Source organism: Meles meles, chromosome 15, assembly GCF_922984935.1.
Source record: "Meles meles chromosome 15, mMelMel3.1 paternal haplotype, whole genome shotgun sequence".
In the NCBI taxonomy this organism is placed as follows: domain Eukaryota; kingdom Metazoa; phylum Chordata; class Mammalia; order Carnivora; family Mustelidae; genus Meles; species Meles meles.
The window spans coordinates 58266604-58338534 of NC_060080.1; the positions used below are offsets into that span (position 1 = coordinate 58266604).

At 45.3% G+C, this 71931-nt stretch overlaps 1 protein-coding gene across 1 annotated transcript; it reads right to left on the bottom strand.

Moving 5' to 3' along the window:
• Positions 1-2627: 2627 nt before the first annotated feature.
• SLC1A4 (solute carrier family 1 member 4) lies at positions 2628-30611 on the bottom strand. The gene is made up of 8 exons (XM_045979972.1): positions 29811-30611; positions 20073-20115; positions 17702-17764; positions 16198-16364; positions 11006-11239; positions 8938-9132; positions 8500-8634; positions 2628-6491 (listed from the first exon to the last, which is right to left on the bottom strand). The coding sequence occupies exons 1-8, from the start codon at positions 30335-30337 to the stop codon at positions 6257-6259; spliced, it is 1599 nt and encodes a 532-aa protein (XP_045835928.1). The 5' UTR covers positions 30338-30611; the 3' UTR covers positions 2628-6256.
• Between the last annotated feature and the right edge of the window lie 41320 nt (positions 30612-71931).

Below are 71931 nucleotides of genomic sequence, written 5' to 3' on the forward strand. Positions count from 1 at the left end.
AAACGAAAACTGCTGAACAAGGATGGTGATACCACAGACAGAGAGCCACTGGCTGGTGGGCAGTAGCACCATGACAAGGTTTGAAGTGTTCATTCACTCGTATGAAAGTCTGCATTTGGGCGCCTGGGTGGCTCAGTGGTTTAAGCCGCTGCCTTCGGCTCAGGTCATGATCTCAGGGTCCTGGAATCGAGTCCCACGTCGGGCTCTCTGCTCTGCAGGGAGCCTGCTTCCCTCTCACTCTCTCTGCCTGCCTCTCTGCCTACTTGTGATCTCTCTCTGTCAAATAAATAATTAAAAAAAAAATCTAAAAAAAAAAAAAAAAAAGAAAGTCTGCATTTGTCCTAACAGGCATTTAGGGAACTTCTGACCTTGTCTGGAACAGGGGCACGTGTCCTGTAAGTGGGGGCTGTGGCAGGCCCATTGGCTCAAGGCCTATTCTAACCTCCCTCGGGTGTAGCTTCCTGATCTGTGAGGGCTAAGAAACTAGAGACCACCTTCTTGGATTTCCTCGAAGCCCTGCCAAGCAGAGGCACCTGTGTGAAACTCAGAGGTGAGGCTGTGAAGGTAGCACTGAGGAATACAAGGTAGAGCTAAACTGGGAGGTTGCAGTTGCTGGGGGGAGGGGCGGGAGGGTTCTACGCTGGTTCCTAATGTCCCAGGTGTGGGGGGGCGGACAGCGGCAGTGGTGTAACTTCTGTTAAAACAGTTTTATAGAACTCAGAACCCTTAGCTGCACTGTTTCTGGCTACTAACAACCCACCTGTTTCCCTCTCCTCAGAAATTCAGTGCACTCCTAATACTGTGTAATCAATGCTATTTTGCTTTTTGCCAGTGCAGTGGATGCTGTTGTCCGCAACTTAGAACACTGACTAGGAGGGGTCTCTGTCCAGATCAAAGCTATTCACCCTGGTCTCAAGGAGATGCATTGGGATATCCTTCTCTTTAAATCCCCTAAAGTTGTGACAAGTCTCTTGTGACCCTTCCTTCTGGTTACTGTTCACAGTTTCAAATGCTCATGTGCTCTGATGTTCATTAAAGGGGTCCCGGCCTCCAGGCCTAACTGCCGATTTTTGTCCTTTGTTCATCCGGTTCCTTGAAGGGGCTCATCTGGACATCCAGCTGGATGCTCTTTCTTGACACGTTTGTGGCACTTCCCGCCCTGTCAACTGCATGTTTTTTAATAGCTACTGCCACGAGAACAGAAACACCATGGGGAAATACACTTTGACTTCCATGACTCAAAATGAAAAAGTAAACACAAGTGATCATCGATCCAGAGCTCACAGTAGGGCATGCCATGAGAGCTCTCACTGGCAGAGGACACAGGATAATTCTCCATGTACTGACTAATGGGTATTATTAAAAAACAGAAAAAAGAAAAAAAGAACATCTATGTTAACTCTTCTTCAGGACTGTAATTCCTTATGTGAAAGGCACTATCAGCTTTGTACAGCACAATACTAAACGTAGTATACTTTTATTGTACAAAAAGGCAGATGGCAGGAAGTTTGAATATAAGTACTAACAGCTGCCTAGAGAGGTTTTGTGTCAACAGCACTAACTAGATAGTGAAAGAAGGCACATGTGCTAAGAAGAGACCTGAAGTGGCTAGCTCTGATTCTAAGACCAAATTCCAGTGTGTCTATTGGGGGGGGGGGTTCCCCACACCACCAAGCACCTCCCCTTTTCACCAGCCTGAAAGCTCTCAGCTCTCTGAATATTGCCCTTCTGGGTTTTAATGCAGGCTTCCTTACAGAGGCATGATGGATTAAATCTCTGTCCATCTTTCAAATGACTTAATATTCTCCCTCTTGCTATGTTCTCACTTACTGGCAGTCCCATGTAAAGGGGACTGCAGGTCAAAGGCCCTGAGACTGGGAGGCGAACCAGAACCGCCCTCAACACCAAAGCCTGCCTGCGCCTCCCGGAAGCATGGGGCTTCCAGCTCAACCCCTTGACCAGGAGAGCAAATTTCTATCTAGATGACAGGGTGTTGCCATCATTCTGAGTGGCAACTTGGAACGATACAGCTAAAGAGAGAAAGCACGAGTAGAGTGTTTCTGATGTGAATAAGAGACATTTGAGTGCATCCTGACAATTGTTTGCAGGGCTGGTTTTTTTAAGCAGTTATCCAAGTATTTCTAGAACACATATTCCAAATGGGCACACTCCTCTACGCTAAAGCCACAGACCAGCTGAAAGAGATCATCCTATCTCCTCAGGAGAGCAAGGGATCAAATGCCAACATGCTACTCAATGGGCCCGCACAGAAAGGAATATGGGCTGTTCGGGACCTTTTTCTGCCATTGCGTGTCTGACTTGAGAGCCAACACTCCAGAGCACGTGGCATGTGCTAGGCACCTTTCTGAGCCACTTTACATGTATTAACTCCTTTACTCTTCACAATAGCCTATGCCCCTGGTAAGATTATTGTCCCCATTTTGAAGATAAGGAGGCTGGGGCACCTGGGTGGCTCAGTCGGTGAAGCATCTGCCTTTGGCTCAGGCCCTGATCCCAGGGTCCTGGGATTGAGTCCTTGCCTGGCTCCTTGCTCAGTGGGGAGTCTGCTTCTCCCTCTGCCTGCTGTTCCCCCTGTTTGTGTGCTCTGTCAAATAAATAAAATCTTACTTAAAAAAAAAAAAAAGAAGAGGAGGTAAGGAGGCTGAGGCTCAGAGGGGTTGTTGCACCTGGGGTCGCAGAGAAAGCAAGCAGCAGAGCTAGGACGGAGCCCAGACAGTGCACACTCCTTGCTGCATCACTCATGTCCTTCACGGATGCTGTGGGAAGTTCCCCTCAGGAGGCTCAGGTGAGCCCACAGAACAGCACACTTTCTGCTCACTTGGGAAGAGGCAGCTTATGGAATTGCTCCTCTTGATTTGCAGCTACATTAAAAAGCTGAAGCACTAAGTACCAATCGCAACCTTCACACACTCTTCAAAACCGAGAAGCAAGACAGCTGTCCTCCAAGGTAAGAATCTGGTCATTTAGTAACAGGACCCATCTGGCCCTTGGTCTGTGTAAACTCTGTCCTCATCCCCTTAAGCCTTGGCCAGAAATTAAAACCGGTGTCTGTACGATATGAAAAGCTGGAAATGTCCAGGTCAGAATGGGATTTGTTTCTTCAGATGCCCCAGAACCTGGAAACTAAGGCTTCCAGTATGAGCTTGTCGGATAATCTTTCATGAGAGGCTTCTAAATTCCCTAATTGTGCTGGAATGTGGTGTCATTGAAAATGAGATTATATAAAAGAAAGGGCTGGGTGTGGTGTGGATGATGGTCGAGGCCTGGGCAAGTGCCCCACGCAGGGACTTTCTCAGTAATTCTATAGACTAGGGCATTCTTCCAGCATGGGTCTCAGTTTATAGACGCTCTGTTAAGGCCTGTTGACCTAGTTGTTCTAAGAAGACTTAATTTTATGGAGGTATATAGCAAAATTACCCACTTTTTCCTGAGCCTTGCTAGTGTTGAATAGGAAGCATCCAGCAACAGCTGGACCTCAGTGACTGCCCTGCAGCAGCTTGGCCCAGCGGAGCGGGCCTACACTGCCTCAGGAGGTCAGGCTGGCTAAAAGCTGCTAGAACAAAATCCATTCAGACCCCCTCAGGTGATCCCCTAGAAAAGCTCTGTAACCTGGAACCACCACTGCAGAACACGAGAGGAAGAAAGGAACATGCAGATCCTAGCAGAAATACTGTATTCATTTTGAGGACTGCTATGTTTTAAGGCAAATGTCACATACACAAAACAGAGATGAACAGTATTTACGACAACATGATAGAATGGGGGAGATAGCTTCAGACAGTGAGAAAGTGGGATTTTCCCCAGCAGGGTTACTCTGGTCTGAAAAACAAGGAGGCACACAGCACCTTCTTCCTCCCAGAGGAAGGGGAGCTGTCCTATGGGATTTCATATAGAAGTGCCCCTCTTGGGCCCAGCACTCTGCCTATTGCCTTGCCAGGTTGCCTTGAGGAGGTGCGCTCACGAGATGGGCAGCTCTAATTTTAACGTTTTGTGAAACAACTTTTCGACACAGGAAAATCAGTTTGCAGAAGCCACAACACTGTGGTTAGGTCACTTCTATCCAAATTCAAAACTTGCTTGGAGAGCTAAAACATGGAGACACACATACATATATGCATTTGTGCGCAAATAGAGCCATAGATATATGGGAGAAGGAAAAATAGCAGAGGCAAAGGCAGAATGTTCATTTGCAATTTGGGATCAACAATGTGATTGTTTCCCCTTTCAAAAGAGAAGGGGATCAGCAAGGAGCCAGAGTGTCAAGCTTTCCAGGCAGCTCTCGGCTCAGTTCCTGGTCCCTCTTGGCCTCACAGGGGATGGGAGTGGCTTGGCTGGTTTAAAGAGATTCGGAGGGAGCTGGGCCTTCCCACTGGCCAGGCCAGCTCTGTGCCCCAGGGCTCTTCCCCACTCCTTCCACTCAGGCACACACCCCCAGAGCAGGGGCTTGACTGCCTCTGTCCCCGCCCTCCCATTCTTAACAGCACCAGAAACATATCTCCACAGCCCGTTCTTCTTCTGCAGGGCCTGGGTGACAGCCATGTCACAGCAACAGGGAAAAGAAGAAAACGCGTGAGGTGGGACATCCGAGAACTGTTAATGGCCTGTTGTGAGGTGGGTGGCCAGTGCCGGGGACCTGTGAGTCACGGGGAAGCCAGGGACCCAGAAATGTGCTGCAGATGGGATGGTTCACTCAGGAGGAGCTGAACAACATCAGGAAGAGGTTGCACTCGATACTGGCAAATACCTACGAAGAGAGCAAGCTGCATGGCAGAGTTGCGACCGCACGCGGAGAACAAAGTTCTGCTCTGAGAAGCTGTCTTTACCAGGAGCACAAGGCCTCCATGAAGAAAGGTCTCACTTGGGTAAAACTTAAGAAGAGTGTAGGTTGTTAGCACTTGCCATCCAAGAAATGAATGGGTTGTTTTTGCAGATTCACTCAGTTTGCCTCACCAGATCCCTCTGAGGTAGGTAAGAGGCAGGTGACATCAGCCCCATTTTACAAATGGGGTAAAGTGAGGCCCAGGACTCTCAGCAGATCACACTACAGAGAACCACCAACAGCCACAGTGAACGAACATTCTTGTGCTTTTCAGTCTCCCTGTCCCTGGCAACACCGGTCTTCCGGATAAAGCCCCCTCGCCTAGATTCAGACCAAGTCGGCAGGTATCTGCAGGAATGGGGACATTTGGTTTCCAGTCTTAATTTTCATCTACTAGCAGGAAAAGAAACCCAGCCCACAGCAAATTAGCCAAAGCCAGGGGACCTGGGGACCCGGGAATGAGGCACCCCACCCCAGTTAGTAAGTGGGTTTGTGTTTTCATTTTTGTTTTGCAAAATGCAGCATTTTAGGGGGCTAGCTGAATTCTATGAATGGATTAATGAGCCAGCAGATCCTGGATGTGAAGATCATGGAGGAAAAGGCCCCTCTTGGGCCTGGATGGGGATAAAGCTACAGTGTTGTCAGAGGCCAGGTCCTGGAAGCAGGAAACTTCCCTGGGGATGGAATGAGACTGAGGATGACTGTGTGTATCTGTGTGTGTGTGTCCGTCTGTCCTGACAGGGTGCTTCCCTTACCCTTGCTGGCTGCATCCCCCCTCCTTTCTCTGACCTCAGCATTTAAACTGTTTACTTAATGCTACTGACCAGAGACCCCCACAGTGCTAATGGGGTCTGTAGTATTTCCAACTGAACAATGTGCCCTGCCTCCAAGCCCACCAGTGACCAGTGAAATCAGAATCAGCCACACCTCCTGTTCACCAAGTCAGAAATCTCTCAACACCTCCAGCTCAGTGAATTCCAGCCACAGGTAAGAATTTGGGAATTTTTCCAATCACTCTGGCTCACGAGGCTGCATGACAGAGGACTGTAAAGCCCCCTAGTTTGCCCAGAAAGACCGCCAGGGCAGAGCTGCCTGCGCGCAGTGAAGGGCACCTGTGCGTTGTTCCAGGCCGTAACTGCCCGGTCCCGGGGAGCCCGATCTGCCCCCAGCCTGCAGCTCCAGGACGGGTTTCCAAAGCACACACAGTTGCACCTGTACACGGATCAAGCCACATGGCAGAGCGCCCTGGTCTCCGGTAACCAGTTCCCGCTGGGAAGCGCAATGCCTGCACGGAGACGTAATCCTCGAACCCTTGACGGGGCCAAAGCATTGCACGGGGCTAAAAGTCGGTGAGCAGGGAGCCCGCGCCCCGCGGCGGGGCGCCACCACCGGCGGGCACGCCCAGGGCCAGCCCCCTCACAGGACCGACTCCTTGGATTCCAGCTCGGGGGCGCTGGCTGCGGGGCCGGCGGGGTTCTGGTGCGTCACCAGAGGCGACGTCTCCTCCTCCGATTTGCAGTTGGGGACGGCCTCCACTTTCACTTCGCTCAGCTCCTGTTCGCCTTGCTTCCCCGCCTTCTGGTTGAGGTGGTGGAGAATGCCGGCGCCCAGCGCGTCCCCTTCCACGTTCACCACCGTGGTGGTGCGGTCCCTGCGGGGGAAGAAAAGGCAGGCCTTGCCGCCGCTGCCGCACAGCAGCCTGGGCCTCACTTTAAACTGTTTCGGTCAACATTTCCTACTCTCAGGAAAGTAACAGACCCTGATTGTGGAAAACCTGGAAAGAAGAGAAGTATCAAGAAAACAAAAGTCACCCACCCACACTTCACAACTCCCAGTGAGTCTAGTAACACCTTTCTATGGATGTATTCTACCCGGAGTAGACACCATCGGGTGAGGGTCACGCACAGCTGGGACAGACAGTGCAGACTGGGTTTCAGACCCAACTTCTCTCCCGCTTAGCAGTACACTGTGGGAACACCCCTTCTTCTTCTCTCAACACTGTGTCTCTGCTGAATGTTCAGCTTTGCCTGTATTTTACAGCAGTCGGCAAACACCCTCTCATAGCACTGTCCTTTCCAGAAGCTTGTCTTCCCACAGGTTAGTCCAATAACCACCCTCTCTCCTGAGGCTCAGAGCAAGTACAGTGCCCATTTTGCAGAGAGGGAGAAAAGTGGCAACTTGCTTGCCAGCATCAGAGAAGCTGAGGGCTGTGTAAGCAGAGGCTGCGGGGTGGTGGATGGTTCACGTGACTTCAGGTCTCTACTAGGCCATCTGCCTGGTGCCCTGTGTCCCTGTTTTTGACTAACAGTCTCTTAGAGGCCTGCCTTCCTCAGACAGAAGCAGCTGGCTCTAACACTCTGCTCCCGTCCTGTCCAACACACCAGCTCAGGGACCGAGTTCCCTCTAATGAGCTGTGTAGACAATGCGGGTCTCCATTTCACCCTCCTTGTTCTGAAGGATTCTGAGAAGTCCCTGAAAATTTCTGCGGCTTACACAAGAAGTTGGAAACGACCATTCCCAACTACAATGGGCGGAGCCTCGAGCCCAGGGCCAGACTCTAGTTTTTAGGTGATGCCATGCCTGGCTCGGGCTAGCCTGGCAGGCAGTGTCTTTTTTCACTAATGTTTACTGAATGCTCTGTCACAAGCCTGGGACTCTTCCATGCACTGTGGACATGCTAACTTATTTCATCTCCAGCCCAGCTCTGGTGTAGGTTCTATTATTATTCCCATTTGACAGGTGAACGGATCAAAGTCCAGAACAGTTCCTATCACACAACTAGTAAATGGTAAAGCTGGGATTTGAACCCAGCTACCTGGGCTCCAGGGCTCACTTTCTTACCCATATGCTCACTGTCCAACATTAGCACCTCAGGTGACCTTCCCTATGAAACAAGAATTATTTTATTCCTAAAGAAGGTATCAAATGACTCAAGGAGTCCACACCCAGAATCAACACTCACTGTTTTCTGCCTCTACAGGAGCCCTGGTGATGGTGGCCTGAATCATATCTCCTTCCTAACTCCTCCTCCCCTGAGCTTAATCCACTCATATCAGCTGGGTTCATCTCTACTTCCCTTGATGAAATCACTCCTCACAGGTTTCAGGCCAAGGACAATCATTCCCAAAGACTCACTGCTCGGATGGCTTTGACTCCTATGCAGCCAACAATCTCCATTAGATCCTGGTCCCCAACTTGGGCCTGCACTGGGGGCCCAGCCTGGGTCTTGGACTCCCATTTTCCTGGATGCTGTAACCAAGTTCTCAGTAATGACATTTTGTGGTCATTTATGGGCCTTATACTGTTTAATTTTTCCTAAATTTTGTCTTGCCTGGGACACCTGGGTGGCTCAGTTGGTTAAGGGTCTGCCTTTGGCTCAGGTCATGATCCCAGTCCTGGGACCAAGGCCTGCATTGGGCTCCCTGCTCAGTGGGGAGGCTGCTTCTCCCTCTGCCTACTGCTCCCTCTGCTTGTATGTGTGCTCTCTCTTTTCTCTCTCTGACAAATAAATAAAATTATAAAATTTTGTCTTGCCAGCTCAACTCCTTCACAAGGCATGTCTGAAGTGTCTCTTCTCCCAGACATAGCGGGATGCCAAGCTCCTAGGGAAGGCACCACATACTTTCTTTTATTCACTGCCCTTAGGACTTGCTACTTACACAATCCAGTCCACAGCCAGGATCAGAGAAAGGTCATGAGTGGGCAGGCCGATGGCCTCCAGGATAATGGCGATGGTGAGGACCCCTCCAGCTGGTACGCCTGCTGCCCCGACACTGGATGCTGTGGCTGTCACTCTAGGGGATGGCACAGACAACTAGCCATTAACACAGAGCATGGTGTGGGCACAGAGAAATGCAAAATACGGCGGCTATGGCTTCGAAACCAAAAACCACACAACCCTAGATGCTGCCAACTGAGCCCTCCAGAGATGATTCACTCTCTTCAAGTAATGAATTCATGCTGTCATTTTCCAAATGGGACCTCCCCAAGTCATAGTGAGATTGGTATTCATGACGTGTTTCAAAGGAAATCACACACACAACAAAAAACCCCTCAAGTTTTGACCCAGACCTAAGGATGAAGAATAATGAACTTACAGAATCGTGAAAATCTGTCCTGCCTTCAGCTCGATGTTGTTGAGCTGGGCAATAAACACCGCGGCCACACACTGGAAGATGGCTGCCCCATCCATGTTCACAGTGGCCCCGATGGGGAGGATGAACCTGCTGATCCTCTTGTCCACACCGTTGTTTTCCTCAATGCACTTCATCATGGAGGGGAGGGTTGCTGAGCTGGAAAGGGAGAAACGGCCAACCGTGACAACAGTCCTTTCCAGCCCGGCTAAGAGACTACTCAGCGCAGACCCAGGAATAGAGCAGTTAGCATCATCCTAATGTCTATTTTTTTTTCCCTTGAAGAAAGAGAAAAATTGGAATTGTTTCAAAGCTTCTGTCATGGGCACCTGGGTGGCTCAGATGGTTAAGCATCTCCCTTCGGCTCAGGTCATGATCCCAGGGTCCCGGGATTGAGTCCCGCGTTGGGCTCCCTACTCAGCAAGGACCCTGCTTCTCCTTCTGCCTCCTTTTCTCTCTCTCATGAATTAATAAATCTTTAAAAAAAAATTTTTTTTTAAGATTTTATTCATTTACTTGAGAGAGAATGAGTGAGAGAGAGCATGAGAGAGGAGAAGGTCAGAGGGAGAAACAGACTCCCCAAGGAGCTGGGAGCCCGATGCGGGACTTGATCCTGGAAGTCCGGGATCATGACCTGAGCCGAAGGCAGTTGCTCAACCAACTGAGCCACCCAGGCGCCCATTAATAAATAAAATCTTAAAAAAAAAAGTTTCAGTCACAATGTGCAGTAATGTCAATTCCTGAAGGATTCAAAATCGGACCCTCTAGATTTACCTGTTACGTTATTTACCTGGATACACCTGTTCCAAATATTTCAAGAAACACCACACTGCCTCATGGTGCAAAATGTTCTTAAGACAACAAAGAACCGTTTATTCCATATGTGCATCTCCTCTCTTGAATTGTTCCTCTCCCCGCCTCCCTCCCCCCGGAAGTAAAAGGCAAACTATGACTTTTTTTCCTTTTTGGCCAAGAAGTGGCAATGGCTGTGAGAGCCTGGAGAGGGACTGTGTTCCTGGATAACTGGAAGAATAAGTCCTACGCCCTCCAGCCAGCCCCGTGGGAGGCTGCCACAGCTGAGAAGCAGATTTATTTCTAAGCTACAGAAACTTACCTCCCTAATTCTTTTTACCACCCCAGCACGTTATCACAGAAATAGCCACTGAGGATGGGAGGAAACATGCAGTAGAGAGGCAAAAACCAAATCTGTGAATGCAATGTGCTGCCATCCTTTGATCGTTTTCCTTCTTTCATCCTTCCTTCCTCCCTTCCTTCCTGCCTTTCTTCCCTCCTTCCTTTCTTTCTTTCAGATTTTATTTATTTGTTTGAGACACAGAGAGAGAGAGGACAAGTAGGGGGAGCAGCAGGCAGAGGGAGAAGCAGGCTCCCTGCTGAGCAAGGAGCCTGATGCAGGACTCCATCCCAGGACCCTGGCATCACGACCCGAGCTGAAGGCAGATGCTTAACCAGCTGAGCCACCCAGGCGTCCCTTTAAAAGTTTTCTTTAACACACCTGGAAAGCCCAATTTTTTGGAAGGATTTCCAGTAATGACAAAGTGCATCTTTTGTACTAAATTAGATAATCCCACAACACTGTGGACTCCCAGAGAGCTAAGCACCTGTTCCTCACCATGATACCTTGGTCTTATTTTATGATTCATGCATTTAGAGGGAGAACTGGGCAGGCATCATTCTAGAAACTTCCCTGTAATGAGTTCTGAGGTAAGTGATTGCCTTCTTTCACTCAGGCAAAGGTCTTAGTAATTAGGGTGAGGACCCACAATTGGGTTAAGCAATGATCTGACCTCTAAGGAGCAAGAAGGAAAAGGGAATGAGATGATCCCTCATTCTGGCAATCCCAGAAACCCACTTCCATAAAAGTATGCGGCTGGTAATTCAAAAAAACCAGACAAGACCAATTCAGACTTTCCAAGAAATTAAAACGTGTCAAGATGCTGGTTGTGCATCTACAACTGGACTCACCTGGTTCCACATCACTATGGCTCAGAGCAGCCGAGAGCACCCGACTCACCTGGAGCAGGTGGCAAACGCTGTTGCAAATGGTGTGAGGAGGCCCAGGAGGAACCTGAATGGGTTTTTTCGTGTGAAAACAAAATAAATAAGCGGCAGAACAATTCCTCCATGAATAAAATGGCCCAATATAGATGTGAAGATATATTTCCCAAGGCTGGTCACCAGCACGATGATGTCCTTCATTTCCAAAATCTTGCTTCCAACCAGGAACATGATGCCCACAGGTACATACCTAGGGCATGAGCACAGGTACCTGTCAGTAAGAGTGATGTGATGATGGGCCCAGAAGATCCAGGCCCTTCCTGATACCCAGCACGGGACCTTTCAACTAAGTGGTCTTCGTTTCTCCCTAGGACGATTCTAAGGGTGCCTGGCTGGTTCAGTCAGGAGCACACACAACTCCTGTTCTCACGGTGGGGAATTTGAGACCTAAATGGGGCATGGAGCCTACTTAAAAAAAAAAAAAAAAAAAAAAAAAAAGAAGGACGATCTCTCTAGAATGATCCTGAGGAACTGAAAAGGATGGACCCATTTCATAGGCTGTGAAACTGAGTAAAATTAACATGATAAATCACCATGGGTCATAGAGTCAGGATCAGAACTCAGATTTCTTTCCCCTTGGATATGTTATGCTCTTTTTAAAAAAAAATTTTTTTTAAAGATTTTATTTACTTATTTGAGAAAGAGAGAGAGGGAGAGACCACAAGCAGGGGAAGAGGCAGGGGGAGAAGCAGACTCCCTGCTGAGCCTGATGTGGGGCTCGATCCCAGGACCCCAAGATCATGACCTGAGCCAAATGCAGATGCTTAACCAACTGAACCACCCAGCCGAAGGCAGATGCTTAAACAACTGGAAATATTATGTTCTTAAGAGAGGGATGCTACCAACCACATAGGCTGCCAAGTGGAAAGCCGAGGAACTCAAGATCAAAGCCTCTGGGACTGAGAATTTGACTTTCAGCCTTGGTCAGTCTTGTTCTGAGAACGTAGAAACACAAAAGACTAACACCTATTTTGCAGAATTGCTGTGATACAGAATTGAGCCAAAGCTGGGACTTTTGTTAAGTTTTCAGTTCTTTGTGGTTTGGAAAACATGATTCCGTGGGAAAAAGTCATTAACAATGACCCTCAGGGAACACTCCTCGAACGTGAAGATTTTTTTAATGGTGAGACAGGAAGAGGAAAGGGAAGGAATGAACTATGAGAGCTACAAAACCCCGTAAGTCAGCTGTTTTGAATTTAATGTAAATTTAGGAAGAATTTTATAACCAGTGACTTTATTTGTAAGTTTCAATCACACAGATAATAATATCACAAATTTGAAAGAGTTCAAAAGGACAAGTGTCCCTTCCACATTTGCCTCCCAAGTACTCAGTTTCCTTCCCTGGAGATAGCCACTGTCACTGGTTTCCTGAATTTTCTTTACAGAGATATTCTAAGCCGTGTTATAATGTTAAATTTCATAGCAGCTCATGAATGCATTCTCCTTTCAAAAAAATTAAAACACAGGTTAGGCCCAAATCCTCTTTCGGCATTCATGTCAGATCCCTCCTTAGATAACTACTCCCACTTGCTATGCATTTAGATACATCCGTATGTATATAAATATCTAATATATCTATAGATATCTATATATCTATATATATATAATATCTAAATATCTATGTATTTATTTTGAACCTCACATTAAATCTCTGAGATCTTTTCATGTCAATAAATGGAAATCTACCTCATTTTGTCTTTTTAAATTGTGGCAAAACATGCATAGCATAAATTTACCATTTTAACCTTTTTTAAGTGTGCACTTTAGTACATTCAAGTTTCAAGTACATTCATATAGCTGTGCAGCCATTACCACTATCCATCTATCCATGTCCTGTATGCTTCCATGTCCTATACTGAAACTATGTATTCACTAAACAATAACCTCTTGTGTCCCCAAGTGGTTCCTGGGATAACCCCCAGTGGTTCCACAATAACCCCACTTGCGTCCCTGTGGTTCCTGGGAACCACTGTTCTGTTTTCTGTGTCCATGAATTTGACTATTCCAGGTACCTCTTGTAAATGGAATCATAACAATATTTGCCCTTTTGTGACTAGCTTATCTCACATAGCATCATGTCTTCAAGATTCATTCATGTCAGAATTTCATTCTTTCTTAAGGCTGAATCATATTTCACTGTATGTATATATCACGTTTTGCTGATATCAATGGACATCTGGGTAGTTTCCACCTTTACCTTTTTTAAAATATTAGCCTCAGGGCGCCTGGGTGGCTCAGTGGGTTAAGCCGCTGCCTTCGGCTCAGGTCATGATCTCAGGGTCCTGGGATCGAGTCCCACATCCGGCTCTCTGCTCAGCAGGGAGCCTGCTTCCCTCTCTCTATCTCTGCCTGCCTCTCTGCCTACTTGTGATCGGCTCAGGTCATGATCTCAGGGTCCTGGGATCGAGTCCCACATCCGGCTCTCTGCTCAGCAGGGAGCCTGCTTCCCTCTCTGTATCTCTGCCTGCCTCTCTGCCTACTTGTGATCTCTCTCTGTCAAATAAATAAATAAATAAATCTTCAAAAAAAAAAATTAGCCGCAAAAATGAAATACTATAGATCATTGTTCTGCTGATGGACCTCCAGACTGTTCCCAGGTTTGCGTCATTACAAACAATGTTGCAAGCAGTCTCTTTGTGCCTACCTTGCTGTGTTCTCTAGGTAGAGACACCAAGAAGTGAACTGGTGAGTTATGGTCTGTGTATATTTTAAATTTTAGTAGATTTCAACAAATTGTTCTCTAAAGTAGCTCTTCAAATTCATAGTCCCACCAGCTGTCCAGGAGAATAATCTTTTCCCTGCACCACTGCTTCTGATCCAGGGATGACTTTGCCCATGGGACATTCGGCAATATCTGGAGATATTTTTCGTTGTCACAGCTTTGGGGAAGGGGTCACTGGCATCTAGTAGATGGAAGCCAGGGATGCTTCTAGACATCCCACCCTTTGCTCAAAACTATCCTCACTCTTATTAATGCCTGATAAGACCAAACTTCTCGTTTTCCTAATCCTAGTAAATTGGGCATCTCTTAAAATGTTTATTGGTCATTCAGGTTTCCTCTTCTATGAACTGCCTGCTCACATACTTTGTCTACTTTCTAATAGTATATTTAGTCTTTTTTCTTTTTCAACAACCAGAACTCCTTGCATTAGTGCTTCTCAGATGATCTTTGGTGTATTTTTATCCAGCTGATCATGGACCAATATTCTTATAAAAGACAAACAGAAATAAAATATTAAAAAAGTGATCAGGTGCTTGGATGTTGCAGCAATATGAAATTGCTACAAAAGTTTCTAAACACTTACTATTAATTTCCCTATAAATCTCATTGCAGACAGATAGTTTGTGAACTGGTACCAGTCTTCCAGAAACTGATGCTTTCAGATCTGTGTCTGTGTGTACATATATACATTATATGTAAATATATATAATTTTTTTCAGTAATTGTCTTCTTTTGTTCAATGTATCTTTTGTAGACAAACATTTCGTATTCTGATGTAGTCAGATTTAGCAGCTTTTTATGGCTTTTACTTTTTGCATTCATTTAGGAAGAGTTTCCATACCCCTATGTTTTCTTCTAATAATTTAGGAGACTCCCCTCCTCCCTTCTTCTTTCCTCCTTGGATAGTTTAATGTGTGAGTTGGCACCCTGAGTTTTATTGGAACAACCATGTTCATTCATTTATAAATAGTCTATGGTTGCTTTCATCCTATAATGGCAGGGTTGGTAGTTGTGTCAGAGACCACATGGTCTGCCAAGTTTGCTGAGCCTGTATTTAAGCCATTGAGGCATTATTTCTGTGAATAGTGCAGGACAGGCAGGTGCTTTGACATTTTAGTGGGTAATGAGCAAAGGCAAGAAAGCAGAAAGAGCTGCTATACGCGATCCCACTCAAACCTGGTCATTTTACACCCCAATTCTGTGTGACATACACTTGGCTGGGCAACAGATCTCCAGGGGCAGTCAGACACACAGCAGGATCTGCCTGACTGAACACCTGGTTATGTAACTAGTATTCGAATTGAAGTAATGACTATAAATTGGTTTTCAGATTGAAAACAAAAGTCTTAACATAGGAACATCACTTTCTTGCATAATTTCCTTTAATCCAAACTTTGGGAGGATTTTAGACTAAAAAAAAAAAAAAAAAAAGACAGGAAAAGAACCTGACATGTGATGAAAACACTTTTTCCTTTCTGAAAAATATTTTTCTGCCCAGAACAACAACAGTCATATGAATAGTCATGTTTGCAAATGATGGAGACAGACTCTGGAAATTTTGATTGAGGAAGATAAACACCACCAGTGGGGGCTCTGGACTTGGCCTCCTACTCAATTCCAGACTTTACTACCAAATTCCACGCTTCTCTCCTGAGATAGTTAAGGGTTGCCAATAAGGAAAATGCTTCATGTACAAAAGGATTAACGATGTTTCTGGACAATATACAAGTAGAAGTTAAAATGCATAGCAGTTTGGCCCAAGTAAAAAAGCAAGGTAAAGCTTATAAGGGTAAGGGATGGACACTGGAATTGGTAGGCTTTTTGAGAAGTCTCTTTGAGACCTCTGGTCAAATTTTTACTTGTTAGCCAGAAGTCAATCCATTGGTTTTTATTAAACAACCGTGCTTTTACTGATGTTCCATAAAGAAATATTTATGTAAAAGGAGACCATTCCAAGTTTATGTATGCATGGAGTGAAAATGAATTTGTCTTCCATGCCATGAAATATTATAAGAAAGGGCCCCTTTGAAGCTTGAAGTCGACTGTTTTAAGATAAATAAACCTTATTTTATGCAGCAGGTAGCATACTTACTGAGTTCATTGCCCCACAAGATGATATGGGCATCCTATATGATATGGATAATAGTGGAACCTCATAACTAAATTGAATACCAGGGACAGAACCATAACGGGTCACTGTGGGTGCTGAAGAAGTGACTGGTAATGATGGCACATTCCTGATTCTCTGAGGGCCTGGACAAGAGGAAGAACTGTCTCCACCTCCACCACCCCGTCTCAAGTCTGGCCCATGGTGCATCAACCACAGGCCGGGTGGCCCCACAGGCGTGACCTAAGACAGCAGACTTGGGTTCTTTTCTGGATGGCAAGAGAGAGGAGAGGGAGAGTAGCAGGCAGGCCCAACTTACCACATAATCCATGACACCAGCACCATCGTCGCCTCGTTGAAGGCATTAAAGAAACGGATGAGCTCTTCTCCTTCAGAGCCAAGTTTCTTTAGGGCCACTCCTAACACCAGTGCAAAGAGGACCAATCCTAAAATGTTCATCCCTTCGATCTCGGTGCCAATGGGGATCTATAGGATCGCAGGGAACAGAGGGTCTAAGTTTACAGCGCATTGAGTGAGAATTCAAGTAGAGGTTAGACAATAACTTCAAAGGGTTACTTTTACTTTATCAGGTAGCATTTTAAAGGCAGGACTTGAATTCATTACCCTGAGATCAAGACTTGAGCTGAGGTCAAGAGTCAGATGCTTCACCGACTGAGCCACCCAGACGCCCCCCAAGGGTTGCTTTTAAAAGAAAAGCTGGTTAATATAACATTGTATGTCAACTACACTGCAGTAATAACTATAAAAATATAAATTAAAAAAAAAATTAAAGAAGAGCTGGTTGGTGAAAAGTTCTTTCACATCGAGATTGTAACTGTGTCTCCCAAATGTCAACAAATCTTTTGTGGCTAGACTGTTAACGGTGGCCTCCTACCTGACAAATTTCACAAAAGGTTTTCAGGATATTCTTTCCTGAGTCACTGACTTAAAATAAAATATATAGATATACTATATTCCTTATTTTTTTTCCATAATGCTCAATCTCACTACTATAAGCATGTGTTGGACAGACATTTAATTCCATCAAAGCACATGAAATTCTGAATGGGAAACATACATCAGCATGGTAAAAAGAGAAAGAGCATTCTTTACGATAGATCTGAGTTCTAGTCCCAGCTCTGGGACTAGATAACTTCTCTGACCTTCAGGTTCTTCATCTGCAAGATGAAGTGAATTGGACTAATTAGTAGCTTTCGACTTTTTTTTTTTAAGTACAACTTCTCCTCAAAGAAAGGCTGGTAAAGCACAGAGCCCCTCAGCCTTGAGAAGCTGTCTGTGTGGGGTGGGGAAGGGGCAAAGTACCTTCTTCTTCCCATGACGGCTCTGTAGCAGGACCAAATAATCCTTGAGGTCCCTTGTCCCTTCCAGCTCTATCGTGAAGGCGGGGACCTCACCCAGTGTCCAGCCATTAATAGCTACTCAAAAAATATGTGTGAGCGAATGATGGCTATAGTGAGTTAAGCCTCTGAGACAAATTCTATGTATAGAGATGGGTTAAATCACCTATTCATTACGTTTCAGGACAGCAGAAGGGGTGTTATAAAATAATTTTGAAGAAAGGGACATCGTTCCAATTTGATGAAATGGATCTGCTGAAGATTCCAATGCTGCTGATGTTGGCCTTTGGCCATGTTGCTAAGTAACCTAAGGAGCAAACCCAATCTATGTTTTTCAGATAGTTCCTTCAAACCCCAGTTTTCAGCCCCGCTGAGAAGATGATGCATTATGTATGTTCCTTCAATTAAAAAGCATTATTTGCTTTGTAAGTTAATTGCCACAAGTGATCTTATAAAGAGCTTTACCTTCTCACGGGTTATATTTCCAGAGCTGGTATTGTGGGTCACCTCTCTATAATCAGTTGCATACTGGGAACAAGAGGAAGAAGAAGACATTGTCAGTTCATAGGTAAACACCGACCAGAGAAACTGAGAAAGGACTGTTGGACCTCTTGCTATTCTTATTCACGCCGAGTGTTCTAGGAATTCCTCACTTGGTTGGCCTGACAAGGGCCTCCAAGAACTGCACAAAAGTTACTTAAAACCAAGGCAGCATACACCCCAAGAGGCATCTGAGGTATCTAGGGACTCACATCATTAGGGACAATGGTTTGGAGGAAAAGGTCTGCACAATTTCATGCTGATTGTTTGATATTTCTAACAGCTGACATGTTATACTATTTGAATTTTGGTATAATTTCATAATGTTCCACTCTGTTCCAGAACTTATTTGAGCCTGAATGCTTTTTAGCACCTACTTTTTTTTTTTTTTTAAGATATATCTATTTGAGGGATAGAAAGCAAGAGTATGAGCTGGGGTAGGGGTAAGGGCCAAGGGAGAGGGAGAAGCAGACTCCCCTCTGAACAGGGAGCCTAATGCAGGGCGATCCCAGGACCCCATTATCATGACCTAAGCCAAACGCAGACACTTAACCTTTTGAGCACCCAGGTTCCCCTCAGCATCTTTCTAATCTTTCTAATCTGCTTGGTTCCCACTCTCCAAAGCAAAGGATAAGAGACAAGACGGTGTTTTCTGGTTAAGTCTTGTGGGAGACTCACTTATCAGAAGTCAAATGACTCTCCAAACTTGGGTCCTACAATCGACCTCACATACTTCTGCACAAGGGGTCTACCTATGTCAGAATGCACGACTGAATGGAGTGTCTTAGAAAATGCCTTTCCTGACCTGTTCTAAGGACTCGTTCCAGACTGTCAAGAGTCAAGAGGAGCCCATTACTGGGTACTGCTTTGTGCCTGCCTTTGATGCGGTCTGGTCTCTCTCACCTTTGATTTATCAGGCTTTCAGACAAGCAGAGGTGTTCAGCTGTCCTGTGATTACCAGTGACGGGAAACAAAACCCACCCCATGCCTTCTGTGACAGGCACTGAAAACCCCATAAACCTTTTATTTTTTTTCCCAACCTTACATCATATATATAAGCCACAGCTGTGCTTATATGCAGATTTTTAAAAAATTTTTTATTTATTTGAGAGAGAGTGAGCACAAGGGTGGGGGGGTGGAGCAGAGGGAGAGAGAGAAGCAGACTCCCTGATGCTGGGCTCTATCCCAGTCTCCAGGATCATGACATGAGCTGAAGGCAGCCACTCAACCAACTGAGCCTCCCACACACCCAGCAGAAATTTTTTTTTTACAGAGAGAGGTTGAGGGAGAGGAAGTAAATAGAAACAGAAGAGTCTGCTTGGAAAAGGCAATGAGATTAGTTCATCTAATCTAGACCTTTATACTCCTTCTCCTTATAAAGCATGGCTACAGGACGTTACTCGCAGTCTTGCCAAAATTAGGTAAAACTAGAAACAACTTGAATGTCTATCAATAAGGGACAGACAGAATAAAATTATGATATGCTCACACAGTGGAATAGGGCCATTAACATTATGCAGAAGGGTATTTACCAACATGAAAAAATGTTTATAATATGCTGCCTTAAAAAAGAGGTTAAAAACAGTTGGTTTTTATTTCTAACACGTGTGTGTGCACATGTAGAGAAAAAATGTATCTGAAGGATGTGTACCAAAATGTTAATGGGTATCTCTAGGCTGTGATTATGAGTGATTTTTAATTTCTTCCATGTTTTTGCACTTTATTTTTTATTTTATTTATTTTTAAAAAGATTATTTATTTATTTATTTGACAGACAGAGATCATGAGTAGGCAGAGAGGCAGGCAGAGAGAGAGGAGGAAGCAGGCTCCCTGCTGAGCAGAGTCCCACGCGGGAATCGATCCCAGGACTCTGGGATCATGACCCGAGCCAAAGGCAGAGGCTTTAACCCACTGAGTCACCCAAGAACCCCTATTTTTTATTTTTTACATAAGCATATGTTACCTCTATAATCAGAAAAAAGATAAAAAGTATATTTTTCAAACATTATAAAATATTTAAGAGACCCCAAAATGTGATTTAAGAGTATTTCTCAGGTGATACGAAAAATGGTGGAACCAGTGGGATATTTTAGAAAACCTTCTTGTTTGTTTTTGTTGTTGTTGTTATTTCACTTTGTTTTTCACTCCAGGGTCCACGCTATAAAAATTTAGGCCCGGGTTACCAAGTTTTGTTAACAATACTACCCCTCTCTGACCCACCTTAAATAACCCCATAGCATCATTTATACACCACCCCTGTAAGTTTCCTATTTTTTTGCAAAGCATCAAGCCTTACCGTACGGAAAGCGGCAACCACAAGGTTTGAGGGAAACAGGTTTCTGTTAGGAAAAAAAGCACTTTGTCAGTGTTCTTAAAATTCAGTGTTCAAAGTGTCCACTTTCGGATGCCCATTCCTGACAGCCCAACACACAGTGTTTCCCTCTCCCTCCAGCAGTTACTGTGGTCTTCGCTTGATCCAAGAACCCAGCTATGCCTCGGCTGCTGGGTCGCAATACTCAGAGCGCACCAATTTTTACCCTTATCTCCACTGTGGTTCTCTAGGAAAACTCCATCACTTTCCTCTCCCCTAGAAGTTAAGCCCTACTGCAGTGGTTTTCAACGGGAGTGGTACTGCCCACTGGTGGAATCCAAGGGAGCGCTTTCATTGTTGAAATAACTGGGGGGCATTCCTGCCATTGGGGGAGAGTTATAGGGGGTGGGGCCAGGTCCCAGCCACTCATTCTACTGAGTGTGGCCCTCACACATCCTAAATGTCCCATATGACATACTCGTAGATGAAAACCTTATTTATAAAGACTTAAGCCTAAACTCATTCCAAAACGAGGTTTTGTTTCTTTTTTTGGTACAATGTGAACACACACTGAATTTTCTAGGAATGTAATTACTGTGTAAAACACAGAATGAGTTTTTACTTTGTTTTGTTCAGAATGTTTCTAAAAATTGCTCATTCTCCTGGAAAATCACATCACCAATGGCAAACTGTAGGATCTGGGTTCCTTAATTACACACACCAGTATCAAGCAACAGCCTGCATTTACAGCTTTCTTATTAATGGTGACTGTAAATTCAGAAGCAAGGGCCTAACCACTTGATTTTAGGATCTCTACATATGGAAACACATTATTTTTATTATAAGTTAACTCTCTTTTTATCCTTCTGTTGAGTCACACCGTGCTTTGAAATTGAAATGCACTGAAATTCTATTTATGGATTTCATTTCAGGATGAAGGATTTTATAAAATATTTGTTGTAAAAGGCGGGCAATAGGACGGGTCAACTTAAGCTAGATTTTGAAGCCAAAATTTTTTCATGTGAACAGTTTTTGCTGAGGACCTCCTTTGCACGCTCTATGCAGGATGCTGGTCTTGATATATAACAAAATCCCAGTGACGACCCATTTGTAAAATACTGAATCATTTACAATTTGTGCCGAACATACCCATTAATACTTATTTCTGTGGCTGAGTTTACCTAGCACTGGAATCTCTAGGCAACCATTTGCAGTGCCTTTGATTTCAGAGGCAGGCAGGTCTGACTGCAACCCAGGTTGGCAAGCAATCTAAAATGACTCCTGGTAGTCACACTTTGTACAACACCCTCCCCTTGAGTGTGGGTGGGGCCTATGACTTTCATCTAGCCAACAGAATACAGCATGCTGATGGGATATCATTTTCATGATTAGGTTACATAAAATTGGGGTTTATTTCTTGCTGTTAGACTTTATTGCAACTCATTTTTTAAAAGATTTTTTATTTGTTTATTTGACAGACAGAAATCACAAGTAGGCAGAGAGGCCAATGTGGGGCTCCATCCCAGGACCCTGGCATCATGACCTGAGCAGAAGGCAGAGGCTTTAACCCACTGAGCCACCCAGGCACCCGCAACTCATTCTTTATTAAAACTCACTGACCTGGGGGCACCTGGGTGGCTCAGTGGGTTAAGCCTCTGCCTTCGGCTCAGGTCATGATCTCAGGGTCCTGGGATCGAGCCCCGCATCAGGCTCTCTGCCCAGCAGGGAGCCTGCTTCCCCCTCTCTCTGCCTGCCTCTCTGTCTACTTGTGATCTCGCTCTCTGTCAAATAAATAAGTAAATAAATAAAATCTTTAAAAGAAAAAAACAACTCATTGACCTGTACATCTAAAATGGGTGCATTTTACTATATTTAAATCGTATCTCGTATCTGCTTAAAAGGCTAAAAAGTGAGATACAGTGCTAACTGCAAAGAGTTTACAACCAAAAAAATATATACTTTCAAAGGGTAACCATACTTTCTATAGCTCAGCTCTTGGATATTAGTCCCTGGGAAGGTACCACCTGGGGGCAGTGAGATGTAGCAACCATAAAATCACCCTCCTTTCCCCCTGGTCCCTCTAGTTGTCACAGAGCAGGTGCAGTCAGTCCCTCCTGCCCATACTAAGGGCAAGGAGCCGAGGCTGTAGAGTAAAGCAAAAACACTTCTCTGCACTCTTCACAAATTACATCCTTGGTATTGTATCTAAAAAGTCATTACCGTACTGAAGGTCATTTAGGTTTTCTATGTTTTAGAGTTTTGCGTTTTACATATAGGTCTGTGACCCTATTTGAGTCAATTTTTGTGAAAGGTGTAAGGTCTGTGTCTAGGGGTCAGATGACTAGCTGTTCCAGCCCAATTTGTTGAAAAGATTATCTTTGTGCCATTGTATCGCCTCTACTTATTTGTTAAAGATCAGTTGACTGTATTTACACAGGCTCTCTGTTCTGTTCCATTGATCTATTTGACTGTTCCTTCCCCAACACCACACTGTCTTGATTACTGTTGTTTTATGGTAAGTCTTATATAGTCGGGTAGTGTCAGCCCTCCGGCTTTGATCTCCTCTCTGCAAGCTTCTTACCCCCTTCCCTTTGGCTTTTAAACACAGACACTGCTATGAAGGAACTCTAGCTTCCTTACTCCTGAGCTCTCCTGCATTCAGAGATCAGCTGCTTGTCATGCAGGTAGGTTTGCGCCTCACAGCTCTGTCTTTAGGCTCACATTCACACAATAACTCTGGTGTGCTTTCAAAATAAGAAACATTTGAGCTGGAGGAGATTTTAGAGGTGGTCAAGATCGACACCCTTATTGAACACATGGGAACACCAAGAACCCGGAGACATTATGCTGGCTTACATCTCCCATTCAGGCTCCATACCTAGACTAACATCATCCAATATGGTAGCCATTGGTTGTTGGACACTTGAAACATGGCTGGTGCTAGGGAAGATCTGAATTATTTTATTTACATGTAAATGAGTTAAATGTAAACACTTGTGGCTGTGTCTCTCCTACTGGACAGTGCAGATCTTGGGAGTAAGAAGGAGCAAATGGTCTTTCCACGCTTCACATTTACACAGTACCCGATTTCACTGGGTGTTAAGAGGGCTTCAAATCGCTGAGCTCTTCAACTTACACAAATTCTCAAATATTTCCTTTTTCTGTTATTGGATCCCTAGAAATTTACCTAAATTACATAATACCAGATCTACACTGGACCAGTTTCTCTAACATTAGTAGGGTGTGAAAGCAATTTACTAGTTAAAGCCAGTATTTTATAAAATATGCAATACATTAGACAGAATTGAAAAAACCTGCATGTATCACATTTAAAATGCTGTTTTGGCACTTGTTTCATGTTGCGTTTGGGGGCGGGGTGGGGAGGGGGTAGATGTGTACTGAAGCCATAATTTAAAGTACAATTCTTAGAGTAGGTCTAACTCAAAAACATCTGCAAAAATATCAAGTCCATACTAAATTCAGAGTCCACGTCAGACCAAATTAGGAAAGAATGAATGGACAAGCCTTTCCAGTGCTATAGGAACCTTTGGGTACATTACTTAAACCGAGAACCTGGTAGGAGAGGAGGCTGAACTTCTGTTAGTGGTGGTGAACATGCACGCAGCTCACACAATGAAAAACTTCAAAAATGTTCCTTCTTTATACATCTGGTACTGTTTGCTCTTCTGATCCTATTTGTCAAGGGTGGTATGCATTTCCCTGTCCTATAGGAGAAGAATGGAAAACAATTTACTGTTGCTTAGGTATATTTTTTTGTTCCAGAAATATTTCCTCTTATTTAAGTTCAAAAATTCTTTACTGAATTTATGAAAATTTCAAAGACTGTTCAGAACAGGATATAGCATGGTATGTACACCTGCTAAACATTTATTATCCTTAGTGTTTATTGTTACAGAGTCGGTTAACAGGGACATGCCCCTTCAGATCTTGGTACCCCCCACAAGGCTGGAAGCAGAGGAAGGGCTGGGGGTAGTGCGCTCACACTGTGGTGAAGGGAGGGGGCAGGAGAGTAATTTATCCTCTTTTTGAGGCCCATCTCCAGTTTTAGATTCCAGATGGAAAGGTTAATGCCAGGCCCCTGGCGTGGGGGACTTTTCCGGAAGTAAGATTGAAAACAGTTTTAATTCTCGTAACAAGAGGCCTGGGGCTATCCCTGAGGGGCAGGGACACTTGACGGTATCAGCAAGACACTCCAATATTAATTCACTTAATCTTCATAACAAATGCAGGTAGTAGATACTATTATTAGTTTCATTTTACAGATAAGAAAATTGAGGCAAAGAGAGGCTTAAAGACTTGTCCACACAGCTAGTAAGTGGTAGAGCTGGATTCAAAATCAGGTAATTGATCCCAGTGTCTGCTTTTAATCACTGCCCCCCCACCCCCCCCACCCCCCCCCACCCCCCCCACCCCCGCCCAACCTCACTGGGTGTATGCTCTTTTCAGTCTCAGAACTATTCAGGTAGTCTCCTGGGTGGCAGAAAGAAAGGTGTCAAGGTAAAACCTTTTATTATTTTTTTAAATAACACGCTGCCACTTTTCCCTTTAGTGACTAATGGAGAAACCTCCATTAATTTGGATCCGTGTGGGGCGCCTGGGTGGCTCAGTGGTTTAAGCCGCTGCCTTCGGCTCGGGTCATGATCTCAGGGTCCTGGGATCGGGTCCCGCATCGGGCTCTCTGCTCGGCAGGGAGCCTGCTTCCCTCTCACTCTCTCTGCCTGCCTCTCTGCCTACTTGTGATCTCTCTCTGTCAAATAAATAAATAAAATTAAAAAAAAAAATTTGGATCCGTGTTAGATTTGCTAAGAAACTTCCTCTTGCCTATAGAAGAGAGACATAGGCTTAGGCCAAACAGCCTCCCATGACCAACAGTTAAAAGAATTATTCACTATTCACTCTCTTGACTGCAACCTAGGGACTAAGATTAGAGCTTAGTCTCTGATACGTTTCTTTGAAGCTATTAAAGAAATGTGTTCTTTGCAAGTTGAGAGGCATCATATTCACACCCGTCCTTGACCAGGAAAGTCAGTCCCTCATGCCTCCCTCTGTGAAGGGAAAGGCTCAGAGCACTGTTCAGTGTTGAAAAAATGAGCACAAGAATTAAACAATAAAGCCTAGAAAACTGGGCAACAGGTAAAATCTCACTAGTATCTACCAGGCACAGGGCTGTGCCCTGCTATACTTTTGCAAAAGACAGTGGCCTCTGGGAGGGAGACAAACCATAAGAGTCTCTTAATTTCAAGAAATAAACTGAGGGTTGCTGGGGGGGGTCGCGGGGAAGGGATGGGGTGGCTGGGTTATGGACTTTGGGGAGGGTATGTGCTATGGTTAGTGCTGTGAATTGTGTTTAGACTGATGAATCACAGACCCGTACCCAAGAAGCAAATAATACATTATACATTAATAAAAAAAAAAAAAAAGACAGTGGCCTTGGGCCATTCTTCTGGATGCCAGTGCAGACAGAGCCCTAGGCCCAGGAGCTGTCCCTACCTGCCACCTTTGCAGATAAGCCTCTGGTTTTCCAACTGAAAACTACAAATTTTAATACCCAAGGGAATGTTAGAAGCCAGTTCTTTCCACTTACAGCTGAAGAAAATTGAGGTCGACTGGTCAACTTTAGAGACCACAAATATGTAATACAGGGGCCGGGGCAGGGGGCAGGGGGCAGGGGGTGGGTGTGGGTGGGGGGGGATGCAGAAACTGCAATGTCAGAGAGGATACATAAGGATTTCTGCTCCCTTTTAGAATGGAAGGATCTTCTAGGTTCAGTTTTGACTTTTGTACATTTTCCAAATTTCCTACGTGTTTTTTTTTTTTTAAGATTTTTATTTATTTACTTGAGAGAGAACATAGAGGGAGAGTGAGAAGGAGAAAAGCAGACTCCCTGCTGAGCAGAGAGCCTGATGCAGGGTGCAGGGCTCGATCCCAGGACTCTGAGATCATGACCTGAGCCAAAGACAGATGCTTAACCTACTGAGTCCCCCAGGTGCCCCCCAACTTTTTCCCCGCAGTGTTGATTCTCTTAGTCCAAAACATAGTAACTGTTCACTTCTTTTTCTGCAAGCTCCATGTAGTTCCCCAAATACCTAAAAACGTAAGCTTCAAGTCATCCTGAGCTCCTCCAAACATTCCCTCCCCCCAACATTCATTCTCTTTTCTTTCAGACTATGAAAAGAGGGCCATCCCCATAAGTTCATGTGAAACAAAGACAACTTCCTGATAGCTCTGTAATACCACTCGGTGTATAACCAGAGCAAGCAGAATGGGCCTGCTCTGGACTAACAGCTTTACAAACGTTAACTCATGTAACCCTCAGAGGAACCTTCCAAGGTAGATACTTTGAGGATGCCGGTTACAGAGATGAGGAAGCTAAGACACAGGGGTTAGGGACATGCTCTAGGACTCACAATCAGTGAGCCTTGTTAGGGACCAAGAAGTTCCATAATGAGTTCCTCATAACCTGTTTCCCGGTCTTTTTGGTGCTGCATCTGTTTCATTTTGGAGGAATAGTCACAGCTTGAGCACTTGGGTCCCACCCAGTTCTGAGAGTCCTTTGCTGTTCTGGGTCCCCAGGCATAAAGCTCTGGGCTGCTCAGGAGGAGACTGGGACTTTCCCACCTGCCAGTTGCTTTCCATCACCCCTTCTCAGTTCTCAAAGGGCCTGCCTCTAACACCTGTGCCTCACAGACGCTCCCTGGCCTTTGTTATTTCTAATCCATTGTGTGTTGGGAAATCAAACCACTCACCAAAGGCATTCTGAAAACCTTCTAAAAGTTATAATGAATGTCTATGAGCTTCATTTCTTTCTGACTTGTAGTTCCATCTTGAGAGAAATTAGAAATCGTAGCAGAGAGACCCCGAGGAGCACCCCCACCAGCAAAGCCTGGTCATCAGAGTCTCTCTGATGAGAAGTCAGAGACTTCTCCCACTGCTTCTGGGTGTTTGAGTTCTGGGCAGTTACCTGGTGACAGCCCGCAGGATAACTGAGGTGGTTGCCAGCCGGCTCACTTCATTCAGTGCCCACAGGCAGAAAGGACTGCGCCCTGCCTCTGCCAAAGAACATGCCCAGAGTCCCACAATATCAGCATCTGCGGGGTTTCTTTGAAGGAAGCAAATTTAAAACTTTGACCCAGGGACCCAGGAAGCACTGAGGTTATGGCTCAAAACTCAGTTCCCTCTCACCAGCTCCTCAAGGTGAAAGCCAATCAGAGCAGCAGTACACAGGCCTTCCTTCACTGCCGGGGTTCAGGTCCTCTGTTTAGAGCAAGTGGGCATCTGCTCTGACCCAAATCACAGTCTTACCTGATGCCCTTTTGGCCCAGAGCAAACATTTCTGCGATGGCTGGACTAAATCAGCACCATGACACCATCACTACAGCAAACTGTCTTGGGGGAGGGAAGAGTGGGAGAAACAGAGCCCTGAATGCTGGGGCACAAGACCCATATTTTCACTAATCCCTCTTTTGATAAACCACTCTGTGACCTTGAGCAAATCACTTAATCTCTCAGTTTCCTCAACTGTAAAATAGGATCATACCACCTGCCTTACCTTTATCCATGAGCTGCTGGAGGCTCGCTGTAAGAAGTCTTATGAAAGGCTGCCTATTCCCAACAAGTCACAACAAAGGTTCTCTTAGTCCTTTCCAGCACCTGCAGCCCAAGTCACTGAAAAGTCTGCACCCAGACAGACCACTAAGCCATGATGCTGGGTTACCGTTCACTTCCCCCTTTTTTTTTTTTAAGACTCCATCCATGGGGGCGCCTGGGTGGCTCAGTGGATTAAGCCGCTGCCTTTGGCTCAGGTCATGATCTCAGGGTCCTGGGATCGAGCCCGGCATCGGGCTCTCTGCTCCGCAGGGAGCCTGCTTCCTCCTCTCTCTCTGACTGCCTCTCTGCCTACTTGTGATCTCTCTCTCTCTGTCAAATAAATAAATAAAAAAAAATAAAATTAAAAAAAAAAAAAAAAAGACTCCATCCATGTATTTGACAGAGAGAGTGAGCACAAGCAGGCAGAGTGGGAAAGGGAGAAGCAGGCTCTCCACTGAGCAGGGAGCTTGATGCGGACTGATCCCAGGACTCTGGGATCATGACTAGAGCCAAAGGCAGATGCTTAACCTACAGAGCCGACCTCACCATACACTTCAGAAGCAACGGCTGTAGGGCTTGGTTCTAAACCTAGAAAACCACAATCAGGAACTAAGATGTCCTTCCTGAGATAGGTGGTAATAAAGTAACCCCTCACCCTATCTTGCCCCCTTTGGAGGCTACTGTCCCTCTTTTGGAGATAAAAGAATGCTACTGAGCCTCCCTCTGGGGTACCACCAGCAGGTCAGAGCTGGGCATCCATACTTCCTTTCCAGGGCCACTGACCCCTGCAAAAAAGAATCTTTTAACCCCATAACCACCTTCCCTCCTTGAGAAAGCTGACTAATAGGTGAATGTAATAAGCCAAAGGCTTTCTCAACCTTGGTAGACTTTGTTTTCAGCACCCACCTAAAAGCCCCAAAACTTTAAGGGTTCGAAAGACTCCAAATATCAAGCTGCTAGATGCCAAAGGCTGTGATCATATCAAAGTCCTAATAGGCCACCTCCACCTGCCTTTTTGGTAAGAACTTTTTGAACCTCAATGGAGGTTGTGTGTGTGTGTGTGTGTGTGTGTGTGTGTGTGTGTGTTTAATACAAAAGCCTTGGACTTTTTATTGTTTTTGTTGTAGTTTCAAATGAACACACTCTCAAGTGGCAGACAGTGATCACATTTTCCAGAGGAAGAAAAGGAAATAGCAGGAAGCCAAGTAACTTTGCCCAGGGTTTGCTGTTTTTCACAGACTGAGCCATGAGGAACTCTGCCTCAGTGACTCCAGACAAAACATACCTCCAAGGCTCCGAATCCAGAATTTTCGGAAACCTGGAGAAGGAGCCAGCTGAGCTCCTCACTCAGCTGAACTTGGCCAGGACGGTAAATTCCCCCAGTCTGCAATTTTCCAATCTGTGAACTCTGGGCTAGCGGAGAAACTGAGAGAGGCAGAGGTTTCGGAAAATCCAGAAACAACACTGCATCTCAAGGGATAAAATGCAACTTCTAGGAGTCACAAAAAGCAAGCAAACTCCTTCTCCTCTAGAACTCACTCTTCCAGAAATAAAGCTCCTTGAAACTCACAGTATTCTACAATGGTCCTGACTATGGGGTGGCCAGCAACCTGTCCCAAGCCCCCCAAAGAGCCATGTTTCTGGGCAGTGGGCCTCATACCACTAATCCCAGCCTCGTTATCCTTAGGTCCACTGAGGAGCCTTCAAAAATTGCCACCTTCCTCTCAGCCAAAGGGCTGAAACAGGGAAGGCCAGAGATTACAGCTGAGGATGATACAGGCAAAATCTAACTAATGCTCCCAGAAGCTTTCGGGCATCGTGGGGAAAAAACAGGGTGAAGCTATTGGGGTGTGGTTGGAACGTTTTTCCTGGTAAGGGCAGCCAGATGGTATAAGGAGTACAGCACAGGTGAGACACTGTCTTTTCCCTCACACACACTCCACCTAACGGTAGGCTGGTTCATCACCCGCAGCCGATTAAGAATGAACTCTTAGCAATTTATGAGGGTGGTGTGTCCCTGTGTGTGTGTGTACCCGCGCGCGCACTGGAGTGCATTAGAGAGCTCACTGTGCACTTGGCGAGGTGCGGGGGGGGGGGGGGCGGGGGGGGCGTTACCTGGCCAGGTCGAGGAATGAGTCCACTGTCTCTTTGGGGACCGGAGGGGACCCCGACTCCTCCAGCCCCAGGTCGCTGGACTGGAGGGTCTGTGCGCCAGAGCCGGGCTTGATGATGAACGCCAAAGCGACGGCGAGCGCCGAAGCGCCAAGCGTGGTGAGGCCGAAGTAGGCGATGGCGATGCCGCCCAGGCGCCCGAGAGAGCTGGCGTCGAGGGAGGCGGCGCCCGACACCAGGCTGCAGACAACCAGCGGCAGGATGATCATGCGCAGCATGCGGAGCAGCATCTCGCCGGGGAAGGACAGGTAGGCGACTTGCGCGCGGGTGAGGCCAAGCCCGCGCAGCGCTGCGCCCAGCCCAGCGCCCGCCACCACTCCCGACACCGTGAGCAGCACCAGCGCGTGCCGCCGTAGGAAGCCCGCGCAGCGCTGCGCGCGTCCCGCCGCGGATCCCGGCGCGCCAGGCCCTGCTGCAGGCCCCGGCTGGGCGCCATCCAGGTAGCCGTTGGTTTCGCTACTCTTCTCCATGGCGCTGCCCGCGGCCCCAAGCTGAAGGAGGCGGGGGACTTGGCTCTGGGATAAGCTGGGAATCTCAATGAGCGGATCTGCCAGAGCGTCCGCAGGTTGTACCTCGCGGGTTCTGGGAGACAGCCCGCGGGGAGCTCCCGGCGTGGGTGCAGAAGCAGGTGGGGAAAGGACCAGGAGAGGCGAAGGAGAGCAGGCTGGAGCCCCGGCCTGAGTGGTTCGCGCCGCGCCCAACCTTCCCACAGGAGCCGCCGGCTGGAGATGATGCAACGCGGGAGCCGCGAGAGAGGACGCCGATGGGAAGAGGGGAGGGAGCCCGGAGCAGCCCAAGCCCGCCCCCTTCACACCCGCCGTCCCGCCCCCCGCGGCTTCGGCCAATCAGCGCCGGGAACCGCCGCCGCGCGCCCCTCGCCACTGCAGCCGGCGCGGGGGGAGGGGCAGCAGGGCTGGGGGCGCTGCCGGGGCCGCTGGGGGGCCGACCAATCCGGGCGCCTGTAGCCACCTCCCTGCCCGGCTAACTGGGGCGTGCTCCGGGTGACCGCGGCTGGGCACGGCCTGAGGGACGGCCCGGGCTCGTTGGCACTTGCCAAGGCCACTCGGGCTGGCCCGGGTCTGGGCCCTCGGAGTCAGAAGGCCCGGGAGAATGTGGAACCCAGCTACGTTCTTGGTCCTGAGGATTGGGGGAGGGGAAGGGTTCCCTCTTGGGTGAGTGTCTTCGCCCCCGCGGTCTGTCCGAGAACGCACCGGTCTCTCTTGCAAAAGGGCCGCGCGAGGCTAGGCCCCCACCCCGGACGGTCCTTCGGTCTTGTCCTCCTCCAGCCTAAAACCCCTCCTCCAGGAGTCCTGTACGAGAAAGCACGCTGGGGTGTCCAGCGCGGGCCTGGCCCTGAGACGGAAGATGGGTGATGGATGGATGAATTAGAAAAATCTTGTCCCACGTTCGATAAAGGCTCTGACCAAGCCTCAGCTGTAAGCGAAACGGGGTCCCGGGTGGCACCAAACCCAGCTCCCGGACTCGCCACTGCGTGCGCTCGCGCTCTCCAAGGCAGAGGGGCTTAAAGCCTCCTAGATAGGCCCTCGGTGCCCCACAGCTGTATGCGGGCTGTGTGTGTGGGCTGTATGTATGTAGGCTGAAGACGCACAACTCCTACAGAATCAACGGCTCTCTCGCCACCACATCCAGTTGCATTTCTCCTGGGTAGTGGACAAGTCTCAGGATTTTAACCTCTTCCATTTCCCGGCCCCCAGCCGTGGCAGGAAAACTGTACATGCAGTGGTTAGCCAGCTTGCAAAGATGGTTTCTTAATGTTAACATTCGATTCATATCCTTTTTATTTCAACTTTTATGTAGTATCTGCTCTGGTCATGGCAGGTACATGAGAGACCTCTGCAGAGTCGTTTACTACCTCTGTCACATGTATTATTTTTTTTCATATTTTCTCATGCTGCGCTTGAAAGGAATTGATCTTTTAAGACTTCTGTGAAAAAGAAGTCTTCTTACATGTGGCTAAACTGAGTTAAGGAGGAAGGCAGTTATTCTAGATCTGTTGCTGAAAAGGAGTGGTCTTAGAACATGTCATGACAGATATTCGTGGAAATCAAAATGCCTTCCTAAGGAACTTTAAGGAGCTGTCCAAATTTTGAGATCAGGGAGGATTTCCTTGCTTGAAGCCAGCCAGCCAGCCAGCCAGCCACTGGCTGGAGTTTGCAGGGGTTTTTTGTTTGTTTGTTTTTGATGGAGGGAGGGGAGCATGTGAACATATTTTTATGTTTTCAGAATACAGTTTATTTCTGTGTGCACTGAAGAAAGGATTTTCTACAGATACACTCTCTATTTTGCCAACCAGCCCCTCCCTTTGTTTTGATGACCACTTTTACCCAAAGGACTCTTAAATCATGTTCCGGAAATGAATTTTCAATTACCTGCTTTATATCTCCACCTGAATATCCTGCAGGCATACCAACACAACATGTCCAAAACCAAACTCACAGTGGCATTCCTCAAGGCTGCTCATCCTTCTGGACCCCCTATTTCTGTTAGTAGCATTACTGACCACCTAGTCATTACTGTATGAAGCTTCAGGTGACCTTTGGTTCTTCCTTCTCTAGTGTCTCTTCTCATCTGATCAATTGGCAAGTCCCACAGACAGTCCTTTCGCAATATTTATCACATCTATGCCTCCCATCCATTCCCACTGCTACCATCCTGGCTCAGGTCTTATTCCCTCACTTGTTATCTCAGCTGCCAAAATGTTCTCCTAATTAGTCTTCCCATCTCCAATGCTCTTCTTGTTCCAGCCACCCTATATTTTGCCTTGCCCCAGGCCAGTCTTCCTAATGAATAATATACATGTTAGGATTCAGTTCCACTTTTCCAGTAGGAAAAAAAGAGGGATCAATGTCTTCTCCCTTTAAGAACATTTCCTAAAAGTTGTTCATGCTATGTGCTTTAGATTTCATTAACCAGAATTTACAACATGACTTTACCTAGCTGCAAGAGAAGTTAAAAGAAATGCCGTCTTTATTTTGCACAGGCATATCCCCATTTAAAAATTGGTGCTTCTGATGAGTAAGTTGTGGGAATAAAAGGGATAGGGTAGGGAATATAGTCAATGTGATTGTAATAGCATTGTATGGTGACAGATGGCAGCTACACTTGGGGTGAGCACAGCTTGACATATAGACTTGCTGAATCACTATGTTGTACACTTGAAACTAATGTGACACTGTGTGTCTACTGTACTTCAATAAATGAATTAATTTCATTTTTTTTAAAGACTGGTGCTTCTGTTACTAAAGAAGCAGGAAGGGATTCTAGGGCAACTCCTCCATACCACTTCTTGTTCAAAAACTTTCAGTGGCTCCCACTAAATTAAGAATGTGCTCTTCAGGGGCACCTGGGTGGCTCGGTGGGTTAAGCCTCTGCTTTCGGCCCAGGTCATGATCTCAGGGTCCTGGGATGGAGCTCCACATCAGGCGCTCTGCTCAGCCAGGAGCCTGCTTCCCTCCCCTGCCTGCCTCTCTGCCTACTTGTGATCTCTCTCTCTCTGTCAAATAAATAAATAAAATCTTTAAAAAAAAAAAAAAAAAAGAATGTGCTCCTCATCCTGGCATTGAAGACCTACCAGGATCTGACATTGGCTCTCTCTGCCCGGCTTGTACCTTGTAGGCATGCTACAAACACAGGGCTGTGTGCTGCTTCCACATTTTTCTCGCCTCTGCACATAGCCCCAGTTCACTTCTCTCCCAAAGCCTTTCTGCAGCCCCCTTGCTCTCGCTGTGCTTGCTGCGCACACTTTTGTGCACCCCAGAGCTGTGTTAACAGTCAACCCTCCATTGGGAGTGAGGAAAGCCCTGCCTTAAGGAACGCCCTGCCTTGCTGGCGCTTTCCCTGGACATAAGTGTGGTGCCCAGTGGGAGAGCAGTGTTGGGAGTGCCGTATGCTGTGCCTCATGTTTGAACTAGAAAACCCTCCCTTTAAGTAGGAGCTGGTGTCTGGGGGCTTCTTTTGAGGACTGGCTGCCCTGGAGCTGCTCTTCCTCCATGGGAGGCAAACCAAGAAACAGGGTATCTGCTCCTGGCCTCCCCAACAGTTGCTAAATGGTTTAACTTTCTGCTTTCTTTTTCTCTCCCCCCGCCTTTTTTTCTTAATTCCTCCCCTTCTGCACTTTCATTACATTTCTTTTGTCTTTTCATAATTTTACATGCCTCCTCCTTGTCAGTATTTAGTACCCCAAATCATTGATTCTTGTATTTAGACACATCCCCCTACAACACTTACATGTGTTTTCTCTGGGTTTTAGATGTGTAAGTACTACATTACAAAATCCCTTGCAAGTGGTACAGTCTGATACCACTCGCCATCACCACCACCACCAGCATTTGGTGCTTGAAACTCTCAATAGGCTGGAGTACAGCTCGGTAAGTATTTCCTCTCTTGTTTCTCCCACTTGGATGGGAGTATATTTACTCACCCTTTTGATTTTGAGCTTGACCGTATGACCTACTTGGCCAATGAAATAAGTGGAGGTAAAGCAAGTAGAGGCATCGACATGTTTTGTGGAGTTGCACTTAGACTCCTGCTGACGTGCGAGTCAGCACGTCCCAGGTAGATGCTGCCCCTTTAGTCTGGCATCAGGACAAAGGTGAGAAACGTGTCTGAATCCAGCCTGCCCCTGCAAATCCAACCACCTTGCTGCCTAAAGACATCCCAGGCAGCCCACGGACCCCTAAGTAAGAAAAATAAAATGCTGTTGTTGAAACCTACTGAGTTTTGGAGTCATGTGTTATGCTGTCTCATTGTGGCAATAGCTGTGTCATATAAATCCTCCCTTCGACATCTGTTCCAGTTACGTTTTTATAGAACAAACTACTCCAAAACATAGCAGCATAAAGGTACAGCCATTTTCTGATGCTCATGAATCTGTAGGCCAGAAATTCAGACAGGAGCCTTAGCGGGGGAGGCTTCATGACTGGACATGGCTGCTCCAGCTCGACCCAAGCCACATGCCTGGCGAGCTGCTGGGATCCTCGGTTCTTTCCACATTATGTCTGCCGAGGCTGGAATGTCTAAGATGGCTCTTCATTCCCACCACGGGTGCCTGGGCTAGTGTGGCTGGAATGGCTGGGGCTGGCAGGGCATCTCTCTCTCTTTTCTGTTTGTCTGTCTGTCTCTTAGTGTGGCTAGTGTGGGCTTCCTCACAGCATGAGTACTGCTCGGTAAGTATTTCGGTAAGTAAGTATTGATCTCAGTGTAGTCAAACTTCTTAGAGTGGTTGACTTTCCTCCTTCCCTCCCTTGACCACTTTCTGGTGGTCACGCAAGTCACTAAGACCAGCCCTGACTCAAAGGAGGAGAATTAGACTCCACCTCTAAAAAAGGGAGTAGCAAAGAATTTGCCGCCATCTTTGATCCACATAAAGCTTAAACATGCCTGCGTTCTAGATCCACACACATACGTCAGCTGCTTCTAGAAGTGCCCTCACTCTGAGGTCTCTTTGGATGACTCTGTTAGTAAGTTCCTTTGGGATCACGTAGTCATGTTCTTAAAGCCATCGCTGCATCACCTTAGTCATGTTCTTAAAGCCATCGCTGCATCACCTGTCATGAAGAAGAATTCATTTCCCTCACTAAAGTGATGCTATGGATTTTTTTTTTTTTTTTGGAAACTCGAAGGCGCATTTATTCACATCCGTGCCACCTAAACCTACTGGGTACAGTAATCGGGACTGAAGAAGGGACGGATTGCAACTTAAATGGATTTTTTTTTATATAAGAAGTCATAGATATGGTGTTTTTCCTACATTGTCAACAGTGACTGTTTATCACTCCTAATATACTTATGTATTGGCTAATACTTGGTATTGTACATGCTTGCAGGCTTCTGCTAGTCAAGAGATATTATCATTTCTCATTTCACATCTGATGCCAGTTCAGTATTGTCCTCATTATTTCACTAGAACGATAAGGGCATCACTAGAATCCCACAGTAAGAATTATCTTCTGCCATGAATGGACTAAAAAAGGAAAATGGTATCCCACACAGGCCAATTTGGATTCCAGAATACGTCTTTACCTTTACTGAGAGATACCAGATAGTTTAACAATTATAACAACTATACTTAAAAAGTTAAACTTTAGTCTCATTCTTTCTGTGTCAGCAAAACACAGCTTTGTAGAAGATGCAGTGTGATTTTTAAAAAGGATTATTTGCCTTTCACATAGATCAGATTACTTGGCAAACAAAGCAAGTGAGGTGAAAATCCAAAATAATAAATAAGGTATTTTTCTTGTATGGTGGACAACATCGTGAGCAGGGGCATTGTGGCATCAAAGCACTGGTGACTTTGCAATTGGTGATCTTTCTCAAGCCTCCCCTTAGTATCATCTCTAGCCACCAAAAATAAGGAAAAGGAAAAAGGGGGCCATAAAGATGCCCCTAGAACCAAAAGGTCAGGTGCAGACTCAGATAAACACTGTGAGTCAACACTAAAAGGGAATTTGGTCAGAGTGGGAGTAAAAGGCAGAATGAAACAGAAATAAGTCTGTTTCTTTGGTTTTAGAGAGTAGCTAAAGCTATGTTAGCTGACATGTGCTTCTTAGAGAGAATAGTGAACCGGAACATCAGAAGAAATGGGTACAAGATGGGACTATAGGTTAGTCTGGTATCTACAAGAGTTCTACAGATAGGGATTTGATTCATTGACACAATTAGATTCTTACTGCGTTGCTTAATGAGAAATCATTCTGCAAGGTCCATAAGTGAAATACAGAAAAAAGGACTGTGGATTACTTGGGGAGCTGATCAAAGTGCGTATCCCTGAGCCTGGAGGATGGCCTACGGACCTGCATTTCAACAAGCCAATCCTCCTCCCCTGCATTACCCTACCCCACGTTTCAGTTAAAAAGTATTTACAAGGGCATTGAGTTAACAGAGTTTAAAATTAAAGAAAAGGTCTAGGGTTAGGTTTTTGAAGCCTATCGATCAAATCCTTCTCCCTGAGGAGGGATCTTCCTCAGCTTATCGGGTTATGTCCCCAAATTGAAAATAGCATAAGTTGAAAATGCATTTAATATGCCTAAACTATGGGGGCGCCTGGGTGGCTCAGTGGGTTAAAGCCTCTGCCTTCGGCTCAGGTCATGATCCCAGGGTCCTGGGATCGAGCCCCGCATCCGGTTCTCTGCTCGGCAGGGAGCCTGCCTCCTTCTCTCTCTCTGCCTACTTGTGATCTCCGTCTGCCAAATAAATAAAGAAAAAAATATATACCTAAACTATGGCCCATCATAGCTTAGCTTAGCCTATCTTAAGTGCACTCAGAACATTTGCATTAACCTACAGCTGGGCAAAATCCTCTAACACAAAACCTATTTTATAATAAAGCATTGAATATCCATTGTCATTATTGAATATTGTACTGGTGGAAAAAAAATGTAATGATTGTGTGGGTGCAGATTGGTTGTAAATGTGTCAGTCATCAACCCTACTGATTGTGTGGTTGACTGGGAGCCGGGGCTGGCACTGCCCAGCATCATGAGAGAGGATCTTACTGCATATCACTAGCCTGGGGAAAATACCCAAATTTAAAATTCAAAGTACTGTTTCTACTGAGTGCACATCAATTTCACATCATGGTAAAGTCAAAAAGCATAAACCATACCACCTGTACAATGCTAAGAGAAGAAGCAGGTGGAATTAGAGGACAGGGACGTTGGATAGGGTAGAAGAGAAATGCACATCAATCAGAATGGGTTATGGTTCCCCCAAGAATTTAGTTTAATTTAATTTAAGCCTGGCCCTAGAATTCTCTGAGGTCTGTTTGGGAAAGAGTGGCAGACTTCTGGAAAGATAATTAACCTTACAAGTAGAACTCAGTCCTCAGGGCGCCTGGGTTGGCTCAGTGGGTTAAGCCTCTGCCTTCGGTTCAGGTCATGATCTCAGGGTCCTGGGATCGAGCCCCACATCGGACTCTCTGCTCCGTGGGGAGCCTGCTTCCCCCCCCCCACCCGCCTGCTTCTCTGCCTACTTGTGATCTGTCAAATAAATAAAAAATCTGTTAAAAAAAGGAGAAGAGGGGCACCTGGGTGGCTCAGTGGGTTAAAGCCTCTGCCTTCAGCTCGGGTCGTGATCCCAGGATCCTGGGATCCAGCCCCACATTGGGCTCTCTGCTCGGCGGGGAGCCTACTTCTCTCTCTCTCTCTCTCTGCCTGCTTGTGATCTCTGCCTGTCAAATAAATAAATAAATAAAATCTTTAAAAAAAAAAAAAAAAGGAAAAGAACTCAGTGGTCATCAAACCTGACTCTCATTAGAGTCATCTAGAAGGAGTTTAGAAAGAATAGATTCCAGGGCTCGAGTCCTGGAAATTTTATTTTTGTAGCTCTGGGGTAGGACCCAGTCATATATATTATTTATGCTTCCAGTTAACAGATTAACCAGATATAACAACCCAATCCAATGGAATCTGAATTAAAAGCAAAGCAAAGTAAAATTTTGAGACCATTAGGGAAAGTTCATATATATTAAACCTAATGTTGAGTTTCTTAGATGTGACAATAGTGTTCTGGATAATACGACAATGTCCCCATTCTTGGGATGGTGCTGAGAAGTAGTTAGGGATAGTGTCATGGATGGCTTAGCAAGGGGAAATGTGTGTACATATACAGAGACCAATGTGATGGGGGAGGCATGATGTTACTGGCTGTTAAAGCTAGGTGAGGAGTATATGGATGTTAATTGTTTTGTTCTTGGGATTTTCTTCAAGCTAAAAATTTTTCAAAATTTATTTATTTATTTATTTATTTATTTTTAAAAGATTTTATTTATTTATTTGACAGAGGTCACAAGTAGACAGAGGCAGGCAGAGAGAGAGAGAGGAGGAAGCAGGCTCCCTGCTGAGCAGAGAGCCCGATGCGGGACTCGATCCCAGGACCCTGAGATCATGACCCGATCCGAAGGCAGAGGCTTAACCCCCTTGAGCCACCCAGGCGCCCAAAAAATTTTTCAAAATTTAAAGCATTAATTATTTTTACAAGAGAGAATAAATGATGGCAAGGGGTGGTGGTGCGTGGGGTAGGAAGGCTCCATTCTTGATTTTGTTCCACAGGAGATTTGGATAACATTTCCGGGAAGTATGAGTTACAGAAGCTTGAACAGTGAGAGAGAGGTCACTGTGGGCTACAACTGAGGTTCTCCAAGCATTTTCTTATAGGACACACATGACAAATGATGCTTATACTCAGTGCCCACAACTACAGTGAACCTAGGCTTAGATGTAGTTCCGGCTACTGACCTGAACCACAACAGATTTTCCTCCTACTTAAGAAAGAATGTTGGCCTGCAAGTAAGTGATGTTATCATATGGATAACTTTGAATTCATTCAAATTTATTTTTAAAATAATCATGCCCAAACTTCTCTATTTTTGTGTGGAAGGGTTTTGAAAATCCAACCGATCACTATAATATACAAAGAAAATATAGATTACTTGCTATCTGTAGCTGATCTAATCTCTGCCCTGGGCAGTCACAGCACTGGGCCACTGAGGTGGGGGTGGGGCGTGGGAGGGGAAGAAAATAGTCTTAACTTGACAGTGAATGTCATGGAAGTTTTTCTCCAGTTTAAATGGCTTCATGTGGATAACTCAGAGTCTCTTGGTAAATACTCAACAGTTCAGAATTCCTATCGAGTTACTCTACAATGAGGTGGTTATAGAAAATTTAAGAGAGGTTAAAATTTTTTATAAGCTGAGAAAGAGTGGTGCTTCACTAATAGGGAAAACGCACAGACATTGTGGTAGATTCTGAAAATAGCCTCATTCTTCACTTCTCCCGTATCCTGACTTTTTGTTATGTTACTTTTCAGGGTGCTCCAACTCAGTCTGGGCTCAATCATATGATTTTCTTTAGCCAATGAGTCTACCTGACCCAAGGCAAGCAGAAGTTTGAAATAGGCTTACACATTAGGCTTTTCTCTTGTGCCATTGCCATCAGAACATGCCTGGGGGGAAGAGAGACACCCGGAGCACAGCTGAGTCCTCAGTCATCATAGCAGAGTTCATCCTCGATCAACTACCAGCCAGAATACCCCAAACGTGGAAGTGGAACCAGCCAGTCAGCTGAGCTGTCTAGCCGCCCCCACCACCACTCCAAGAAATATGAGCAATAAAAACCACTGTTGTGTGCCATGAAAGTTTTGTGGTTCTTTGTTACAGTGTTAGTCCAAATCCACTAAGCAGCAGATGCTGAGATGGAAGAAAACACCCAAGGATTTTATGCAGGGAGTAGTAATGTGAGAGAAAAAAGGGTAGAGGGAGCTGCGCCCCAGGACAGCTATCAGAAGGCAATGCAAGTCTGATCCAGATGAAGGAAGGAGAGGAGGAAAGTTGGGTAGACGAGTCTGCCATGCAGTCTAAGGGAAATTCAGGCTCAGCTATGGTGGCCACCATGCGCAACATGCAAACATTGGATTGTTTCATTATATTCCCTGTGTGATCATTCCCAGGTATTTACTCACAATAAAAATATATATTATTTCATTATATTGATTTTCCTCAAACTATGCAGTAGGTAAACTTTATTTATTTATTTGGAGGGGTGCAGGAAGGGCAGAGGGAGGAGAGAGAATCTTAAGCAGGTTCAAAGCCCAGTGTGGAGCCCCATGTGGGCCCCAATCTCACGACCCTGAGGTCATGACCTGAGCTGAAATCAAGAGTCAGACACTTAGCCAACTGAACCACCCAAGCACCCCTATTTTCAAACTTAATTTTTGGATGAAAGGAAGTGCTAGGCCTGACGTGGTTAAGAACCATACCGGTAGAATGAGGATCAAAACACTATATAAAGATTATCAAAGAGAAGGGAAATGCACCCATGTTCATAGCGGCATTATTCACAATAGCCAAAAAGGTAGAAGCAACCCAAGTATCTATTGATGGATGGATAAATAAAATGTGGTGTATACATGTGTGTACCTAACAAAATATTAAAAAACCTTAAGGGGTGCCTGGCTCTTGATCTTTGGGTTGTGAATTCGAACCCCATGTTGGGTATAGAGATTACTTTAAAGTAAAATCTTTTAAAAAAAGGAGAGAAGGAAATTCTGACATATGCTATAACATAGATGAACCTCGAAGATATTATGCCAAGTGAAATAAGCCAGTCACAGAAGGGCAAATATTGTATGATTCTACTAAAACCAGTACCTAGAGTAGGCAAATTCATAGAGACAGGAAGTAGAATGGTGGTTGCCATTGGCTGGGGAGAGGGAGATTGTGAGTTATTGTTTCATGGAGAAAACAGAGTTTCGGTTTTGCAGCATGAGAAGAGTTCTGGAGAAGAGCTGCGCAATATGAATGTACTTAATACTACTGAACTCGGAGATGATAAATGTGTATTATGTATATTTTACCACAATAAAAGAAAGAGAAAGAAAGGGAGTGCACCATTAACATTATCCTGATACTTAAATACACAGCTTCATGTAAATGCGTGTGTGTGTGTGTATACACACACACACACACACACATATATTCGATGGCATTAAAATTGATAAGAAATATGATATATGGAGAACTGGTAACTCAGGAAATACTTCAAACCAGAACAAGATTTTTAAAATTATTTATTTATTTATTTATTTTCAGGGAAAGCACGAAAGATTTTTTTTTAATATGACTAAAAGAAGTTAAGAGTTTAACTGGAAAGTCCCGGTGACCTCATGACCTCTGTTCTATTTATCCAGCTATTGCTGCCCACACCAGGCCCACCCTTCTCCGCTTCTGGGCGTGTTGGGGCTGAGCCACATTTCCCACATTTCCCGCATTCCCTTGCCAGCCTGCTCCTTGCGGTTCTGGGAGGCAGTGGTGGGAAATGGGTGAGCTGAAGGGAGGGGAGGAGGACTTCTTTCCTGCTCCTCCCTCCTCCTTCCCTCCTGCTCCTCCTGTTGGAAGATGACTGGCAGCAGCAGACAGCCCTAGCTCCAGCTTCTAGCTTCTCTCCGCAGTCCCCACCGCAGTCCCCAGCCCTGCACAGCCCTCACAGGTGCCAACACCAGTCTGCGCCCCTCAGGGAGGATGGAGCACGCACCTGCTGAGAGAACTTTGGGCACCAGCCCTGCCAAGCTGTCCTCGAAGACTTCATTTCTAAAAATACCACCTCTTCTCATTTGCTCCCCAGGCCAGCAGTAGCTGCTAGGTTATTAATCTCTGATTCACCTCAGCATCCCTTTTTCACTACACCTCCCCCCCGCCTTAGCTGACACCTTTGTAATCAACTGCTTATATTATCTTTCATCTGGTGGAAATGCCTGGTGTGATTGCTGTTTTCCTGCCTGGATCCTGACTGATGGAATCTCTGAAATATGTACCACTTCTGTCAGTAAAGTCATCTGTTAGTGATGATGCCTCCACCTGTGTTCGTAGGGAGCGGTCTGCTACGGATCCCTATAGCAAGATTTTCAAATACTTTAATACTATTTTCAAAGTTTTCCATTTGTTTGTTTTGAGAGAGAGAGAGAGTATGAGTGCGAGTGGGGAGGGGCAGAGGGAGAAGGAGAGAGAATCCCAACCAGGCTCCACACTCAGGGCAGAGCCTGACATGGGTCTCTATCTCACTACCTTGAGATCATGACCTGAGCTGAAAACAGGAGTGGGATGCTTAACCGACTGAGCCACCCAGGCACTCTTCTAATATTATTTTCTACTAAAAGGAATCAGGGCTCCTTGGAGAGTGGTTGGCTTTCGGACTCTCTGTTTGGAGCAGAAAGTAGAAATGGGTTGGAAAATCTCATTGTTGTGAAAAAGCATAAATGCTTGCAGAGATTTCGGGGACTCCCATTGGCCAGACTCTAACAACTTGAGCACTGAAAAGAAAAAAAAAATTCCGTGCAAAACAAGAGTATATAATGATACTCAAACAACTGAAATATAGTACATTCAAAAGAAAAGGCAGGGGTGCCTGGGTGGCTCAGTCGGTTAAGCCTCTGCCTTCAGCTCAGGTCATGATCTCAGGGTCCTGGGATCGAGCCCCACATCGGGCTCTCTGCTCCGCGGAGAGCCTGCTTCCCCCTCTCTCTGCCTGCCTCTCTGCCTACTTGTGATCTCTCTCTCTGTCAAATAAATGAATAAAATCTTTAAAAAAAAGAGAAAAGGCAATTATGAGTCTCAAATAGTGTTTGCAGAAAATGCTCTTTGTGTTAATGCAAACCACATACATCAGCATCAGATTTAGTTAGCAGCTAAGCACTACCAGGAAAATCCAGGAAGTAGCAATTCAGCTTAGCCCTCAAATATACTTGCTTGGGACAAGATCACCCTGGAAGGAGAACTTTGATCCTGTTTTCCCTAACTTGGGAATGTACCTGGCATGTTCGAGGAACACTAAGGAGGTGGGTGTGGCTGGAGGAAAATGAATAAGGGAAAGAGGGACAGGAGCTGTGGTCAGAAAGGTGTCGTGAGAGCCGGCCTGGCAGGGCTTCGTGGGGCACTATGGTGACTTTGGCTTTTATTGTGAGATGGAGAGCTGCCGCAGAGCTCTGGGGGTGTGATTCAGCTGGTTTGAAATGACCTGCTGTGGTAAGAATAAGACTGTCAGGGGATCTAAAATAGAAGCATGGAGCCTTGCTGGGAGGCTGTTGTAATCTCCCACGCCGAGGTGATGGTGGGTTAGGTCAGGGCAGTGGTACAGCAGGTGGTGAGAAATGGTTCAGATCTGAACGTATTTTGAAGGTAGTGCCAAAGGTTTTTGCCGATGGATTGGACAGGATGTGAGAGAAGGGGAAGAGACAGGGACAACTCTGAGTTTTGGGCCTAAAAATTAGAAAATTGGAACTGACATCCACCTGAGATGGGGAGGGTTGAGAGCAGCAGAATTTTCAGGGGTCTCCTGGACACATACTGCTCCATCTCTGAGGGTTGCCTCGGGGCTAATGTCCAGTCCCTCCTACCTGTTCTTAGCTGCTGCTGTTTGGATCAGCCCATAGGCCGTGTCCTCCATCTTGATGGTTGTATGTCTTTTCTAATGAGTTGGGACTGACTACTCAACATTTTGAATATTGTTAGTTATTTTGGATCATGGTCAAATTCCATGGCCATTTCCCTTGGTCTCAAAATCACCACAGCGTGAAGTTCTTTATCCTGACCTGAGGTCTCCTTTGGACAGTCCACTCCCCGAGCAGCCCTGAATCTGCTCCTGGGCCTGTGGGGACTTCTGGATCCCTTGCACTTCTGGGAAAAAGTGAAGCAACAGTGAGATCTTTGGGGCCAGAATTCTGTTTTATTTATCCACCTATTCCCAGCACCTTGCAGGCTGCTGAGAGCATTGTAGATACTACGATACAGTATGGGGACTTGTTGAGCTGTGTAGGAGCATGGAGTAGTGGTGTGGTGGTTTGCTGAGCTGTGTAGAAGTATGGAGCTCTGGTTCGTTAAATGGTATAGCATATGGCATGAGGAGTCAGACTGTGTTTCTGTCTTTCCTGGCTACTCATTAGCTATGTGATCTTGGGCAATTACTTAACCTTCCTGTGCTACGGGTAATCACCTAGAAGACAGAGCTAACAACCACAGCATGTTGCTGAGAATTGCACGAGCTATATACATAAAATAATTAGCACAGCTCCCAGTACATCATAAAATGTTTAATAAATGTTGCCTAAAGTAATAATTATATAATATATGTTTATTACTATTTTGTGTGGTCCAGTTCAGTTACTTGAACGAGTTAATTTATCAGAATAAACAGAAAAGAAAAGCAACACTCAGAATCCTAATGCCATCCAAAGAAAACGAATTTGAATTCTTGTCTGATTATTGCAAGAAAGAATCCACCAAAACTTCACAGTGTAACAGAAAGGCAGGTAGACATCGTCTGGTGAACTTGTCAAATGTAAATCCTTGTTTTCTTTTTTCTTTCCCCTCTATTCTGGCCTAGCTTCCTTGGACTCCTATTTCCACTGAGGGTGCTGGGGGGTGAGTCACCACCGTCAGGAAGGCAGCTGGAGAGGAGAGAGGATTGAAAATTCAAGCCGTACCATGAAAGGTCATCACCAGTGAATAGGAAGAAGACTGGGCATTTGGCCCTGTTTGGCAGCTGACCTTGGCCCTTGGCAAGCCTCCCCCATGGGTTTGGCATACTGTAGAAATGGGCAGGTCATCCTCACTCTTCTCCACCCTGTACCTCCTCCCACACCCAAGGCTGGTGTGAAGGTCACAGATCTTTCTTTTGAATCATCTATGTGTTTAGGTTGCTCAAGTCCAAACTAACTGGGAACACTCACTGTTCTAAAGTGGAACCAGACGTTCATTTTGATGTGAAAGACAGAAGGTTCCATTTAGTAGTATATGAGGAATGTTAATCTATACAGGAGTCAAGGTCAACATCAACAGTGGCAAGCCATATTGATAATATACACCTTTTTAAAATATTTTATTTATTTATTTATTTGAGAGAGAGAGAGAGAGAGATAGCGACAGAGATGGAGAGAGCATGAGCAGGGAGGAGAGGGAGAAGCAACTCCCCACGGAGCAGGAAACTCACTTGGGGGGGGGGTTGATCCCGGAACCCTGAGATCAAGACCTGAGACCAAGGCAGATATTTAACCGACTGAGCCACCCAAGTGCCCGATAATATATACCTTTAATGTACTTTACTTCTATGATTTTCCTTCCTGAAATCCATAACCCCTGTCTAATCATGAGAAGACAATCAGACAAATCCCCAAAGAGAGGCATCTTACAAAATACATGACCAGCACTCAAAACTGCTAGAGTCCTCAAAAACAATGACAGTCTGAGAAATTACCACAGCCAAGAGGAGCTTAAAGAGACATGAGGACCAAATGTAGTGTGGCGTCCTGAATGGGATCCTGAGCAGAAAAGGATATTAGGTAAAAACTAAGGAACTCTCAATACAGTGCCAGTATTGGTTCATTAATTGTGACAAATGTACCATTCTAAAGTACGATGGTAAAAATAGGGGAAAGCAGGTGTGGGTATATGGGAACTCGGTATTACTGTCACAGTCTTTTCTGTAAACCTAAGACTACTCTAAAATTAAAAGTTTATTTTTAAAATCCTGCATAGGAGAGGTCTGCAATGCAACACCTTAGCTCATTAACCATGGAAAGGGGGTGCTACCACTTTGAAGCCCTACTATGTGCAGGGTTAGGGATTGGAGAGATTGGAGTAGAAAAGACAGGCATGGCCTGCCCTAGCAGAGTGTTCAGTCTGGCAGGGAAGGGTTTTGTATACTTTGGCATTGCTGGAATTTCTCTTAATCAACATGACCCACTTTCATAATCTGATTTTTTATGAATAAAAAAAAATGTAAGAGGAAGCGGAATAAAAGTAACTAGCACGTTCTCCCTATAGATGTTAACCGGGATTTTCTAGGTCACACTGACTCTTATTCTTGGACTACAGGGTTTTGTTTTTTTTTAAGTTTATTTATTTTTTTCTAGTAATCTCTATACCCAACATGGGGCTGGAACCCATGACCCGGAGATCAAGACTCCCACCCTCTTCTGACTGAACCAGCCAGGTTCCCTTCGACTACGATTTTTTTAAACACTTTTTTTAGGTTCAGCTGGAAATCTTATCAGTTTAGGATAGAGTTTCCCAAACTCCTTAACCTTAACCATGGAATACACTAAAAATGACGAGGTATTGTCGGAACAGCAGCAAACATGGGGCTGCTGTAATACCAGCTGGTACTAGAGAAGACGGGGGAAGGGACTCACAGAAGAATTTCCTTAAGGAAAAACATTCAAGCACAACGTCTTTCTATTTTTCATGTTCTTATAAAACTCATAAAATAATTTTAATATAGGTTGTGTCCTATCTGTGTTTTAACTTTTTGTATGTTTTGTGTCTTCTATATTGTTTTAAATATTGTATGTCTTTTATTTTTTTTTTAAGATTTTATTTATTTATTTGACAGAGATGACAAGTAGACAGAGAGGCAGGCAGAGAGAGAGAGAAGGAAGCAGGCTCCCCGCCGAGCAGAGAGCCCGATGCGGGGCTCAATCCCAGGACCCTGGAATCATGACCTGAGCTGAAGGCAGAGGCTTAACCCACTGAACCACCCAGGCACTCCTATTGTATGTCTTTTAAAAATCACCTGTCTTTCTATTGGGAATAGCCTTGGTGTGGCTGAGAGGTCTATCAGGTGTGATAGACCTGGCCTCTGGTTTCAGGCCAGGGTGCTGTGAAAAGTCCCACCTTGGCCAGATACGCTGGCGCAAAGGCAAAAAGGATGTCAGCTATATGTTGTGTGATATTTGTGTCCTCTTAAACTAGGCTACTCCAGATCATGTTCCTTGTTTCAGCTCGGGCAACACACACTCAGATTTTTTTTTTTCTCTTAGGAAGTTGAAGCTCAGTTTGTTTCTCTTCACTTTAAAGTATTCTAAATTTGTGTCATTTCAAATACCATTTAGAATCCCAAGGCCCTTCTTTGTATTTAAAGCTTTCTTATTTTGGCCATAGATTAATGTTAAACATGTTGATACCGTATAATTGTTTGCTATTGAATAAGCAGTACTTAATAACATGAATATACGCTGAAATCATGTGACCAGGGGTGTGACATTTATGGTAATTGATCAATAAATGATGTACATGGGCATACAATAGGGTTGGGTTTGCCTGCACTTAACAAGAGTCTGACAGTGGTTTAACTAAAATCATTTTTCCCCCATAAGAAGAAATTTGGGCATGAACATACCAGAACTGGTACAGTGACTGTATGATGTCCTGAAGGACCCCAACTCTGTCTTGTTCCTTGGGTCACCATCCTTAGCATGTGACTTTTGTTCTCAGGGTCACAAGTTGGCGCTGCAACTCCAGATGTGAAGTCTGTATCTCAAGCACGAGAAAGGGCAAGGACAAAAGGTCAAAGTTGCCAAGCAGGTGAGTCTTTCCCTTTCATCAGTAAAACATCTTTCCAGAAGCCCATTTAGTAGACATACTCTTAGATTTCACTGCACCTGCCAAACTCTGTTACGGGGCTGCTACTCACTGTGAAGGAGCTCAGAAAAATCAAGTCTTATAGCCTGGGGCACCCCGAACAACACGAGGGTTCCACTGATAAGGAAGACAGAGTGCGTGTTGTGGAGGCAATTTCTGGGAATGCGAGCATGAGCTTACACATGAGTTGGTAAATGCTACCCCTCCCTCACAGCCCAGAGCCCGTGTCCTCCAGGGATGGCTTCAGAGGGGTGTGCTAAAGGCAGATCATCAAATAATGATATTTGTTTAGTTGATTTTTTACATATCTGTTTTTCTAGAATAAATTTGGGTAGAAAAACAGCATCAATATCAATTATTTTTATGGAACATCATTCAGTTTCTTCAGAGCACAGTTCAGGAAAATTCTGGCCTAAGTCATAGAAGCAACTTACTTCATATGACAGAGTTTACATTAAGAAAACTGAAAACCAAGGCACCTGGGTGGCTCAGTGGGTTAAAGCCTCTGCCTTCGGCTCAGGTCATGATCCCAGGGTCCTGGGATCGAGCCCCACATCAAGCTCTCTGCTCGGCAGGGAGCCTGCTTCCTCCTCTCTCTCTTTCTGCCTGCCTCTCTGCCTACTTGTGATCTCTATCTGTCAAATGAATAAATAAAATCTTTAAAAACTGAAAACCTAACTCAAGATTTCTTTAAAGTATATCCTTTCTTAGATTAAAATTTTAACTTAATTTACAATTTAACAATTGATTTCTGTATCTCAGCATCGAACCTATTGTATCCTCCTTAGGACTACAAGTTTTCATTTCCATATTCCAAATGGATAAATAGTAACACATGGTTCGCATCCTGGGTTACTCTTTTAAAAACAGTAATGTGTGCTTGTTAATCTGAATCATTTTTAATCTCTGCTTCATGGTTTTGACATTCTCCTGGATACAGCCACAAGTCTTCTTTTATTTTTTTTTACTGACATAGTTTCTGTCCTGAGTGAAATTGATCCTCCTTTCTTACACTCAATTCTGAATGACTTCAATTTTAAGTATAAAAATAATGGTGTTATGGGCGCCTGGGTGGCTCAGTGGGTTAAAGCCTCTGCCTTCGGCTCAGGTCATGATCTCAGGGTCCTGGGATCGAGGCCCGCATGGGGCTCTCTGCTCAGCAGGAAGCCTGCTTCTCCCTCTCCCTCTCTCTGCCTGCCTCTGCCTACTTGTGTGATCTCTGTCTGTCAAATAAATAAATAAAATCTTTAAAAAAAATAATGGTGTTATGAAAATAATATATGCTCATTGTAAACAACAACAACAGCAACACACATTTATGTCTTCCCTAGCCCTATCCCTTTCATAGATAACTGCTAACTCTCTTCCCACCCCAATCCCTTAATCTTCATCTCAGAAGTAGTATCTGGTAGGTGCTCTAAGAGAAAGATCTGGGTATGCTGGCTCCAGCCCCTTCCTTTTTTGGGATAGACCTATGTTCTGACATCTCTTCTGTGCAGAACAAAGCATTCACCCAGCTGGGCCCCAGACTGGGGAGTGTGTCTAATTCAGAGGTTAAGCCTTCCTAAACCCACTGGCCACAGACTTTAGACATGTTATCTTAACAGCTCTACAGACAATAAGAGGGATATTTTCATTTCCACAAGCCAGACTCCTGTGTCTGCATCTCAAATAGTTCAAAACTCAGGAGGGAAGGGGAGCGGGCAAGAAAAAGGATATTATTTCTTGGACTTCCTAAAACCCTAATAATCTTTATTTATGTATCAGAATGTTCCCCATCTTTTATGGCCCAGGCCAAATGCCATCCTTACCACCCCTTCTCCTGAAAGTGGACACAACCTGTCCTTGCTCCAGTCTCTTCAATGTGCTTCCTTTCCTCACTTTTGGTCACTTGCCAAATTTGGCCAGAGAGTGAGCTGTGTACTTACTCACCTCAGTGCTACACAGCATAGGTTGTTCTCAACTTTAATGGGCTTTAGGACTACCTAAACTTCCTTTTTACATTCTAACTGACACTCCTAATGGAGGGTTATATGCCAGATTCAGACTCTCAAGATTCAGCTGAGAAAAACGAACATTTCCAGCTATCACACAGGAAGTTGCTTGCTAGCTGACTGCTCTGCTCCTTTATCATTTTTGTCACTGTGACAGTTTGGGGATAATTACTTAAATATTTTACTATATTTGCAATGGTTCTTTTATAAAACAAATTTAAGGTGGAAAACGAGAGAGCTCATCCTGGTGATCAAAAATAAGGAGTTTAGACTCAGTCCAGTTAAGGCGAAGACGGAAGTCATTAAGCATGTTGAATGCCAGGAACAGTTGACCTCAATTTGGATATTTGTTTTGTGTATGGTACCTGACTTTTGTATTTAACTGTGAAGAAAAGGATCAAAATGGGGAAAAGAAAAAAAAAAAAGTATAACATGGTGTATTAGTCTGGGTTCTCCAGAGAAATTGGCCATGATTGTATCATTCTGTAACTAGGATTGAGTGGACCAAGGAGGTCACCTGACTCAGGGTGGGCCAAATCAGCTTCCCTTTTTTCCAAATTTGGAGCTGGGAGTGAGAGACTGCAAGAGTTTCTCAATTTGGGAGTACAGCATGCTAAATGGACTTGGGAGCCACAGGAGAGAGGAAGGCAATGAGCATATTCCATTTTGTGGGCCCAAGAAACAGAGAAACCAAGCTGTAGAGAGAATGAGGATAAAACAGAATCACAGAGAAAGGTAGAGACAAAGAAGGGTCCCAATGGCTCTCCTGTTCCTTATTCTACTCCTCCCTGAGATCTCTTAGCATTCTTGCCCTGGGGTTCTGGGATATACCCTTGCATCCTTATAATTTTCCTTTTTTTGCAATCACAACGTCTCACTACCAAAGAGTCTTAACTAAACACCTGTAATAATACATACAAAACCAAGAAAGGCAGTGACTCACCATATTCTTTTTTCCCTGTGGTAAAATGTACATAACATAAAAGTTACCATTTTGGCCTGTTTTTAAGTGTCCAGTTCCGTGGCATTAAGTACATTCACCCTGTTCTACGACTATCATCCATTTCCAGTTCTTCTTGACATTTTCTCAATCTGGATCCTCTGTGATGTAAGACACTTCATTGTGGTTTCTGAGCATGAACTAAGGTGGTGCTGTATTCCAGCACTTTGAGATGGCTTTGGGGCTCATTCATTTTAGTTATATTCCTAATTTGAATTTATTGTCAGGGGACTTGCTTCTTCTTCATAATTTTAGAGTTCAGAAAAATACCATTACTGAAGGGTTCTAGTTCTAGTGATCATTATAAAAACTCTGGCTGTTCAATAAAATTCACTGACCATTGCTTCCATTTCATATCCTTTTGCTAAACATCAAAAATAGCTTTACACCTAGACCGACATTCAGATGATCCCCATTTTACATCACACCTTCACTCAAGGAGTTTATAGATAGTCCCTTAATATAATATAAATAAATAATGAAATTACTTGTTAAAGATCCAAAATTAATACATAGAAGGCACAGAAATACATGACACAAGTTAGATGGAATGTGTGCTTGGCTACATCTGTGACTCTCGTGTTTTCACCTCTTGCAATATACTTTATCATTTCCCAACTTTTCTCCTTCTAAGTTATGGGATTTTTAGGCCTCTTCGGTTATCTACTTAACTCACAGGCTTCTCAACGTTTTTACAAGATAGGTTCACAATGTGTTTGAGTAACAGAGGCGTGAGGGGTCTTTCTACTGCTAGGAGAAGAGAAGGGACACATCTATGGTACAGCCTCTGCGGGGAATTCCCGAAACCTCCATGTTTGTTGATGAAGCAACAACAGTTCTCTAATGGAATGATTTTTGATTCACATAGTGAATTTTGAGTAAAAATGCTGCTAAGTTTTTATAGCAAACATTGGGAGAGAGAGCATTCAGATGGTGCTGGGGATCTAATGATGAAGACAAATGATGGTCTCCCTCTTTGAGAAAACACCCACCATTGGGCGGGGAGCTGCTGGCCTCAGTTCTGGAGCTGCCGTGTACAGTGGGCTCTTTTCAGGGGCTCTTACTCCTCGGAAGGATTATGGACACTCCCAAGCATTCTGCCAGTTAGGCCACACTGGTCTCATTTCAGATGCAAACATCACAAGCACTTCCTCCCACAGGCACATAGGGAATTGTCCACAAAGGCTTTATCTTTTATCTTCTCTTGGGCGCTTCCATGAAGAACCTGGAACAGAAAGGAGTTAATTCACTAAATCATTAAAGAGGCCAGTAGTGTCTGAGTGTGGGAGGACAGAGATGATTAAGACTTGGAACACCGACCTCTGAGGCTTGCAGTTTGGAGGAGTCGTAAGAGAAATTCTGAAAACTCAAGGCTTTTGTCTCCTGGGAAGGCTATGCTCACCACATAATACCACTCATTCATTATGTGTTAAATAATAACTATGATTTAATGCAAAATCGCTATAAATAATCATTATAAAGAATGCATTGCCTTCTTTGTAAAAACAAAACAGAAATTCTTGTGCTCACTGCTTCCTATAAGAAGCTGCACAGCGAGGGAGTCCTTACCTTAACACTGCTGCTTCGGTCCCTGGGGGTAAGGGACTCTGTGTGTATGTGCTTGGGGAAGTTGTTGGGATGGTCCCATTCCAAGTCTATAGTCTGTGATCTGGGTGGATGCCTTCCTCTCCTTTCTGGGATGGGAAAACTCTGAGATGCTGAGCAAATGGGTGGCTTTGGCAGCTTCTCCTGATGAAGAAATCAATGGTGTCTATTTTTCAAGGATCACTGAGGGGTGCCTGGGTGGCTCAGTGGATTAAAGCCTCTGCCTTCGGCTCAGGTCACGATCCCAGAGTCCTGGGATTGAGGCCCACATCGGGCTCTCTGCTCCGTGGAGAGCCTGCTTCCTCCTCTCTGCCTGCCTCTCTGCCTACTTGTGATCTCTGTCTGTCAAATAAATAAATAAAATCTTTAAAAAAATTAAAAGTAGAAATACCATATGATCCAACAGGTTCATTACTGGATGTCTATCCAAAGAAAATGAAAATACTAATCCAAGAAGATACATACACACCTTTGTTCACTGTGGCATTATTTACAATAGCCAAGATATGGAAACAACATAAACAACTCAAGTGCCCTTTGATGGAAGCATGAGTAAAGATGTGGTACACACACAGATACCCCCCGCACACACACACAGAGGGGGACTACTACTCAGCCATAAAAAAGAATGAAATTTTGCCTCTTGTGACAATATGGATAAGTCTTGAGGGCATTAGGGTAACTGAAATAAGCCCAACAAAGAAAGACAGTACCACATGATTTCACTTAAGTATGAAATCTAAAAAAACAAAACAAATAAAACAAAACCCAGATACATATACACAGAGATTAATGATTATCAGATGGGAGGGGCGTTGGGGGCAAAGTGGGTGAAGGGGATCAAGAAGTGCAAAGTTGCAGTCATGAAATAAGTAAGTCCTGGTGATGTAATGTATAGAATAGAGAATATAGTCAATAACATTGTGTCAGCTTTGTAAGGTGCCGATGGCAACGAAACTTATCGCCCTGTTTTGTGATATTTATAAATGTTGAATCACAATGTTGTACACTTGAATATAATAGCTCAGTTACACCTCAATAAAAAACTAAAATAAAATAACAAAATTTTAAAAACAAAAACACCCCTAATGTACCCACTAAGGAGTTCTTTAAATGTTAACTAACTAGGTAATTGTTAAATGCTTTCTATGAGTGGTTCTGGACCTTAGCATGCATCTAAATCTCCGGGGGTCTTGCTAAAACTCAAAATTGCTGGACCCTATTCCAGAGTTTCTGACTTCGTAGGTTTAGTTTGGGGTCTGAATTTGCATTTTTAAGTTCCCACGTGATGCTGATGCTTGCTGGTCTACAACCACACTTCCAGGAACCACTGATTCATATTATTTAGAGATCTATGATGGGTTGTTTATAAGTGTTGGAGTGTTTTTAGTGATTGAGAGGATGTTGGTTATGGTTTTTTGTTTGTTTGGGAATGCATTATTTTTCCCCCCTGCATTATAACGAATGCAGTATAGACATTGGATATCCTAAAATCACCAGCAAATTTTTAGGAACAGATTAGATTCACATAATCTGTTATGCCCGTGCTGCCAACTTGAGACCACCTGGGAAGTTTGCTGGAAGCCACCTTCTGGCCCAGCAGGCCCACATTCAGGACTGGATGCCTTCTGATGGGTGGGCCGTGCTGGGAGAGAAGAGCAGCCTGAAAGGGATTTCATAGCCCTGTGAAGAAAAGAGACAAAAGCCCCCCCCCCCACCCCCCGCAATTCTGCTGCAAGGCTAAAAAGCCCTTTCATTGCCAATGAACACAATTTGGAGAACTTGGCTGGGAGCCGGGAGCTGAGGGAACCAGAGCCATGGGCAAGTTACTAAGTGCCCTGTGAAAGCCCCACAGAGCAAGTTAGGGAGCCCAGGCTTGGCTATTGAATGGCGTCAATGGAAGGGACGGGATGGCCACCAGGCTCTCGGTGGGACCTGAGGAGGAGGTGTCATTATCCCAGCCTGGAGGGGGCCTCAGGACAGTGTTTTTTGGGATGCCAGATGGGGATTTCAACATTTTGGAGAAATGGATCAGGCTAGGGAGTGTTTATTTGCCCAAGGAGTCAGGAAGCCTTAGTTAGCTGTCTTACCCCAGTATCATTTCTCCAAACTTGCCACCTGCTTCTTCAGTCAGGTCTGAAAACTCAACTTTCTTCTTGGTATTAAATCAGGAGATCTGTACATTCAAGTTTCTCCCAGTCCATGAGAGGAGCTTGTTAGAGATTCCAGGAAGTGAGATCTGGGCCTTTCCACTTCTGTGTGTGTTTCCTTCAAGGTTGCAATGTTCATGCTGATCTTCTCTCTCATATTTATTAGTTCTCCGTCTGACCAGTGGTGAAATGGGGCCAGAATACCTGTATCCAATTGGCATGAGGGTACTGTGGAAATCATTTCATTTGAAAGAGGAATGAATGAATGATTGGAATATTGATAAAAAGTGGAAGTCTTTGTGTTTTGAGATTGTTTGTAAGAAGTTCTGAATTCTACAAGGGTGAGGGTTTGTCTGATTTTTCACTGATATCCCCAGCTCTTAGTACAATGACTGACACATCAAAAAAAAAAAAAAATCGTTGAATGAATGAATGGGAAAAAGGAAAAACACAGAACTATAGAACTTAACAACAAGAGAGGTCTCAGGGTCAAGGTCAGAGTCCAATTTGTAAGCCCTGGCAAGGTTTATATTTTTCCTCACACTAGATGGGCTCAGGAGTCCAACACCAGGCAGGCCTCCTCCATGGAGCAACTCAGTCCTCCTGTTCACATTCTCTCACTGCTTTGCATTTTGAAGACAAATAACTTAAGCTCTAATTATTGGCTCTTTTTTTTTGGCAAGGAAGAAAAAACATTCCAGTCCAGCTGTCTGGTCCTATTCACTGGTAAAAAGTGAAACAAAACAAAACAAAAACCTAAAACCTGGAAACCTTCTTGGCATTCTGTGTTCTCATTCCAGGTTCCTGAAGGAGTCAAAACGCACATATCTGTGAACCGTTTCTCAGTCACAGCTAAAGCCAGCTTGGCCTCCCAGAGCTTCTCCAACATCTCTGACCCACTGGCAGGTCAGCTTCCAGCTAGGACGCTCTGGTGGACAGTCATCAATGGGAAAGGACTGGAGAAGTCTTGTGGTCTCTTCACTGTAGAGGTTACATGGCTTGCTATGGTCACCCAGCTGTCCAGAGACAGACCCTGCTCACGTCCCAGCCCAATGGCACTTTATAGAAAGGACACTGCTCATCAGCTGACCTGGACAGCCTTCAGACCGCAGGGCCTGTGGGGAGAGGGTACGGGTGGTGAAACCTGCAGGCTGTGGCTTAACGTCCAGCAGGGAAATTGCATACCTCCCCACCCCACCCCAGCCTGACTGCCCTTCCTCTCTCGCTGCAGCACCAGAGAGGGTACATCTGTGCGTGTGGCCACCCCTGCCTGCTCCAGCCTGTCTTGAACCTTCCCCAGCTCTTCCTCTCGGCATCGGAGCCCTTCTGTGGGTTAGTGCAGGGCAGAGAAAAGGCACAGAAAGGCTTGCGTCACCTGTAAACAGTGGTTTCCTTGAGTGGTGGGATGGGAGGGTGCAGATGGAGATGATTAACTTTTCCTGTACTCACCTTTGTGTTGCCCAACTTGTTACAACAACCATCTACAACACATGCCATTTAAAAAAATGCAATAAAATTAAAAAGTCAGTTGTAAAAGGATGCATACCATATGATATCATGTATATAAAATCCCAAACTACAAAAACAATACTGTGCATTGTGTATGGGACTAAACCTACAAAGTAAAAGCCCCAAACCTGCCCAGACACTACATACTAGCTGCAGAGAGCTGTTATGGAAGGGAGGTGCAGTGGGGGTGAGGGAGGCCACTTTGAGCCATGACATTTTGTTTCCTTAAAAAAAAAAAAAAACAACAACCCAAAACCTCAAAGCAAATATGGCAAAAGGTTAATGTTCATTAGAGTGGGTGATGGGTAGCTGGGTGATTGTTAACGTTATTCTCTACAATTTTCCAAACGTTTGAAACACTTCATAAGCTCAAAGATTAGCTGCAATAAAGGGAGAAAAAGACTGAGTTTACCTTATTTGTAACTTATCATCTTAGCAACTCCCTGTCCATTGTCAGATAGGAGAAATTGGGAAAGGAAAGAAGGAGAGAGGCAGGATTGCAATGAATTTGGGTGAGGTAGTCTGCTTTTCTGATTTTCCTTAATCTTTGTCTCAGTCACCTGGAGCTACTATAATCAAATACCATAGACTGGGTGGCTTAAACAACAAACATTTCTTCCTCAGAGTTCTAGAGGTCGGTGAGTTCAAAAATCAAGGTGCTAGAAGAATCCATGGGTGGTGAGGGTCCTCCTCCTGATTTACAGACAGCCAGTATCCTTTCATCCTCTTCTCTTTTTTTAAAGATTTTATTTTTATTTATTTTAGAGAAAGCAAACGAGAATGGGGGCAAGAGGGGGGGAAAGCAGAGGAAAAGGGAGAGAGAATCTGAAGCAGCCTATTCACTCAGCACAGCGCCCGGTGGAGGGGCTTGATCTCACGACCCCGAGATTATGACCTGAGCCCAAATCAAGAGGTGCATGCTTCACTGACTGAGCCACAAAGGTGCCCTGCACCCTCTTCTTATAAGGGCACTAATCCCACCACCAGGGTTCTACCCTCATGATGCCATCTAAGTGTAATCACCTCCCAAAGGCCTCACCTCTAGACACCATCACATTGGGGATTGGGGCTTCAACATATGACTTTTGAGGAACACTAACATGCAAACTATAGTATTCTTCCACAATGTCTATTTGGCAATAAACAAGAGAGAGGCAAAATTAATGTACTCTGGATAAATGGATGGATGCAAGGATGGATGGATGGATGGGTGAGTAGACATCCTAATGAACAGATGGCTTCTGGGTTCTTGGTGCAGCTTAAAATCTGCCTGCATCATGATGCCTGGGTGGCTCAGTGGGTTGGGCGTCTGCCTTCCACTCAGGTCACAACTTCAATGTCCTGGGATCAAGTCCCTCATCAGGGTCCTTGCTCAACGGGGAGCCTGCTTCTTCCTCTGCCTGCCTCTCCCTCATCTGTGCTCTCTCTCTCTCCCTGACAAATAAATAAAATCTTAAGAAAAAAAAAAGTATGTGCCTCCATCATGAAGGCTCACAGAGGCCATCCCCTGCAGCTATGGGATTGATCTCTGCTCACTTCCGAATGTGATACACAGCATTCATGAAACAAGGCCCTTGTGCTTTTGCCTGTCAAACCACACGTACCTGCATGTTATACTAAGCAGTTAGAACATAGAGTACCTACTGCCAATTATCCCCCTTGTGCCAGGGGGTGAAATATCCCTGGTATCCTTCCCCAGTCCCAAGCTGAGACCTGCAGGAGCAGGCATGGGAGTTCAAGGGGACAGTGGCTCGCCTGCTTTCCAGGCGATGGGAATAAAGTGTGTGGCCATTCCAGAAGCACTACCTCAATCTTTTTCTTTTTTTAAAAAGATTTTATTTATTCACTTGACAGAGAGAAAGAGAGTGTAGAGAACGTAATCAAGGGGAGCTGCAGAGGGAGAGAGAGGAGCAGGCTCCTTGCTGGGAGGAGGGAGACAACATGAGGCTCCATCCCAGGACTCTGGGATCATGACCTGAGCCGAAGACAGATGCTTAACGGACTGAGCCACCCAGGCACACCTCAGTGTTTTCTTAAAAAAAAAAAAAAAAAAAAAAAATCCCTGAGGGCTGCCTGCGTGCCTCATTTGATTGAACTTCTGACTCTTGATTTCCCCTTGGTCATGGTCTCAGGGTCATGGGATGGAGCCCAGTGAAGAGTCTGCCTGCCCCTCTCCCTTCCCCTCTCCTCCTTGGTGTGCATGCACTCTCTCCCTCTCCAATAAGTAAATAAATAAAATCTTCAAAAAAAAATCCCCAAGAAATAGTGGGCAAGGCAGGTGTTCTTCATTTTACCCCTTTTCTTGGAGTGTGTAACCTGGATTTGGGGAGTGGAGGGCCTGATTGGGGTCCCAGCTAAGGGCATGTCTCCTGCCTTGGAGAGCAGAGCCAAGCTCACCCATCAGCTGGCACAGGTGGATGTTAGAAGGCAGTCTAGCGGGGAAGTGCCCAGGCCCCCAGGGAAGCTAATATTTGCTGAGCTCTTACTACGCTCCAGGTGCTGTGCATAGTCCAATAGTTTTAACTTCTGCAGCAGCTTTGAGTTAGGTGAGCTGTGTGGCTGGGATGTCTGCTGTGCCTACGGGATGGGATGCGCTGGGAATGAACCTGCTGAGAGGGACCTGGGACCGGGCTGGAGAGGACCAGATGCTGCATGCACCAAGGATCCATCCACGGTGATGGGAGTGATCAGGGGCTTTTCACAGGGCTGCAGCATGACCTGACTTGGCTTCTGGAGCAGTAAATCTGGCCGCAGGGTGAGAATGGAGTGGAGGGGGCAGGAATGCATGCTGGGAGGCATTGGGCAGGTCGTGGCTGCAGTCGGGCCTGACTGTACCAGTGGGCGGGACTCATGCTGGGCCCTGGGCAAGAACAGGGAGGCTGACTCTCAGGTCTGGAGAGCATCACTGGGGAAGAGAGCCAGAGAGGAGGCAGCAGTCAGGCAGGAAGAAGAAACTATAGATGGTAGATGGCGTCTTGCTCAGGCTCTGCCCCCAACCAGCCCTGGGATCTTGGGTAAGACACAGCATCTCTCTGGGACTCGGTTTCTGCTTCCATGAGACGGTGGTGCTGGGCGCAGTCTCTCCCATTGGGATGACTCCGAGGCCTTCTGTACCTCAGCCTAGAACTGACACCACCAGGAGTGCCAGAGAAGCAGCCAAAGTGGCCAGAGGGGTGGGCACCCGGGGGCACTGGGCCTCTCGGCAAGCAGAAGGGCGAGGCTAAGGCCAGGAGTGAGCAAGCATGGCCAAGGCTCTTGGGTGTGGCCAGGACACCGAAGTCTCCAACGTGGAGCTCTGGCTGAGGGCCGCCAGTGCTGGCATGAACCACATCCTCTCTTCACAGCAACATGTTTTCCCAGGCAGGCACTGTCTGGCCTCTGATCAAATGGATTTTGCAATTCTCACCGTCAGGTTTAAGGTTGGACTAAGGAGCAGGAAAGAGTGAACTCTAAAGTTGGCTTCGAAATCACTTTGGTCTTCTAGTTCAGTCTCCTTGGAGGCAAGGGCTGGCGTGGACCTCCTAAAGATCCCCTTGACCTTGTCTTACTGGCAGTCTCTGGCTAGAACCCTACCTTGGAAACCCCACACCGACCTGGGGGGCTTCCTGCCTTGGAGCTGAGCACCTGCTAAGTTATTTAGGCCCCACCTTGTGTTAGAATTAGGACAGGTTCTTGAGCACTGTGGCTAAGTCCTCAGCCTGGTGGGGTTCAAAGCCTGACCCCTTTCAATGCATTTCTATGCACTTTCAGCTATATTGCCATGGTAAGTGACTTGGACTCTCTGGGCCTCAGTTTCCTCGTGCCTGCAGAGGAAGCATGGTGGGCCCCACTGTGGCTCTGTTTAGTGGGAATGATAATGCTACCTACTTCACTCTTAGGAATGTTAAGTGAGAAAAGACCCATAAGACATTAAGCATAGAGCCAGGCACACTGTAAGCTCTCAATTAACTGATGGCTGTCATCATAATTAAGCATTTACCATCAGTACTGACTACCCACCCTGCTCCAGGCTTGGGGATACAGTGCTTACCCATGAGCCTGGCAAGCAGGGTCCCTGTCCTCAGACTTACTGTCTGGAGGGGAGGCAGACAAGTTAACCATAACACATTAACTAGTACACACGCACTCCACTAGGGACACAGGAGGTACGGCAGGAGCACATATTGGGGGCATTTTCCCCAGAGCTGGGGTTCCCAGCCCTAGCAGCCTCCCTCTTGTGGTTTGGAGTGTTCTCTCCTTGCCTGGAAATATCTTCCCCCAGAAATCTGCATGACCCATTCCGTCCTATCATTCAAGACTCTGATCAAATATCATCTCCTTCCAAGGAGCCTTCCCTGATCTTTCTGCCTAAGATAACTCCCACCCACCCCATCCCCTTCATTTATTTGTCAGAGAGAGAGAGAGAGAGGGAACACAAGCAGGGGGAGTGGGAGAGGGAGAAGCAGGCTGCCTACTAAGCAAGGAGCCCTTATGTGGGGCTCCATTCCAGGAGCCTGGGATCATGACCTGAGCCGAAGGCAGACGCTTAACCAACTGAGCCCCCCAGAGTCCTGATTTACCGTCTATAAAGTGAGCTTGATGAGAGCAGGGACTGCCCATTCTTTAGCCCTTACATATCCCTGGTGCCCAGAAAAATGCCTGGATCACAGGGAGCCATCAGTAAATGTCTCTGATGAATGAAGTGACCTCCATGCTGGATCCTGAAGGACAGACAGGGTTGGTTAAGGAAAGGATCAGGGAGGGAAAAGAAGATCTTCCAGATGGAGGGAACAGCGTGGCAAAGCCTGGTGGAAGGCGAGCAGAACACTGCAGCAAATAATTCAATATGGCAAGTGTGTGTTAGTTTGGGTGTGCTGAGAAGCAGAAGCCAAGAAGAGATGAGATGTGCAATGGGTCTGACCCAGAGGGCCTGCTGTGCTTGGCCCCTGACTGGGAGTAGCTGAAGGGACCTGTGGCCTTGGTGTGAACGCACTGAAGCTTCCAGAAGGATGGAAGTCCTTCAGTCCACTCTGCCCCCTGCAGCAGCAGATCTCAGCGGCGCGGTTCCATAACCGCCCAACCAACTGAGAGGGTGAGGGAGGAAGCAGGGAGACATGAGTCTAGAGAGCCGAGCAGGTACTGGATCATAAAGATCGACAGAGTTGGGGTTTATCTTAGAGGCGGTCAGCGCCACAGTCTGGTTTCATGCAGGGGGAGTAATTGTACTCACTTGGATGTCAAAAGGATTACTTTGGCCACAGTGTAGAAAAAGTGTAGAAAAAGAAAATCCAACCCTATCAGAAGTCTACAGCAGTATTCCAGGCCGCTGAGGTCTAGCCTGTCATGCAGTGTTTTCGGATTGGCTCCTTTCCCATAGTAATGCACATCTAAGGTTCCTCCATGGCTTTTCACGGCTTGATGGTCCAATTCTTTTTAGAACTGAATAAAAGTCCACTGTCTGGATGTCCTATGGTTTATCCATTCATCTTCTGAAGGATATCTTGGTTGCTTCCAAGTTTTGGCAATTATGAATAAAACTGCTATAAACATGCATGTGCCGTTTTTGTGTGGATGGATGTTTTCAGCTCATTTGGGTAAATACTAAGGAGGTGATCTCTGGATCAGATGATAAGCGTATTCTTAGGTTTCTAAGAAACCTCCAAACTGTCTTCCGAGGTAGCTGTATCATTTTGCATTCCCACCAGCAATGAATGAGAGCTTCTGTTGCTCCACATCCTTGCCAGCAATCGGTATTGTCAGTGTTTCAGATTTTAGCCATTCTAATAGGTATGTCGTGGTATCTTGCTGTTGTTTTAATTTGCAAGTCTTTAATGATCATGACCCCTTTGTAAAATTAAATTTATAGTATAACTCTGAATTATTCCAGATGTTTGCTTTACTTTTGCTGAGATTCTTCTTGTTTTATATAGAAACTCTTTTTTATATAGAATCTCTTTCCAAGAGTTTATTTTATTTTGTTTACTATGACTCTATCTGCTTCCAAAATAGCTACTTAAATTATTTTTCAAATAATTCAAATAATACAATAAGTACACAAAGTACACAAATAAGTTTGAAGCAGGCTCTGCACTGAACAGAGAGCCTGATGAGAGAGGCTCGATCCCAGGACCCTGGGATTTTAACCTGAGCCGAAGGCAGATGCCCAACTAACTGAGCCACCCAGGTGCCCCTTGAAAGGACCTCTTAGGCAAATGAGGACCCATAAAATGCTAGGTTAAAAAAAGTAGTTACCACTTTGGGTTGGTGGCTATTCTCCTCATTCTTCCCTGCAAAAACTTTAGTTAACTGGAAAAGTCACATTTGAAAATTTTCTGAGACTATTGCCTTGTTTCTATAAAAACTAGAAAAAGGACAAGTGAAACCAGCTTGGAGAGGTATGTGACTTCAAGGCCACATACCTGGTTAGCACTGCGGGGAGGGGGTAGCTGAGCTCTGAGACCTTGTGGTTTCAAGGCAAACACAAGGCTAACCCTAGGTCTGAGTTTCTTTCCAGAACCTCCTGCCCTCCCAAGCCCTTACTTAGCTGGCAGGACTAGCAAACAGTGCAGCCACAAGAGTTAAATGGTGCGCTAGGCCGGAAGAATTGACCTGGTTTAAATATTGGCAGGAAATGGTGTGGGGGGCTCAGCGGAGGCTGTATGCCCTTGGTTTCCCACTGACCTAGCCAATAAGCAAGCAGCACCGGACTATAAAAGGTCCTGAGAGCACTATGTAGGGTCGGGTTTTGTTCCCCACTTGCACACAGCAGGGCAAGATCAATATTTGCTAACTGATGGAGAAAGGAAGGTAGAGATGAGGCACGAGTCCTTGACAACACCCCTTAGCCCTTATCTGTGTGGCTGTTCAATAACCTGGTGGAAGGTGCTGAGCTCTAGACCTTGTGGTTTGAGGACAAACACAAGGCTGACCTTAGGGGTCAGAAAGCCTAGGGGCTTTCTTTCCAGAAAGATACGAGTTTCTGGCAGCTGTGGAGGGAAGCCACCACATTTTGTAACCAGGCCTGACAGGAAGATTAGAGGCAGCGGCCACTTGAAAGGCTTTGAGAACAAAATCAATACAGGGCCTGCAAGCCAAGAGCTCATAGCTTTCAGCTGTTTGTGGGTGCTGAACTGGAAAGTCGAGAGGGGCCCCAGCTGCCTTGCAAGGAGGGGCAGGCTACTGGCAAAACACATTTAGTAGCCACTCAGGGAAGTCCCCACAAGACAGAAATCTAATCTTTCTTACATCTGAGGTCAATGGCCTCCACAGGAAGTAAGGGACAGGATTCAAACAGAACAGTAGTAAAATCACTGATCCTATAGAATGGCTACTGATTACCAGGCATTTGCCTATTGATCTTCTCAACAAGCTGGTGAATCCACCATGGGAAGGTCATATGACTTACCCAAGGTTATCCAGCTGGTATAGGTGAGAGCTGTGATTCCAGCCCATCTAGCCCAGAACAACACCTGGTTCCTTCCACAGTGCCAACTCCCAAAGAGGACAACAACGTGATTTAGACACTGAATCAAGGAAAGGGAGCATATTCTTAAGTTCTCAAAGAACAGATTTAAAACATTCTGCTGTGTTAATAAGAATTTTCTTACTTAGGGCGCCTGCGTGGCTCAGTTGGTTGAGCATCTGAGTCTTGGTTTTGGCTCAGGTCATGATCTCATGGGTGGTGGCATTGAGCCCTGCCTCAGGCTCGTGCTCCGCAGGGAGTACGCTTGAGACTCTCTCTCTCCCTCCACCCTTCCCCCAGTGTGCATGCACCCGTGTGTGTGTGTGTGTGTGTACGCACGCGCGCGCACACACCCACATCCTCTCTCTCTCTCCTAAATAAATTTAAAAAAAATTTTTTAAGAATTTTCTTTCTCAGGGATCGCCTGGGTGGCTCAGTGGGTTAAGCCTCTGCCTTCGGCTCAGATCATGATCCCAGGGTCCTGGGATCGAGTCCTGCATCGGGCTCTCTGCTTGGCAGGGAGCCTGCTTCCTCCTCTCTCTCTGCCTGCCTCTCTGCCTACTGGTGATCTCTGTCTGTCAAATGAATAAATAAAATCTTAAAAAAAAAAAAAGAATTTTCTTTCTCACTTTAGAAAATTGGCATTGGCTCTACCCACCCTAAACACAGTCGGCCCTGCCATCTTGTCAGGCTTCTTTAAAGATACTCCCACCCCATCCCCAAGTCTAGAGAGAAGTTTGTGCCTCCTTCCCTACAGCGCATCGACTATCATCCCTATGGAGAATCTAACAAAGCGGGGAGATGGGTATTTAATTCTAAATTTCCCTTAAGGATTTCCTGATTTGGCCTAATTTCTCCCCAGACTGGTGGAACGGGAATAGCAACATAACTTATGTAAACTAGAAAATGGTACAGTGGTTTTAAGTTACACCAAATTGTACATTGGATTTAAGACTTACTTCTCTAAGACCCTCACAACTTTGTACAAAAAAAGCAGCTGCAGAACCGTACACACAGTATGATCCGTTTCTGTGAAACTGACAGCTCTATATAAAATCATTCATGTTTGTAGGAAGTAATCTGAGAGGATGCTTGCTAAACAGCTAACAATGGTGAGGCTCAAGGCTCTGTGCCTTGTTTGTGTAAAGAGTCCTTAGAACAGGGGCGCCTGGGTGGCTCAGTGGATTGAGCCGCTGCCTTCGGCTCAGGTCATGATCTCAGGGTCCTGGGATCGAGCCCCGCATCGGGCTCTCTGATCAGCAGGGAGCCTGCTTCCTCCTCTCTCTCTGCCTGCCTCTCTGCCTACTTGTAATTTCTGTCTTTCGAATAAATAAATAAATAAATCTTTAAAAAAAAAAAAAAGAGTCCTTAGAACACTTTTTCCTTCCCACACTGCTTTGTTTGAGACTTCTAGGACAATATGAATTATTATTTAAAAATAATTTATTCTTGGGGCACCTGGGTGGCTCAGCAGGTTAAAGCCTCTGCCTTCGGTTCAGGTCATGGTCCCAGGGTCCTGGGATTGAGCCCCACGTCAGGCTCTCTGCTCGGCGGGGAGCCTGCTTCCCCCTCTCTCTCTGCCTGCCTCTCTGCTTACTTGTGATCTCTGTCAAATAAATAAATTAAATCTTTAAAAAATAATAATTAAAAAAATAATTTATCCTTACATTTTCATATAGTAAAATTCACTTTTTGGTGTAGACTTCTGCAAGGTATGACAAGTGTATAGAATTGTGCAACTATTACCACAATCACTTAGTTCTTATCACCCAGAAAAAAAAATAATCCCTCTAACTGAATCCTTGGAACTAGTGAGCTATTCTCAGTCACTCTAGATTGCCTTTTCCAGAATGTCACAGAAATGGAGTCTTACAGCATGTTGCCTTTTGAGTCTGGCTTCTTTTACTTGACATCATTAATCTGAGATTCATCTGTGTTGTTGCCTACTTCGGGAATTCATTCCTTTATTGCTGAGCAGTACCGCATTGTGTGATGTCTGCATTTTGATGATCCACTCACCCCTTGGAAAACGTGTGGGTTGTTAGTGGTTTTTGGCAGTTATGAAGAAAGCAGCTATACACATTCATGTACAGGTTTTTAAATGAACTAGCTTATTTGGGGTAAATAGGAATAGGATTGCTGGGTCATATCCTCAGTGTATATTTAACTCTATAGGAGGAACAACAAGGGGTGCCTGGGTGGCTCAGTGGGTTAAGGCTCTGCCTTGGGCTCAGGTCATGATCTCAGGGTCCCAAGATCGAGCCTCGGATCGGGTTCTTTGCTCAGCGGGGAGCCTGTTCCCCCCGCCCCCGCCTGCCTTTCTGTCTATTTGTGGTATCTTTCCCTGTCAGATAAATAAAATAAAATTAAAACTTTATAGGAAATTGTCCACTGCTTTCCAAAACCAAATAATATACGAGAGTTCCAGCAGTTCTGCATCCTCTCCGGAACTTGAACTAGATATGTGTTTTTGATTGTAGCCATTCTCGTAAGTGTGTGGTAATACATCACTGTGGTTTTAATATGCATTTCCCTACCGACTGATCCCGTTCAACACTGTTTTATATGCTTCATTCATTAGCCATCTTTTTGGGTATAGTGTCTGTATAAATCTTTTATACATTGTTATTCTATTGTTTTGTTATTGGTGAGTTGTATTAATCTTTTTAAGAACTTATTGTATTGAAATAATGTATAACTGACCTACGATAAACTGCATGTATTTAAAACGTACAGTTGTTAAATTTGACATAAACATACATCTGTGAAACCATTGCCACAATCAAGATGAGTTTATCCATTATCCACAGGAATTTCATACCCCTTTATAAATTCCTTCCATTACCCTTCCTGCCACCACTCCATTCCCAGGCAACCAGTGACCTGTTTCCTGTCATCAGAGATTAGTTTGCATTTTATAGAATTTTATAGAAATGGAATCAATGTATTGTAGACTTTTTTCATCTGACTTCTTTTGTTCTGCGTAATTGTTTTGAGCTTCATCCGTGTTCTTGCGTTTATCAATACTTCATTTCTTTTTATTGCTGGGAGTACTTCATGGAATTATACACTTAATTTTTTATTAATTAACCGATAGATGGACATTTGGGTTGTTTTTGGTTTTTAGCCATTACAAATAAAGCTGCTATGAATATTCATGCACAATTCTTGTCTGGGCATATTTTTTCATTTACCTGGGGTAAACACAGTAACTAACTAGGAGTAGGTATTTGGTTGGGACATACAGTAGGTATATGTTTAACATTTTAAGAAACTGCTAAACTGTTTCCAGCTAGTTGTACCACTTCACTTTGTTATCTTAACTAAATGAAAGTAATCTTTAAAAAATGGTTTTAGGGGCACCTGGGTGGCTCAGTGGGTTGCGCCTCTGCCTTCAGCTCAGGTCATGAACCTAGGGTCCTGGGATTGAGCCCCGTGTCAGGCTCTCTGCTCAGCAGGGAGCCTGCTTTTCCCCCACCTCTGCCTGCCTCTCTGCCTACTTGTGATCTCTGTTGAATAAATTAATAAAATCTTAAAAAAATAATAAAAAATAAAAAATGTTTTTACTCATATTTATTGATCCCTACACGTAAACTATACAAGCTCTCCTCAGTCACAGATTTTGGGGTAAGAGTGGGGAAGAAAGCTAAGTTTTTCCTCATAATAAAGGAAAGAATGAAGGGGTAGTATGGGGGAGAGCCCATACGTAGAGCCAGGAATCTGGTCACTCGTGGCAGAAAGAGAAAATTAAAAGACCCGATGACTGTACGCCTTTGATGGAGTTGGGAAGAACATAAATGTCTCCTTTGAGATTTTTTTTTTTTAGATTTTTTTTTTTGACGGACAGTGATCACAAGTAGGCAGAGAAAGGATAGGGGGGAGCAGGCTCCCCGCTGAGCAGAGAGCCAGATGTGGGGCTCCATCCCAGGACCCTGGGATCATGACCCAACCAAAGGCGGAGGCTTAACCCACTAAGCCATCCAGGTACCCCTCTCCTGTGGGATTTTATGAGCATGTGGGGCAAGGCTGTGCTATGTAAAGACCCTCTTCAATCTTTTTTTTTTTTTTAAGATTTTATTTATTTGACAGAGAGAGACACACAGAGAGAGGGAACACAAGAAGGGGGAGCAGGAGAGGGAGAAGCAGGCTTCCCGGCAAGCAGGGAGCCCGATGTGGGCCTCAATCCCAATACCCTGGGATCATGACCCGAGCCAAAGGCAGCCGCCTAACGACTGAGCAACCCAGGCGCCCCCCCCCCTTCAATCTTAGAAGCTATATAAATGGAACACATTAGCCGCTAAACCCTCACTCATCTCATGGGCCACCAGTAGAAGTCGCCGCATACTCTAGGACTCTTTCTTAGTGTAGGAGAGGTGAAAAACCCTTCCCTCTACTTCTTAGGTTTAATACCCAGGGCACACAAAGCACAAGGATAAAAGGCAGATTAACAGGAGAGAGGATTACTCTGCATACATATGAAGAAGTCTTACAGAAAAAAAGTGAAAAACTCCAAAGAAGTGGTGAGACTGGGGGGATTTACATACCACTCCACTTTCTTTCTTTTTTTATTTATTTATTTATTTATTTTTATTTATTTGACAGAGAGAGATCACAAGTAGACAGAGAGGCAGGGAGAGAGAGAGTGAGAGGGAAGCAGGCTCCCTGCTGAGCAGAGAGCCCGATGCGGGACTCGATCCCAGGACCCTGAGATCATGACCCGAGCCGAAGGCAGCGGCTTAAACCACTGAGCCACCCAGGCGCCCCAACCCACTCCACTTTCTAATTTGTATCTTTTGAGAGATAGCGCACGCGTGAGCACTCGCGTGTGTGTGTGTGTTTGTGTACGCGCATGAAGGAGGGAGGGGCAGAGGGAGAGAGAATCTTAAGCAGGCTCCACACTGCGGAGCCGAGGTATACCATTTTCACTAAGGGTGAAATACTGTAGAAAGTCACAAGACAAAGGTGGAGAAACTGGCTTCTAGGTATATACATTGTGGGAAGGTAAATATATATGGGAAATTAATGGAAGATAAGGGTTATCGTTGTAGAGACTGAAGCTGGAGCCTTCTCCATTCGTAAGTCTTCTCTCTGGTAATTAAGAGTGGTCTTCCTTTTCCTGGTGTGGAAGAGGAGACCCCTTTACAAATGGGAACTGGCACCTGAGGAACTCAGGAGGGACTCAGGTTCTTTCCCTATAACACCCTTATAGTGACAAGTGCTCCAATTGTTTTTCTGTAACTCCCCTTCCAACCACTGGGGGCCCATCTGATTTGTCTGCACTCCCTCTGAAATTCCACTCCCATTAAAATCCAGGTTCTTACCATTTCCACCTATTTCTGGGGGAAGTGACCCAGCCTTGGATGTGGCACCAGGCACAGAGAGTGGTCTCTATAGGTTTTGTGCCCAGAGTGGGACTCAGTGAGCTTTGGGAGTCTTAATTCCCTCCTTGGAACAGATCAAAGACTATGAGTGGGGAACCTTGCAGAGAAAGGATGGGCACTATTACTGGGACATGAACTCTCACTCACAGCTCCCCAGCCCTCAGACCGGTCTACACTAGCTTTCTGATTGTTCTTCTGAGAGAGCAGAGGACATCATGGAGTGGGGCAAGGAGGAAGGCCTGGGGTGGGGAGAATGGTTCTGAGTAATTACTTTGGGGTCACATCCTTGTTTTTGTTGTTGTTGTTGTTGTTTTTGAGGGAGAGAGAGAGTGAGCACAAGCAGGGGGAAGGGGAGAGGGAGAAGCAGACTCCCCGCTGAGCTGGGAGCTGGATGCAGGACTGGATCCCAGAACTCTGGGGTCAGGACCTCGGCCAAAGGCGGTTGTTTAACCAACTGAGCCACCCAGGCACCCCTCACATCCTTCTTTTGAACCATGATTCCATAATTTGTTCCACCTGAGCTTCTCAGGCGTTTAGAGTAGTGGTTCTCAAAAAGTACTGCCTGAAACAACAGACCCAGCATCACCTGGGAACTTGTTTGAAATGCAAATTATCTGGCCACCCTAGCCCTCCCACCAAATTGGAAACTTCAGATGAAGCCCAGCAGTTTAAAAAAAAAAAAATCCCCCACCATCCCACCCCCGATCACGACCCAATCCCACCTCCCCTCACACACACATATACACACGCCTGACTGGCAAAGAGCCATAGTCGAGTCTGTGATGAGGAGCGCAGATCAGATCGTTGAGAAGCTTAGAAAATCCCAAGTCTTCCCTCCCCCTGCCTTTCCAACAGAAGCCTCTTGCTTCCAGTAAGACTTTCACACAGTCCTTATTCAATTCTTCGTGCCGACCTTACTTTTGCATTCCAGCTGGGCACAAAGCTGAGGCCTGTTTTCCTATTATCCGTCAGATGAATGCTTGGATTGGTGTCCCAGATGCCCGGTCGTGCTTGGTAATTCGAAACAGAGACCTGGAAGTCTCAGGACAGTTTCTGACTTCCCCGCTAGGGAGCCAGCTGGAAGCCCGTCAAAGAGGAAAAGACGTTGGTGACACAGCGCCACCCTGTGTCGGCTAGGAGAAGAGCCACTCTTGGCCTCAGTCTACACTAACATTAAACCTCATCAAATCCAAACATAACAGCCATTTAAAGAGCATTTCCTATGTTATAGGCACCCTGATCATTGCTTTTTCTTGTAATAACCTCTGCTTTTCCTATGCAGTAGATAAGATCCACACAACTAATAAGAGCCTGGAGTCCGCAGAGGCTGCAGGAGCGCCCTGAGCTTGCTCTGTCCTTGTGACCTGCTACTTGGTGGGGAATGCTCCTTATATAAGGTCGTGCTTTTGGAAGCTCACACGTTCAGGCAGCACATGGGATTCTTGTTAAAATGCACATTCTGATTCAGCAGATCTGGGTGGGGATCCAAGATCCTACATTTCTAAGGGCTCCCAAGTGACACCAATCCTGTCTTGTGGACCACACTGAAAGCCAAGACCTCGAGCAGTGAGTGCTGTCAGAGAGAACTTTCTGTGATGATGGAAGCATTCTAACTCAGTATTGTGGCCACTAGCCACGTATGGATATTGATCACTTGAAATGTGGCTACTTGCAACCAAGAAACTAGATTTCAATTTTCGTTAATTTTAATTAATTTTAATATATAAAGGCCCCTGTGGCTAATGTCTATCATACTGGACAGAGAAGTGTCCCTCATGAGGGGGGGCTCAGGCTGACTTTGAGATGGCTTGTCATGGAAGAGCCAAAATTCCATGGCAGGTTAAAGCAGGACCATCAATTACCAGATTTTTAGAAAGATTAATATACCTCAACTTGGCCATTTTACATATAAACTGAGTCTCAGAGAGGCAAAGTGACTTGTCCCTGAGCCACAGAGCTAATACAGCATGCTTTTCACCACTCAGACTTTCCTCTACGCCCACTGGCCTCCAAAGGAAAACTATATGTCCCGCGATTTAGGAACTCCTCTGTGAGTACAACAGCACAGCGAATAGATTGGAATCAAATGTTACTCATTAGTTTATACAATATATGAATCAGTTAACCAAGTTTAAAAGTAATTCAACTTCCCAAGGAAATAAACTGATTTTTAGCTATAGCATGCTGATATTTTGAGCTATTAAGACCTGGGTCACATGAAAAGAATGATCCTGGGCGGGGGGCGCCTGGGTGGCTCAGTGGGTTAAAGGCTCTGCCTTCGGCTCAGGTCATGATCCCAGAGTCCTGGGATCCAGCCCCACATCGGCACTCTGCTCAGCAGGGAACCTGCTTCCTCCTCTCTCTCTCTGCCTGCCTCTGCTTACTTGTGATCTCTGTCTGTCAAATAAATAAATAAAATCTTTAAAAAAAAAAAAAAAAAGAATGATCCTGGGATGTTTTGCAAGGCAACCCAGATTAAAGGCAGCCCCTGTCTGGGCCCCCACTGGTATAGCTGGGGTGTCTGACTTTGCACGGGACATATGTCTGACTGCAGCTGGTACAGGCCTGCCAGACACCACTCATAACAAGATGACTGAACAGGTTGTCCTTTACTATGCTGGAAGGAAAGACTTACTTGACTAATCATTTAAAAATACATTTTTTTGGTTGTAAAGCAATATATGCATATTATATAGAAATAAAACTGCACAAAAAGTATTGTATTAGTTCTCTATTGCTGCATGACAGATTATTTCTAGAACCTGGCAGCTTAAATCTACAAACATTGTGTTATCTTGATCAGCAGAGTGTTGAGCCCCGTGGTTCTGCCTCAGGGGCTCTTGGGAGGTGGAGGTCTGGATATCCTCTAGGGCTGCCATTGTCATCTGCAGGCCAGACTGAGGCCAAAGGATCCTGTCCAAGCTCACTCGTGCTGCTGTTGGGTTAATAAGGTTACTCGTGATGTAGCCCGAGCAAGGGGTGAAGAGCGATTGACTCCAGGGGCCCCAAACAGAGAGGCTGAGCCACTTGCCACTGACAAAATCCAAAGGCAGAGATA

Bases quoted from the DNA above. Each gene is read 5' to 3' on its own strand.
- SLC1A4 (XM_045979972.1), bottom strand. From the start codon at position 30,337: ATGGAGAAGAGTAGCGAAACCAACGGCTACCTGGATGGCGCCCAGCCG. The intron at 20,116-29,810 runs GTAACGCCCCCC...TTTTCCTAACAG, and splicing joins TCATTCCTCGACCTGGCCAG to AAACCTGTTTCCCTCAAACC. The intron at 11,240-16,197 runs GTAAGTTGGGCC...CTCATGCCCTAG, and splicing joins CTGGTGTCATGGATTATGTG to GTATGTACCTGTGGGCATCA.